At 32.1% G+C, this 53028-nt stretch overlaps 1 protein-coding gene across 2 annotated transcripts; it reads right to left on the bottom strand.

Annotated features, from left to right (window-relative positions):
* Positions 1–7076: 7076 nt before the first annotated feature.
* Positions 7077–43257, bottom strand: LOC127735679 (FHF complex subunit HOOK interacting protein 2A-like). 2 transcript variants are annotated; one of them, XM_052245936.1, is made up of 17 exons: positions 43105–43257; positions 28041–28119; positions 26944–27113; positions 26206–26310; positions 25398–25520; positions 24106–24201; positions 23053–23246; positions 22256–22527; positions 21446–21555; positions 20617–20791; positions 19029–19128; positions 16018–16108; positions 14418–14558; positions 13728–13868; positions 12936–13039; positions 12056–12082; positions 7077–8243 (listed from the first exon to the last, which is right to left on the bottom strand). In XM_052245936.1, exons 1-17 carry the CDS (start codon positions 43159–43161, stop codon positions 8135–8137), a joined length of 2094 nt encoding a protein of 697 aa, XP_052101896.1. In that variant the 5' UTR covers positions 43162–43257; the 3' UTR covers positions 7077–8134. The 2 variants fall into 2 exon arrangements, with proteins under 2 accessions (XP_052101896.1, XP_052101897.1); XM_052245937.1 differs by lacking the exon at positions 12056–12082.
* Positions 43258–53028: the final 9771 nt, after the last annotated feature.

The following is a 53028-nucleotide window of genomic DNA, read 5'->3' as shown; positions in this document are numbered from 1 at the left end:
TGATTAATCTAGTATTGTGTGAGACATATGGAATACATTGTTAATTAATGACAGCTTTACATGCTTCAGCAAAAATTGCATGCGTTTTCAGGTTAAGGTTCATGTGGACCCTTTGGCTAAAATGGCTGCGTTTTCACCTCAAAATTTACTCTGAGCACACTAACCTGTGCATCTGGGAAAGTGTTAAGGCATAACATGCCCTAGATAAATAAAATTCAAAAGCATTTTATGTTTTAGAAAATTTAAAACTTAACTGGATTTTGCTGTGCACTTTTTTCATCCATGCAGAAGATGATAAAATCAACAAACAGTTGAGTTTCACTTGATATGGTCCACTCAGGTACACAGTTTAATTCACTAATTATTGTCATGTATCTATTGTCTTTTTACTGCCCATGTCAATCAATACAGTTCACTTCAATTATTACCTGTGGGGATGTTCTCAAACCTCTTTCACAACTTTGTTTATTTTGGCATCTTCTGGTGGAATGAAAAAAGTGCACTGCTAAGTTTTTAATTTTCTAAAAGAGAAAATGTATTTGAATTTTATTTATCTAGAGCATGCTATGCCTTTAAATTTTTCCAGATTCTCAGGTTTGTCTGTAATCCGAGTAAATTTTGAGATGAAAATGCAGCCATTTTAGCCAAAGGGTCCACATGAACCTTAATAAAGTGATATTTAATGGAAATATTGAATTACTCTTCTTTGTACTAGACGAAAACAAAGCAATAAAACTGCTGTTCCTTTGATTTATTTTGTTTCAAGTGTATGAAGTGATTTTTTGTCACGAGTTGACAAACCATATCTTTTCATTTCCACAAAGAATTTTTAACAGAAAGGCAACCAATATTGAAGTTTTATCATCTCAAGGGGATTTAAAACCATCTGCAGTTAAGGGGAACATGCTACAATGAGTCCAAGACATTCAATATGGTTTTACAATATAGCTAGATTCATAACAATTTGAACACTTTTCAGTCCATCATTTCATACCATGTTGACCTTCAGATATTTAGTTTGCATGATTATGCCGCTGTTGTTTTCGAATCTCTTTATGTATGTATATATGTTAACCATTTTGCACTATCACTGTACAAATCCATTTTTAAATGTTATCTTGTACAAAGCAAAGTGTGACCATGTACTAAATATTTTACAAAGATGTTATATTAGGCTTTTCTGAAGAAAACTCAATCACTATATGCCAAAGTATGTTAATCATACTGTTACCCAGTAAATAAAATGCTCCACTGGGCGCAGCTTGATACGACCACAGAGGTCGAACCCTGAACAGTTGGGGCAAGTATGGACACAACATTCAAGCTTGATAAAGCACTGAATTTGGAATGTGATTAAATATTAGACACAGCATAGGTTTCTGACACAGAATGAATGTGGTCTAAGAACTTAAAATTTTTTAAATAACCTATTCAAACCATATCATTATTATTTGCTTTTATATATAAATCAGAAATAACCAATTTAAAATGGAAAATTTTAAAGACAAAAAAAGGAAAAAAAGGAAAAAAAAATCCCTCCCCCAAATTTTTTGAACCCCCTTATGATTCATCACACCCAAACTCAATCCCAGCCTTCCCTTTGTGGTATGGTACCTTGCAGTACAATTTTAGAGAGATCCATACACTTGAACACAAGTTATTGTCTGGAAACTAGAAAAATGCTTGTTTTTATGCCCCTTTTTGGCCCCAAATTCCTAAACGTTTAGGGCAATTACCCCCAAACTCAAACTCAGCTTTCCCTTTGTGATATGGAACCTTGTAGTACAATTTCATAAAGATCCATACACTTACACACAAGTTATTGTCCTGAAACTAGAAAAATGCTTGTTTTTTGCCCCTTTTTGGCCCCTAATTCCTAAAATTTTGAGGCAATTACCCCCAAAATCAATCCCAGCCTTCCCTTTGTGATATGGAACCTTGTGGTACAATGTCAGAGAGATCCATACACTAACACACAAGTTATGTCTGGAAGTTACAAAAATGCTTATTTTTGGCCCCTAATTCCTTAACTGTTGATACCATGTCCCCCAAAATCAATCCCAACCTTTCTTTTGTGGTATTGAACCTTATGGTAAAATTTCATAGAGATCCATTCTTTTAAACTAAAGTTAGAGTGCGAAAACCAATGTGTCTTCGGACGACAATACGAGGGACGACGCCGGATGCCAACGTCATACCAATATACGACTGCAAGGTCGTATAAAAAGCAAGTGAAATACCATTTTTTATGTGTTTATTATAGAATGATTTACCATCAAATAAAATTTATAACAGTGTACACATGATGATGTTTTGGCACCAGTTTAATTGTAACAAAATAACTTCAAAACTTTCACTCAAATATTTATGAATTGCCATACAAATCGATTACCATTCCAAGCTGGCATTTAGATAATTAATTATACTGAACTTTAGTATAAATTTACCCATTAATCCTTTCATATCCATTTTCAAAAAATAACATACCGGTAACCTCAACAAAATACTGTTAATTCAGAATTTATTGCAAGATTTTCATTAATGCTAATAATGAGACTGGATGAGTAACGCAATAATATGCACTTGCATTCTGATATCAGATACATTTAGGTGTATGTAGATTTTTCTGAAATCTTCTTATGGTATCCAGTTATCCATCAAATTTTTTATGATTACTAACTGCTAATTTATATGACACTAATGTCAATTGCAATAATTAATCCTGCATTTTTGTCTTTTCTTCAAAAATTGCAATACTAAATGCACACGATAATTTCTGAATTTACAGTAGACCAATTTCCATCAGTTACTTCATTGGAATTGATTTGTAAAACTTACAATGCAGGACAAAGGAAGTATTTTAATAAACATTTTTAAAAAATGTTGTTCTCGATAAGGTCAAAGGTGCATAAATATGAGATCTATTGGACTTTTCAAAATTTTGCTTTCAACAAGAGATTGTAGAACATCTAATTTTAGTTTTGTTTACAGAAATAACTTTTGTATTTTTTCCTACTCTATCGTTTGTTAAAATTAAAATAGACAATTGGAGTGTAAAGGGTAATATAATGCTTTAAATGGCTGTAGAGGTTGGATTATTTTAATTAATGCTGCATTATTCCAAAAGTAATCCTACAAGCTTTGTTTTTACTGTATAAATCCTTAGCTACGATTTTGACAAAAATTTCAAATATGATTCTTTTTGTTTCAAGTATAAATAAAAGGGGAATTTTGAAATAACATTTTGTTATAAGCAGTTAGTTTGGCCCAAATTTGTCAAAATAAGTGCAAAAACATCGCTGATGTATTATTGACTTGCAAGTGAATAATCGACCTCATGTGAATCCGTATTCATGTGAACTTCAATTTAACCCCTTAGCTGTAGATGGTTACGCATGTACTAGGTGAGTTTAGCTCTTAAAAGGAAAAGAATGTCAACATTGAAAGTGTAACAAGAGTGAACCATTTCGTTGACTGATTCTATCCACAAAAAATCCTTCTTATACAGGTAAAAACAATGATAAACATATTTTTTTAACCTATAACATAAAATCTAACAGACCTAGAAAATCCTATTGCACATGGTAACTATCTATTTATATTTATGTTTATATTGGGTTATATGACCGTTGGCAGTCTTCAGAGGTCATCTCGATGGTTAATTAGATGGCGTCTATACTAAAATACACACGAAATGCTGAGATATATTATTGAGTCCATGCATTGTTTATTGTTCATTTTAGAATTTTGTAATTTGGATATACATTTTAGTATGTTATAAATCAAATATGAGAATTGGGGTCAAATCGGTGAACATGAATTTGACAGCTAATGCCCCTTTAAAAGGGACAATACGTGTTAGGAGACAAATTTGTACTTTAAGATATCTAATTTTGTATAACCAATTAAAATACAAGAACTCTCTCTTTTAATTTTTTTTTTTTAAAGAGTTCTCACTGATAAAAATTATCTGTTTAATTTTTTTTTTTAAATGAATGGAAATTGGTCTATCTACATGGAAAGAAAACTATTCACCCATAAGCATTCCCTCAACAACCGTATTTTTATCTCTATACTACCAAATATTTATAAAACTAAAAACAAACATTGTAAACAGTGTAATATGCCTACTAAAAACAAACTATACAAAATGAGTATCTTCAAAAAGTGACTAGATATCCACACCAGTATAAAATGGATTTCTATTACAATATAATACTGATAAAAAATAATCTACAAGATCCTGTTTTCTATGTAGACCAATCATTGCATTGGTTGATTTTAACAAGATTTTAAAATGTTATAAGTATACACATGGTTAAGGTAAAATATTGTTTTGCATTGCTTAATCAAAAGATACAAGATACTTAAGATCACTTAATGTTCCAAAAGTTTTTTACTTGCCAAAGATGATTTACAGGCATATCAAATATACAGGAAAACAACTACATTACAGCACTGACACAATGCTGATGTTCCTAAAAAACAAATCAGATGACTTACGTAGTTTTATTCTTTAGACATTTCAAGTGAGAAAGGTTTTTTTTTTCTACTCAAGTAAGCAGAGGGTAAACTGATCTGAAAATAAATATCTGTTAAATATTTAAGTGTAACCCTTCAACTTTAAAGAGCAAAAGTAGGTCAACAACTATTTGCTCATGATTGTGACAAGATATTTTTCAAAGCCAAATTTGTCTTTCTTATCTAAAAATGCTGGAAAATATAAAATAGAAGCATATTTCGAGTAGTATAAGAACCCATTCTTCCAACAAAAATTAAAATATATTAGTATGAATATATTTCATTGGCATTGACAGATATTTAATACATTTTGTATGCAACTGATTTATAATACTGTTTAAATCAGCAGCATACAAAATGTCAATATCCAAGAAATAAATATTACTATACTAATATATCTACCTTTGACTTAATAATATGAAGAGATCTAAAAGCAACAACAAAAATAAATCAACAGTAGAGGATTTAATATTATAGATAGACTGACATTAGGGTCATACCAATAAGTGAACAAACTTGTGACCAATCATGTAAATTAAACATGCTTATTTTCTTATTATCAAAATATAAGACTTCCTACATCTAAGGCTTTAATACCCTTGAAAAATGTTTTGAAAAGAAAAGATTACTAAAAATATTTAAACAATTAACTAACAACTCATGTTCATCAAATGATTTTTTAAACTTATGTTTTTACACTAACATTTTGCTTCCATTACTTTATGATGAATCTAAAGTTGCCAGACTTAGCCTATATCTTGAATAATTTAGCATCGTCAGGCAATATCTATATATTATGTAGAACCAAAATCTTATATCGAAAAATGAAGTGCAAAAAATCAAGGACTAGTATTACAGCTTATACTGTTAAATAAAATAGAAAAATAACAGACAGCAATTAATATATTTGATATATTAATCAAAGTGCTCTCTTCAACAAACAAAAGTGCCCAGTACAAGAAAGAACATAAAAATTGTGCAAAATTTAGGATTACAGGTAAATGAACATGTTTACCTTCTGTGATCTCCTTCACAATGTAAGAAAAATAAAAAATAAAGATAGCAAATTAAAGACAACTTTAAACAAAAACTAAAATATCTAAAAGCACCATTTGACATAGTATATTGCACATAAAAACTATTATTCCTGCCAGAAAAAAGCAATTCATTCTACAAATTATAAACTAAAACTATTGTAAGTAAAGCACAACAATTTTTATGTAATAAGATATGACAGCTCAGATCAACTTCTGTAACCTGTGGGTTTTTTTTTAAATAAAGGAATCATTTACGGTGTCTTCCTCCTATTCCCACTTTTTAAAAATCACTATTCCTTCTATTCCCACATGCAAATAACAATAGATGTTTTGATAAATAATTTGTTTTTATAACAATCAACGTTAATTAAAAATCATCCAAGATTTATCTGTATTTTTTAAAAGAAAACATATTTTTTACTGTTTAAGTATATTATTTAAAAAAAAAAATTAACACACTGTGTATTTGTAAAAGGTTTTTTTCTTCTTCAAAGAATTGCCTTATAATAAAGAATAAGTCAGATAAACAGAAGTAATATACGATTAAAAAATCATTGAATTTATAAACCTAAAATTTTTTCATCTGAACACATAAATTGATGATAGATAATATAAAAACAAACTTTCCCATCTTGCAAGATTTCCATGTACATAAAACGCAAAACGAACCTACCAGTTTTACCCATTCTTGCTAACAGACGACAGCATAGTTTGGTGTGTAATAATCTTCAGAACTCAAAAGAATCTAACTCATTAGCAGTAGCAGATATCATATACTAGTATGGTAAATGTACATTTTACTCCTGTCCAAGGGTATTTTTCAAACTTTACACATTTCACGTAATGGTTGACGGCGCACTGTATCCATTCGTACACAGTTTACTTCCAGCCAAGAGCGAACTAGTATACACAAGATTCATGACTTACTCAAAGATGTATGCCACCAACACCAACTACAACTTCAGCCTACCACTATCTTCTTGGACTATGAAGTCGTCATCCGAAATGCAGCATATCCGTATCTTTAAACTCATAAAACTACTGAAACATGAGGAAGCTACGCCCTGACCATGATCCAGTATATGCAGCCGGTGGGAAGAGAGTAGCCCAAAAACGAAGTATGTCGAAATCAACAAAAGATTAGAAGAGATTACGGACAGATGCCCAGTGAGGAAGTCACAACAGTACAGTATGGTGATGCAGCCTTTCACCTATCTACGTTCAATAGATTAATAAAAATGCAGCCTCATAATTTGTGTTATGAAAAAAATAAAATAATTTACTATATTTGTTTCCATTTCTTTCATATTTATCTAAATTAAAAACACAGAATTCATACACATACAAAATTTACCTATTACCTATCATAAAAAACACTGGTCAATTAAAAGTTGATTAAACAATGTTTATACAGTATAATCCTTTGTTTGTACAAGTTTTCCTCCTATTCCCACATGAAATTTTAACTTTTCTTACCAGATTTATAAAAAGTGGGAATAGGAGGAATGAACCATCATTTACTTTCAAATTAAAAATGCCTGCCTTTGCATGATCATGCCTTTTTATCAAGGGTATGTTATTATTGTTTACAATGCCCAATAAACATTTGACATGCTGTATGTTGTATCAAAAGCATTTTAATTTTGTAGAATATTTGGGAGAGAAGTATGATGAAAACAGTAACCTCCACCATAACATTTTGCAACTGGAATATCATGTATTCATTTATTATTATGTATTTTGAGATGAAATCCAATTCATATACACAATAAAAAAAAATAGTTTTCCTGGTATTACCTCATTACATTTTTATATCATATATCTTTTTATTTGTAAATAAATCTCATGTTTGTGGCATTTAATATTCAATGATTGCTTTCAAATATATAGTTCATATGATAAACATTAATTTAACTTTTCATGAAACATTCTATAATTGGCAGATATAATATAAAAATTGAGACAATACACAATGTTATAACATAGACTAGTAAAAGAAAAAACACACCACAGCTGTAGTGAAATTTCAAAATAATCATTCAATATGTAAATAAAAAGGTTTAGCAATCCTAGAACTATTTCTTAAACAATAAAAAAACAAAAAACAAAATGCATCACAGTTCAATTCAGGATACAAAAAAGAGACATTTTAATATACAATGAAATCATGAAAAACTAAATTTGTTGGGACAACACAAATGCCTCTGCCTATGAAATGACAGAAAATTTGTGAAAAGTTTGTCATCTAGAACATAGCATGTAGTACTCTCTATCTGCAATTCATCAATGACATACAATAAAATCAGCTCCTACAGGCATAACTAAAAAAAGTCAGGACAACTGTTGGTTTATTAAATGACAGAAAGATTGACATAGGTACCAGTCTATGGCTTGTCCACTGAGTGGAGTAGACATACACATTATTAGAGTTTCTCCTAACTCTTCATATAAACAAATAATAATCAACAGTTCACTGGTTTTCAAGCATGATTCATAACAAACAAATTCAAACAATATGTACATTTTGAAACTTCAAAATAAAAATGATTGGTTAGAGATAAATAAGTCTGTTGTACTCAAGATCTGGACATAACAGCATGGTGTTGTACAAATACAATGGCAGCCATTTCTTTACAGAATTCTTCAAATACAATAATAGCCTCTAATCTGCTCTGACCTTCAAGCCTACAAAAGTGTACAATATATATATGTTTAAAATATAAAGTTGTACATCTGTCAAATGCCCATACTAATATCATTTTTTTTAAATTTTTGAATGGAACATAATGCACAAAAGTGGACAAAATTATAAATGCTGCAGGTTTTAATCTCATTTTGTAATAGTAAGTTTCAAAATTTTTACATTTCTAGATATTTTGTATTTTTTCCTTTAAAGTTTACTGATATATAATCTTCTTGCAACACATTTAATTGGCCTCATTTGGATCCATATGCATGTGATCTATGATGTGACCTCAATTGGAGATAGATTGTGCATGTGCTGAGCATGTCCAGTTATTTTGAAAAGGATGTCAGCTGAAAAAGTGAAATTATGGAAGAAAGCAGGAAAACTGATTCGGCTCACAACAAAATTGATTATTATACAGTTAAAATAATAAAATTTACATTATTTTTTAAACCTATGATATGAAATTAGAAAGGACTAGGAAAATTGTGAATCATGTATTGTATATATTATAATGGAAGATGTATATAATACAAATGGGTTTAATATAATTTGCGACATAATTTTTTTTTAAATGAGACAACATGCATTGACAGAAATATTACCAAAACCAAGCAAGCACTAACAGCAGCATGCAATAATACTTGTGCACAGCTCCATTCTGCTTAGCAGGAAATATTACCTTACACTCACCCAGAGTATCATAGAAAAAAATATATAGATGTTGTGATAACAGTGACACAATTATCATATTTTTGAGACATTCTGATGCATGTAAATAAATTCTATTTTGTCTTTTGATGAAAAAATGGATCAATGACTCAAATGACTGGGTTGAGCAGAGTGTTTCTAAATTAATTGAAAACCGTCTATAATTAATATTTAAATATGTAATAAATGGAGAATGTGTCCATGGGACACAGATGATGCCCCCACTTGCATATAACGTTATAAAGGGACATAACTCAAGAACGGTATAAGTGACTATACCTATATTAGTACTTGATCTTAGTTTTGTGATTATAAGCATTATGTATAAGTTGCATAACATTTGGCTGAAGCAAACTTAAGTAAGAGAGTGGGAACCAAAAATTCATCAATTTTTCCATTTGTAAAGGGTCATAACTCTAGAACGTTAAAAGTGACACCAACAAAAATCCAATTTGATCTATGTTTTGTGGTATTAAGCATTGTGTATAAGATTCATAACATTTGGTTGAGGCAAACTTAAGTTAGAGAACGGAAACAACAAATTCAGCAATTTTTCCATTTGTAAAGGGGCATAACTCTACAAAGGTAAAAGTGCACCACCCAAATTCAAACTTAATCTGTGTTTTGTGGTAATAAGCATTGTGTATAAGTTTCATAACATTTTGTTGAGGCAAACTAAAGTTAGAGAACGGAAACCAATTTCGGGACATACAGACGGACGTACAGACGGAAAGGGTAAAACTTAATGCCCCCTCCGCTACGCCGGGGGCATAAAAAAAATGGATAAAACAATTTTGTTAAACAATAATACTATGCGAGGTGCACAACATCAAAAGGTGCAAACATTTCTGTGAAGTTTCAAGGATCTAAGTTGAAAACTGCAGAAGGAGTTGATTTCAAAAAATTGTATTTTTTTTTTAATTTTGTTAAAAAATGGCTCAAACTTTTCTGTTATAGCAGGTGCTCAACCTAAATAAGTGTAAAATCAGTCCATGAAGTTTCTGGGTTGAAAACTATAGTTGATTACACAAAAATGACACTGTTCTTTGAAAATGTTGCTAAACAATGACTGTTGCCAAGTCTGGAAAAATGGGAGTTTCAAAGATCTTGGTTGAAAACTGTAGGTAGAGTTGTTTATAGAAATAGTTTCCCCATTTTCTTTACCACTTAACTATACAATAAAGGATATGTTGGCTAGAGCATCTCAGTAAACTACAGTTTGAAACTTATTTGTGATACTAATTTGCATAAAGTTTCATAAAACTTCAGTTCTAATGCATGCAGGAAAAGTAAATGTTTTGGAAATGTGACAAAACTGAAATACAGATTGATTTTAAGAAACTGTCATTATAACAAAACAAAAATAAAAATTAAAAAAAAAGATTTCTCAAGCTTAACTGGAACAGAGAACAGTATATAATATTATGGGAATGATCTATGGGATGTTATATCAGGGAAAAAAATGGAAAAGCAAACATAAAAAAAATCTTCTGGTTGACAGTATGGCTTTTCATTATATTTTTAATTTGCATAGATAAAAAAATCTCCTTCATATCTTTAGATGAACTCTGTATAATATAATTATCACATTACAATTTAAAAAACTAACATCTTTTTTGACAGACAATACAAAAGACAATTGCTTTACATATACACAAGCTCAATATCAAAGGATAAATTTTGATTCAGATAGTTGCATGATTATTTCATAAAATGATTCACAACAGTGGAAATTTAATGGTTGTCAAATAAACTGTTGAAACCCTTTATTCCTTCATGGTCATGTTTTGACAACCAAGTCGTATAACACTTTTCTTAATCTTAGGACAGCCAATCTAATCAGAGACCATGCAAAACTGAATCAACCAGAATAAAAGTTTATGAAAGGACTCAGTTAAAAATTACTTGGCATAATGGGAACAATGTCACATTTTTTTAACATACACAAGTTAAAGGTCAATTGATTTTTTTTCTTCAAAAGTGCAGCTAGTTGACAATTTCATATATAGTGATTAAGATGATAACACAATGTTGACTGCTGTACCCCTATTTTTGAAATTTTTACCTATTGTGTCTGTTTGTTTTGTTCACGCATCGTTGTCAATATAATGGAATTTGATGCGACTGTCATACAAGTGAGAGGTTTAGCTAGCTATTAAACCAGGTTCAATCCACCATTTTTTTTCATAAGAAAATGCCTGTACCAAGTCAGGAATATGACAGTTGTTATCCATTAGTTTGATGTGTTTGAGCTTTTGATTGTGCCATTTGATTATGACTTATATCTAGAAATTGACTATGAGGGCCGGTTGAAAACAAAACTTTACGACAAAAGAGATGATTTCAGCTTCCCAATTGTGGATTTAAATTTTAAATCCAAGAGTTCCAAATGGTGAAGTTGAAATCATCACTTTGTAAATTTTACGGACCCCATCACGAGTTGGTTGACCGTTATGGAATATCCGTTTCACAGATGATATGGGAAATGTTCCTTATGTCGTAACTACAATCCCGTTCCCTTTTCACGAATGTGACCTACCTAATTAGACTATTTACCCCTATTTGTGACACTTTTACCTATTGTTTTTGTTTGCTTTGTTCACACATCATTGTCAATATAATGGAATTTAATGCGACTGTCATTCAAGTGAGAGGTTTAGCTAGCTTTAAAACCAGGTTCAATCCACCATTTTCTACATAAGAAAATGCCTGTACCAAGTCACGAATATGACAGTTGTTATCCATTTTTTTGATGTGTTTGTTTTTTTGATTTTGCCATTTGATTGGGGACTTTCTTTTTTGAATTTTCCTCGGAGTTCAGTATTTTTGTGATTTTACTTTATACATCTTAGCCATCCAAGCAATAAGCACAACATCAAAATGATGGCTTCAATGCAAATCAAAATTTTCCACCTACAAATCATGCAAGTATCAGATAAGGCCATAGTGCAGAAAGGAGACAACTGTACTGTTTGTGTAGTTGTTAAAGGGAGATAATAAGCCTGCTATCCATTTTTTTTACCCATGCAAGTATCCCATAACTTAAGGCATAGTGAAGAAGGGTGACAACTGTACAGTTTGTGTAGGAGAAAAAACTTACCTGTTGTCATGCACATTCTGTCTCAAACTGTTATACATAAATGCAGTATATTACAATATTACAACTTAGTTTCTAATTTTCATGCTTTATTCACAATCTTGTCAAAATGCAATTAACTCTGACATGCATAGTTTTACTAATCAATCAAAGATAAAGTACATGCCTAAACCTGTAGGTTATCATGCAATAATTCAACTGAACAAATTCTAAAAGACAATTTCATGAACACTATCTAAATTTACAAGTCAAACAAAGTTTTAAATTCTAAAGTCTGTTATAAATGTTCAAAGGAGGAGGTGCATTAAGGGCTATATTTGGCCTAAAAAAATTGAAGTATTACAAAATTATTAGACTTTTTGAGTTAACATGATTGAAAGGTATGTGCCAAGTTTAAACAGTAAATGCTTTCAAATATTTTGAACATTCATCAAAATTTGTCAATAGATTAACATTTTTTTTTTCTTCACAAAATGGCATTAATGCTTATTTTCTTTACACATATTTGTTGGTGGAAAATATTTAGCTCATGCCAGAGCCAAATCAATATTTACATGGGATGTGTTGGTCATATCATCTAGTTGATACATACATTTGTTCAATATTTTCAAATCAAAAACCTTTTCAAAATTAATCGACCATTAATTTTCACAGTGTCATAACTGCAATTAGTTGCAATATAATGGATCTTAAACTATTTGTTTTTAGTTTTGTATTGTCTATTTCAATATACCAGTACACATAAATGTAAATATTACTCTTCAAATTTCAATGAAAAATGAGGTCAAATAATGCCATTATTGTACCATATCCTTCACTTATCTATTATTGTTTAAAATACAGTTAATTAAGAACAACTTTAGTGTAATTGATAATCAAGTACCTGCTAATTGAAGGCATTACCCCTAACAGACTCTTTCTAGCTATCACCAGTTTTTTGCCTAATTCTGGATCTCTGCCTAGCTGAGTTTTTATTTCATTAGCAACCTGTTAAAATATAATTCAACAAGGTCATTACAATAGAGATCTGAACTCTACATGTTTTATGTAGATGTAATTTTCTTAAATTTCAGAACAAATTGTATTTTTGTGGTTTTAATAATTTCTGCAAACAATACTATATAAGATTTGCATTTTGTTGGACACTAAAATTCAGATTTCCATAAAACCCCAATATATTAATAATGAATCCAAAGTATAAGTTATCTTATATAGCTTTATATAGACCCCTTATATTGGTATAAATATAAGTCAAGGCAATCTTATTTATTTTTATCTTCATTATCATAAAAATATTTCAACTGAAAAAATATCATTCCACAGACTTGATAAAAAAATGTTTGCTAGAAGTAATTTGCTATCAAAACTTGGTAAACTGATATATTGGTTTTTTTTTTAAATCCTGGACCATAAAAAAGGAAAGATTGATACAAAATATTTAGTATAAGACTAGAAATATCTCATCTGAAGACCATATCTATTTTTTTATATTGAAGTTTTAATTTGGTTCATTAGATCTGTTCCATAAAAACATACATAGGGAAAGCTCTTTGAAATCTTAATCATGGGTGGGGGTCAAATACAGTGAAAATATACTTCTATAGGTGGTTATCCCATTTGGAAATATGTGTTTGGTTTATTATCTTATGATTGTGGCCTGTTATCTATTTCTTACCTTTTGTAGTACATTAAATAGAGATTTAGCATTGTCTTTAAGACAAAGGTATGGATCCATAAAGAATTCCTGTAGGTTTGGATGTGGTATGGATGCTAATTTGGCTATCACTGATGTCAGTTGTAGATTTATAGTGTAACTCTGAAAATTACAAATGTACAGTAAATTAAAAACTATCAAAAAATTGAAGAAAAAAATATTTCCATTGTGAATGTATTAGATTTTACTGAATTTCATAAAGTGGCCTAGGTTCTGCTCAGAATTTTTAAAGAATTGGTAACAATGTTTGTCATATCTTTGGTGTGAAAAGGTTTCATGACAGGGTGAATGTATGTTGGTTTGAAGTTGCTATGATCATAAAGTTCTTTATCGAGTAACAATTGACAGAATTAACAGGCAAACTTCTTTGACTCCAGGATAGGTTTCCATACTTATTTTCATAGATATTTGTTTCCATATTCATCCAAGTCTTGATGTCTTCAAATCTATATATTTTCACAATTTGTTTTCATAATTATAATAAAGAGAAATACAATTTTTACTAATTCATAAAGATTTATAAATGGCATGATTTTTCTAATCAAGAAAGTCATTCTAATAAATCTCTGCAAAATATAAGTTAGTTTATACATGTAGTACAAAATCAGAACTTCAGGTATAAAACAGTCTAAAGCTGTCAATCCCACTGACCTGGTCTAAGAGTCTGGACAGTTTGTCTAAAATCATCCTAAGGAATGATCCCTCATAGAATGTGCTCATGTGATAAACCTCTGATGTAACTGGTTCTTTAGGCCATGACCAAGGATGGCACATTTCACACATATCACTGTACTGAAATACAGAAATATAGTATTTATTACACCCTGTGCATAAGAACATAGGAATTAACTTCAATTTCACATTTAATTTTTTTACATGTTAATGAGTTTTTGAAATTTTGTTTTCATTTAAAATTGAAGAGAAAAAGGAGAATTCATATCATAAATAGAACCTATTAGCCATTTCAGCATCTAATGCATGCTAGGTAATAGTTTCAAAAGCGTATACCGGATACCACAACTTTGTGATTGGATAACAATATCCTAAACGATGTAAATGCTATCAATAATGGGATAGTATTTCATTTTGGATTACAAACAATGAAATTCCACATGTTCCTTTAGATTCTGAAAGGCGAATTGAAGTTTTTTTATTGAAGGTTTTGAATATTCCCTCAAGTCAGTCCTAGATTTTTTTTTAATTTTCGATATAGTAACATTATCCTTACAAAAATATTCTGACCTATAGTGAAGGTTAATCAAAGGAGCATTAGCTAGGAATTCAACAAAATAATCATATATGAATATTTTTTGTTTCAAACATTTATAAAAGCAGAATATAGAAAAACATTTCCCTATATTAGCAGTCAGTTTGGTTCAATTTCAACAAAATAAGCTAAAAAATGTTACTGGTGTATTATTGACTTGCAAGTCAATAATTCAACTCATTTGAATCTGTATTCATGCAACTTTTTAATATGATCTTTAGAGGAGAAAGTTGCATGTGTGATAATCATGTTGCTCATTCATGAAAAAGAAAAGAATGTCAACATTGAAAAGTGAAACAAGGGAGCAACCAGGAATAACCATTTCGTTGACTGATCCGGCCCACAAAAAATCATTCTTAATACAGGTAAACCGATGATTTACATATATTTTTGTGCATGTGCTCACTATCTATTAATAAATATATTTATGTTTATATCTGGTTTCACAACCTATGGCAGTCTTCGGAGGTCATCTTAGATGGCCACTGCTCTAAAATATGTACGCAAGGCTGTAACACTATAGCAAGCCCATGCATTGTTAATTGTTTCTTTTGGACTTTTTGTAAATTGGATATTCATTTTAGTATGTTATAAATAAAATATAAGAATTTGGGTCAAATCGATGAACATGAATTTGGCAGCTAATGCCCCTTAAAATTGGATTTCTTGTATATTAATAAGACAAGCATAAAATATCTCTATTGTGCAACACATTTCACAAATTTAAAACCTATGTACTCAAAGTGGAACAAAACAGTTAATTATTATTTAAGACATTGCAAGCAGCATTAAGAACACAATATTATTAAAATCTTGAATTAAACACTGCTGAATTTAACGGTAATTTAAGAAATATAAGTTTTAAAGGTTTCAGTTTGACAGTGACACCAAGAATATGGTTCCCTTAAACAGAATATGATAAATCCAAACTTTGTTAACTAGAAAAAATGCAGAATATTGACAAAATAGTTATTAAAAGAGTACCTGTTTGTGGGCATCTTTGAGGTACATATCATACCCACTATCAGCTGTTTGGTAACTGGACTTCAGATCTTCTGGTAGCAATGAGAAATAACTGAAAGTAAATGTATATGTTTTGTTATCTATTCTGGTCAAAATCATTTTTTTTCTGTAGTATATAACAAAATGCTCCGCAGGGCGCAGCTTGATACGACCGCAGAGGTCGAACCCTGAACAGTTGGGGGAAGTATGGACACAACATTCAAGCTTGATACAGCTTTGGATTTGGATTGTGATTAAATATTTGACACAGCATAGGTTTCTAACACAGATTGAATGTGGTCTAAGAACTTAAAAATTTTAAATTGGACATTCACCTATTATGGTCCAATATCCAAAATCTAAATACATGGTTAGATTCAGCATATCAAAGAACCCCAAGAATTCAATTTTTGATGAAATCAAACAAAGTTTAATTTTGGACCCTTTTGACCTCAATGTGGACAAAGTTGATAACGGGGCCCAAAAATCAAAAATCTAAATACATGGTTAGATTCAGCATATCAAAGAACCCCATATATTCAATTTTTGTTGAAATCAAACAAAGTTTAATTTTGGACCCCGATTTGGACCAACTTGAAAACTGGGCCCATAATCAAAAATCTAAATACATGTTTAGATTCAGCATATCAAAGAACCCTAAGAATTCAATTTTTGTTAAAATCAAACTAAGTTTAATTTTGGACCCTTTGGACCTTAATGTAGACCAATTTGAAAACGGAACCAAAATTTAAGAATCTAAATACACAGTTAGATTCGGCATATCAAAGAACCCCAATAATTCAATTTTTGATGAAATCAAACAAAGTTTAATTTTGGACCCTTTGGACCTCAATGTGGACCAATTTAAAAACGGGCCCCAAAATCCAAAAACTAAATACACGGTTAGATTCAGCATATTAAAGAACCCCATGAAATCAAGAATAAAACCCCATTGAAATTGGTCAAGAAATAAGCAATTTATAGGAAGTATCTTCTTTTGCACAATCCTGTGCTATTAAATATTTCTTGCTATTGCGCAATACTGTACAATTGACAATTTCTTGCTATTGCGCAATATTGTGCTATTGGATATTTCTTGCTATTGCGCAATACTGTGCAATTGAAGATTTCTTGCTATTGCGCAATACTGTGCAATTGAAGATTTCTTGCTATTGTGCAATACTGTGCAATTGAAAATTTCTTGCTATTGCACAATACTTATTATATAATAATTTACACATCCTGTTTGGTGTGTATCTCCTACCATATCATTATTATTTGATTTTAAATATAAATCAGAAATAACCAACTTAAAATGGAAAATTTTAAAAGAAACAAAAAAGGAAAAAAAGAAAAAAAAGGAAAAAAAAATAAATCCCCCCCCAAAATTTTTTGAACCCCCATTATGATTCATCACCCCCAAACTCAATCCCAGCCTTCCCTTTGTGGTATGGTACCTTGCAGTACAATTTCAGAGAGATCCATACACTTGAACACAAGTTATTGTCTGGAAACTAGAAAAAAATGTGTTTTTTGGCCCCTTTTTGGCCCCAAATTCCTAAACGTTTAGGGCAATTACCCCCAAACTCAAACCCAGCTTTCCCTTTGTGATATGGAACCTTGTAGTACAATTTCAGAAAGATCCATACACTTACACACAAGTTATTGTCATGAAACTAGAAAAATGCTTGTTTTTTGCCCCTTTTTTGGCCCCTAATTCCTAAAATTTGGAGGCAATTACCCCCAAAATCAATCCCAGCATTCCTTTAGTGATATGGAACCTTGTGGTACAATGTCAGAGAGATCCATACACTTACACACAAGTTATGTCTGGAAGTTACAAAAATGCTTATTTTTGGCCCCTTTTTGGCCCCTAATTCCTTTACTGTTATTACCATAACCCCCAAAATCAATCCCAACCTTCCTTTTGTGGTATTGAACCTTGTGGTAAAATTTCATAAAGATCCATTCACTTAAACTAAAGTTAGAGTGCGAAAACCAATGTGTCTTCGGACGACGCAGGACGACGCCAACGTCATACCAATATACGACCACAAAAATTTTTTTGCGGTCGTATAAAAACTGACCACAGCATTATATCAAAGTCCTCATTTTCTTAACAAGTAAAACGAAATATTTCTTTTAAATGTTTAAATGCTACAAAGTAACAAATGATGAAAATATTGATTGCCATTCAATATTTCAATGAAAATAGCATCTATTCATTCTCTTTTTCCTAAAATTTGCTGGTAGCAAGAGGCATTTAATTTAACTTTTCTTTTTGACAGCATTTTCATTCAGACCATATTAGCCATTTTCTTTGAGAAAATAATAAAAGAACCCCAACCCCTTCATTTTAAAACTAAATTCCACAACTGAACAACAGAATTTGCAAAGTTCTGGGAAAAGGACAAAAGCTCCCCATTTATAATCACAGTATTTTAGATATTTCATGATGTAGATATTTCATGTTCTAATATTTGTATTTCTTTGTCTAGTTATTTTTTAATTTCCAAATAAAAATGAAGACACATACTTTGATGTGTTGATACAAAACTAAACTACTTGTAATGTGCCTTAATACACAATGCTTTATTAATAAATTTGTTAAATTCATATCTAGTCTATATATTGCATAAGTGAAAGGATGATATGTAATTATAACTACAGGAGCTTTTGTCCTAGGGAGAGGGGGACTTTTATTTAGGAAGCTTTTGTCTGGGGAAATATTTGGTCTGTAAATATTCCATTAGTTGTTTACACGATCTTGTCTCCTCATCAGCATTAATCACAACCGAAAATGGTATTCAGCATACTTCATTATTCCATTAGTTGGTTACACGATCTTGTCTCCTCATCAGCATTAATCACAACTGAAAACGGTATTCACCATACTTCATTATTCCATTAGTTTATTACACGATCTTGTCTCCTCATCAGCATTAATCACAACTGAAAACAGTATTCAAAAACATAATATAAATCAAACTTACCTATTAACAATTTTATGCACCTCTATCCTGTTCCTACTAGTGGAAGGCACAGGACTGGAAGATGTTGATGAAAGTGGAGTGGACTTTTCTGATGTTGAATCTAAAAATGTAAAAAGATAAATATTGTAAAAAAGAAATCTTAAGACAAAAACTAATTACTAATGTTGTCAAATAGGACATTTTTACTTCAGGATGTATTCTTCTTTCATTTCAGTCTCATTGAAATCTCGTTCTGGAATTATTTCCAAAACATGTGATACAAGTGGAAAATATCAATGAATTTAAAAAATGTTATAATCAAACTTAATTCTGTGAAAAAATTGTGTATTTACAATGAATAGTTTTTGAGTAATCAATTTTTCAAATTTTATTACCAATCAAGTCAGTCTTTTTAGCCAAAATTGTGAGAAAATGGGTGAGGGGTACAAGAAATGATTTACCAGAAACATGTACATCCCGTATCACTTTTTTCTTTTCAAATTTCTTAGATATGTATTTTTTCAATCATTTATAACAAAGAAGTTGAAATAATATGCATTTTGTTCCTTAAACAGAGAAAAATCACAAATTTACAAAATTGACAGCATGGTAAATTTAAAAAAAAAAAAGCATCAAAATATGATAAAACTTTCTTATATTAACACCTACCTATAGTTTTTTTAAGTTAAATTTATTCCGATTGGTCCACTTCATCTTTATTGAAAGTATGAAAAAAAGTTTAATTGTGGAACTGTGATTTGTTTCACGAAAATGGCCCAAAAACAGGTAAAAATTGATGAAAAATGGGAAAATCGTCAAAATTGGGTACTTTCAAAGGGCCGTAACAAAAAAAGAAGTGCACCACCATATGATTTTTTCTTCACCAATTATTTTTTTACAGTCATAGAAACCCCAAAATCAGGTTAAGAAAAAAAGTTTAATTCTAGAAATTTTTGGCTCCTCAGAGGTGTACATCCTTAACTGCCTAATCAGATAATCTTTCAATGGATTAACCAGTTAACCAGTATTAATGATGACGTTCTACAATACTTTACAAATGCGTATCATTAATTTTGATAAGATTGCAATTGTTCAAAGTGTATTTATTTTACACATAGTTTAAATTATGTTTACTTCATATTTTGCCTAATCTGATTAGTACAGATCCTATGTCCAAGCTTTGCTTACAAGGATCTAAAAATACCCTGTTCTATTTTCTGTTTTAAAGACCTTTTGGAATCCTTTGGTTTTGTTTGATTAATACACAACTTCAAAAAATTTGAAGGCTGAATAATTACCAGAACAGAAAGTAAAACAGAGTGTTATCAGGAAGATATGATACCTCAATGGGTCACTAAGAGCTGATCAGCCTTTGATTTCAGGAAGATATGATACCTCAATAGGTCACTAAGAACTGATCAGCCTTTGATTATGACTAAATGTTTAACTAAATTTTTGTTAAAAAGTAGCAAATAACTGTTTTTTATTTGACATTGTCAGGGACTAATACCTTGTTTCTCAACTCCATGCAAACACACTACAAGGAGGCCACCAATGAGAATAAATATGTAAATTGTCTTGAAGAATTCCCTCCCTTTATTAAACATACCTGAAGACTGAGATTCTATTTCTTCTTTAGTTCTGGAATCCTCAACCTTGACCATGACAGTGTCTTCTGTGTAATAATCTCGACCAATCAGATTCCTCAGCACCAGGTTATAAATAATAAATTCATTGTCTTTTTGTAACAGCATATCAAATAACTTCAGACTGGCTAAACTTAACTGAAATATACAACAAATTATTAAATTGACTTTCTTCAATGATTTTTTTCTTATAAAAAATCGTTCTGGCAATCATTACATAATATAAATGGTTCCTTGATAATATTTAAAAAAAAATGTAAATTACACCTGAATATGATTTTACATTAAAACAAAACTTTGTTATTTTTTTTCAGAAATAATATTCAGAACTATAATAATTTGACTTTTATCACAATGTAGCCTGTGTTGAAAATTAAAACAATTTGCTAGTGTAGTTTGGTTCTCTTGCATCTATGATAATCATAAACACTACCTCAAATCTGCTGGCACATTCCTCATAGAAAATTTAATGAAAAAAATACTACAGATCAGAACTGGACAAAATATGAAAAAATAAAATAATAACTTCGTTTTAAAAATTTTGTTATTCAAGTCTTTGTTATGTGCAAAGTGATATTGTTTTGAAACATTAATAAGTCAACTAAATTAGTAATGCTATTGTGAAAGGAAAATCTGATTAAGATAGACACCCGTAACATAAGATATGACTACAAATCATATAAAAAGCATTTAAATTTAATTTGGTTTTATAACTTGCTTTCAAAACAGAGTATGTGTTAAGACACTTTGAAGCTTTTTAAATACAAAAAAAAAATATTCTTAAAAGCTAACCTCTTCTGAAAGATGATCACATCTGTCTATCAAACGCCTTCTTACTCTCCATTTATCAGTTCCTTCTACTTCTGGAAGCATGTCATCTCCCAAAATAAATTTACAAAACTCTACAAATAAAATTAGCTATCAATATCAATGCATCAAAGACCCATGTGTTGAAGACCCACTGGTGCCCTCGGGCTGTTTTCTGCTCTTTGGTCAGGGGTTGTTGTCTCTTTGACGCATTCCCTGTTTCCATTCTTTCTCAATTTTATCTTAATTTAAATACTTGACAGCACACAGGTGAAACATTGCTTTTGAACATTTTCAAATGTAAAAGTATATATTTTTTTTTTATCAAAATAAATTTCCAGGGAGTTTTCTTGTTTTATGATACATAATAGATTATAAATGATAAAAGCATAATTCTTACTAAAAAGAAATGATTTGGAATGTTCTTGTCAATTTTCCATAACAAACTCATAACATTTATATCTACACAACTTTTGTAACAAATTAAAAAAGGGTGTAGTTGAACCAAATTCTATACAGACTTGTATGCAGAATTTAACAAAACCACAAAATAAAGTATCACACAAATTCATTTTTCATTGATCAACAAAAATTGGTACCCACTTCAATAAATGTATCCAGAGTATACACTTCAACACACATAAATTTTAGGAGAGCTTTGTGAAACAGTCCAACGTCAATGATGACAAGTGAAAGACACATTCAAAATAACAATCTTCCCGTAAACAACTTTTCTACAACATTCACCCCCAATAAAAACATGCAAAGTATAAGAAGGCAGTTTTAAATGCATACCTGCCAATAAGGGGTGTGAACATACTGTCCGCAGACATCTTGTAAGGTAGGCAGTTGCTAGAACAGCTCCAGTTTCTGAGGTCTGTAGCAGTGATGGTTCCATAATAACATCTAGGAATGTCTCTCGTATTGATTTTGACAAAGCTTTGGCTACGTAGGGATTAGCTACACCAATCAGTTGATCACAATAATCTAGCCATGAGAGGAAGGATATCAGATGGCGTTTCCCTAAAAATGATTGTTGGTCTTCACTTTCTGTAATAATGTCTAACCTGTAAAACAAAGGTTTTCATCAACTTCAAATGAATTGATAAGTATTTTCATCTAAACTAGAATATGTGTCAAAAAGACACCATACCCTGCTTGCACTATCCTATGTCCACGTTCAGTGAAGCATGGAATCAGGGTCAAAATTGTTAATTGTCATATAATTTAAAAAATTTAACTATAACAATGAACATGTGTTTAAAGTTTCAAGTTAATGTTACCAGAACTTCATGAAAACCACCTCAACTAAAAACTAAAACCTGTTACCGGACAGTATAATGGACACACACAGGAACAGACCAGAAAACATAATGCCCCTCTACTATCATAGGCAGGACAAAACAAAATATTATTTTAATGTTTATTTCGACCTATCGCTTTCTTGAAATCATGCAATTAACCCATACAATTCATGGATTTACTATCCATGTTGGCCTATACCAGAATTTAGTGCCAGCATAGAAAAAGTGAAATACTAGAATTGTGTTCCTGTAACTATTTATTTACATAAATGCATTAAAATTACATACCCCCATTTTGCTTCCACCATGTCTAATTCACTTGGATGGACATTTGATGGAAGTTTGAGGTAAGATTCTATCAAACGCTGACTGAGTTGTGTACAAAATTCTGTGTCATTCACCATGGTAACAGCAGCATTTTGTTCTGGAAGACTGGCACATAACATCAAACCTTCACACGATTTCACAGCTACTCGACTATCCTATAATTAAATAGCAAGCATTCTTAATTATCTTAGTGGAAATTTTTTTAATTATATTTCTGTATTTCCAAAAGCAAACTTTATAGTTTAAATTATACTGTTGCTGTTTAACCACAATTTCTAATATTTTTGGGATGTTTTATGATGCCTTTGAATCTCTGACAATTTTTAGATGATTGATCAAGCAGATAATTGCATTTGATGAATACATTTTACCAAAGACAAATAATGGTTTTACAGAACTAACTAGATATCATTGAGATGGGAGCCATCTCTGTGGTCCCGCTGTGAATAATGTGTGTTAAAAAATTTGTATCTTTATCATTGGACATGGGGTTGTCCACTGAAACCAAAGTTTTTGACCTTGACCTTTGACCTAGGAAGTTGTACAAAAATTATGACACACCCTCTGGTGTTAGTTAATATACATGTCAAGTATAAACTTTGAAATCATAACGGTTCTCTAGATATAGAGCGGACACAATTTGTTAAGGACGGACGGACGGACAGCAGACGGACGGACAGACTGATCACTAAAGGGCGTCCGCCATTCGGCGGGGCCCTAATAAAACACCATTATAATAAGTAAATATAAGTACACATGTAATTAAAAACAAAATAAACTGAATTGATACCCTTTTAGGGTCTAAGGACAAAATTGAATACTTACATCTGTGACAAAGTGTTTCCTTAAGTATATAATAGACAGAATTAGATATGAATATGAAAAAAGCTTTGAACATTTAACAGTTACTCAAGATCTCTCATGACAAGAACCTTGACTAAGTTGACCACATATATTGGGTCTCTTCTAATTATTGAGGTTTGCCTGTATTATCTAATATTATTTTTAACTCACAGCACTGTTAGATAAGGCAAGTAATGATTGAACTAAACTAAAATCACTTTTTGGCACTGGATCACTAGAATCTGTACTTGGTTTGTCTTTTGGCACCTACAATAAACAATCAATCAAATTATAAAAAGAAACTATAGAGTAATCATGATACACTTCAACAAACGCCTGCTTTTCAGGTTTTAGTCTTAATTTAGCAGAGTATTCACTTCAACAAAAACCTGCTTTTCAGGTTTTAGTCTTAATTTAGCAGAGTATTCACTTCAACAAAAGCCTGCTTTTCAGGTTTTAGTCTTAATTTAGCAAAGTATTCACTTCAACAAAAGCCTGCTTTTCAGGTTTTAGTCTTAATCTAGCAGAGTATTGTTAATTCTAAATCTGTAAGTTTTATGCATATAACAAGTCACGATAAAAGTTGACTGGTTGAATGCTCATGACTCAGGGTCGAAAATTTTTAAATCTAACTATACTGTTTTCACCGATTGTTGAAAGCGGTATGGTGACTTACAGGTACTTACATCTTCTTCATTTGGTCTATGACGGATAGTTGTTTCAATGGCAATCATACCACATCTTCTTATTTTCATTTGGTAGTGTGTATTCTTTTTCATATTTATATCAACATGACACTTTAGTTGTCTGCTGTTTGTTTTATCAGTGATGACATATTACTAGTTTTAGCCAAATTAACAAATTCTATGCATTTGTATGGTCTATCTCCTTCTGAAAATCAATGTTCGACCAAAATCAAATTGTTTAAAAAGATGTATATGGGTCAGATACACATCCTTACAAAAAATGATGGGGATTCTTGTATGTGGCCAATGTTGTTTGAAGCATAAACTTATAAAATTTAGGCAGAATTTTTGTCAAATTAAGATTTTCTTTATTAGAGTGCACAATTATAATTGTACTAATGCATCAGAGCTTGCTGAATTTGTATTTGTCATACATTTTTACATATTGTCATCAAAGTTTTATTTTTATTACTTAAATTAAATTTCACTGAATTCTAGGGCCAATATGGACCATTTGTGAACTTTTTGCTCCTAAACATAATATGACATAATCAATCTTATCTGTATATAAAAATGTTTTGGGATAAAATAGAAAATATACAACAACAAAAAACATGCAAAAGATTTATTTCTAGAGAAACTATCAGTGATATCTCCAAATATAGGTTGCTTATAAAATATTCATAATTTATGAGGGATTTTGTAAGAATTATAGGAATTAATTGCAGTCATTACTGCATTTATGACAAGCACACAGACATCTTCCCTAATATTTACCTCTATAAAAAAATTGACTAGATATGGATCTGTTTTAACGATTGCACACACAGTACATAAAAACTGGATTTCTTCCGTCTCAGATGGACCAGCTTTTACTTCACCACAGGACTTAATCAATCTCTGTAAAAAAAATAATCATGAATAAATCAGGCTAAAAAAGTATTCTCATTAGAATAACGAGATAATGAATATATCAGGTTAAAAAAGAAATATTGCTACTGGAATAACTGGATGCGTTAAAATCTATGTAATAAAAATAAGGTATAAGGGGCACATATATATACCAAAGGTACTCTCATAATCTCATTGCTAATTTGAACTGAATACATGTATACTCTCATATTTACAAATAAAAGTGACTAATCAATATATGTTATGTAAGAATCTTATTGTAACAAAATAAAATTGCATTGTAAAAGATATTATCTCACATGAATGATATCTAATCTTAAGCAACATTCATGTAAAATAAATCTTCAAAGACTCAAATATTATTATGTTGCAAGACATATTCCATACCTCAATGATAATATGTTGTATTAGGGTACCTGCAGACAAGGCCCCAAACAATAACATTTTGATATGTTTTTCATTTGGAAATCCAACATAAACCCCAATGCTACTTTAATAAAGAGGAAATCATAGATCAGATTACCTTGGGAGTTTTAATCGTTTTCCTTGTGTGATGTTTGTGGACTTCTGTTTTTGTCTTTTTTCTTTTGTTCACTTTGGTGTTGTGTCTCTTTTTATTATAGAATTTTAACTTCCCCATCCTTTTTTTAGTATCATAATCATTATTACTTACATGAACAGCTCTGTGAACACTAATGTTTGGTAGCAATGGTTGCTTCAGTCTGGATAATAATTTAGTGAAGAAAGACAGTACAAGCTGTTTCATTCCTGGAGGATGCTACAAAAAATTCAAATGCTACATTGGTATAAACTCTTCAAAGTTCAATTACTTTAATAAGCAACACACACATATGTGTGATTTCATATAAAACCCAAAACCTAATTTGTTGTTTTTCAATTTTTTAAACCCTACACTGGTAGTGATTCATTTGGGCGCCTACAACACCTGTATGTTGTACAGTTCGATGTCCTAGGTAGCCCAAATAGAGGGCATAGATCCCCTCTGTCCTATGCATTTTTTGTTTGGGAGGGAACTAAATAATTTTCAATGCAAAAAAATCTATTCAACTTTTGTAAAAGCTTTTTACAACAAAAAATTACATTAATTTCAATGTTCAATTGTTTTGATTCTTTATCTATAAACATGACCAAGTTGTAACTTTTTCAAACAAGAAAAGGGTCAACCTGACATCCATCTTAAACTTTACTCATGAAAATAATAACTAGAACATGCAGTCAATGCATTAATGTTAAACAAATTAAGCTCAAATAAAAAAGTGTCAACTTCTACATTACAGTCAACTTAAATATGTAATCCATCACACAAAAAAAAAAAGAATATGCATATATATTACATGCAGCTTCCTAAGATTAGATAATTATTCAAGAATTGTTTAACACCATAACTTACATCAGTTCTTCCAAGAGAATATAATGTTTCTAACAACTTATGCTGTAAAAGGTACTCCATACAAGGTCCTGTGCCCCCTCTTTCTACACTAGACTCTTCCTCTTGTAATAAAACAATCATCTGGTCCAAGTGAGAAGAAAGACTAGTCTGTTCTACATTTATTCTGTCACCTTAGAAACAAATAGTTCAAATTGAGTGGTAAATATTTTATGAATATTAAAAACACAAGAGAAAAATTGTATTTTAAAAACATATATTGCTAATTAATATATATGAACACAATATTTTATGTTCATCAACAAAAAGTTGTGTACATTGCTAAAGGGAAAGTATACATATTATTTAAAATGTTCATGGGGTACAAGTTCTCATGAATAAAATTATAATGTTAAAATCCTCAAAAATTGAAAATATAACACTGATTTATGATAAGTATTTTTAGTATTAGCATGATTAGATTGCAAAACCTACAAGCACACACATTTTTCACAATAAAATAAGTATGAGCTCATAAATAAAAGTAGCTTTTTGTTAATTGAATATTACTGGAACAATGCTGCAAGTTTACATATGTTCTTTTATCAGTTAAATACAAAACAATTGAAGAACTTTTTTTTAAATATTTTGCTGTGAATACTCTTTTGGTCATAAAAAAGTCTTCTGTCCAAATTTCGTTAAATTCCATTTAGATTTGACAAAATTTTGATGTCTAAAAAAAATATAACCACAGACTGATCCTAAATGTTGAAGCCGATGATAAAAATGAAGCAACATGGTTCCATAAGGTTCTAGGGAGAACCACTGTGCAGGTTTTTTTCTATTGAGTATTTACTTTCATGACTTTAACAACAAGCCTAGATAGACAAAGGGAAAGCTTTGTGCACATCTACATGTAAAACTTGTCAAATTAAACCACAACATATTGTTTACTTGTACAAAGTCAGGCTATCTGAACCCTTTAAAGTTTGTTGTCATTTGTAATTTTTTCAGGATCCAGATTTTGGTTGTTGATGTGGTCTGGTGTACTGTATTTTGGTGATTTCTTGTTTCCTCAAATATAAAACCTTTTGCACATTTACTCCTTTTTATAAAATCACCTTTGCTATCCATAAAGAATTCTGTTACAGATTTCCAATGATACATAAATTCTTCCTGCAAAGTCAGTTGAGGCGTTAACTGAAATAGATAATATACAGATTACGAGAACACATTTGGACAAAGACACTTAATTATACTTCAAGGTTTTCGATGATCATGATGATTAAATAATCCTAAATAGAGCAAGTTTAAGAAAGCCCTAATCCTGTCCTTGATTTAAAATCTAAATAGTCATATTTGAAACTATCCATACATGAATATGCATACTCTATAGCTTCATGCAAATATTTTTCTTTAATTGTTATACCTTTGGCTAATAAACTGCATTATTCTCAATTCTAAATGGTAAGTAGATTTAGCAATGTTTAGTATTATGATTGTAAATTTTTCAAATCAGCACGTTTACTTTAATTATAAAAGTTATCAATTATTTTACAACTAAATGTCACTAAATATTGCTTAAAATTCATGGGCGTATTATATATTAGCTAGAAATTGTACTTAAATACTTTTGATTCCCGTCATCTTAAACCAGGGTCTGCAAAGTTTTAAATGAGCGGGTACATGTGCTTTTTAATTAATGGTAAACACATTAGTATTCTGAAATTGTGAAAACAATTTCAAACAACAAAGAAATATTGTTAATAAATAGTAATTTTCCTTAATATATTATGTTACATATAATTAATTGTTTAATACTCTTAAAGGGACTACAATTTAGACAAAAATATAAAATATGATTCGTTTTGATACAAGTATTAATAAAAGTGGAATTTTGAAATAATATTTCTTTACAGTCAGTTTGGCCCAAATTTGTCAAGATAAGCTCAAAAACATTGCTTATGTACATGTTTGTATTACTCACTTGCACGTCAATAATTTAACCTCTTTGAAGCCGTATTTATATGACCTTGTTATCTTTGAAAATCATGTTGCGCATTAAAACCCCCATGGGAATTTTCAAAAGTTGGCAGGTACATGTATGCAATTGAATAAGTATTTTAGAAAGATTGTTAAGTATAAACTTATTTAACTTATGCTTTTGGGGAAACTTTTCCCATTTGTCTACATCCATATATTTCTTAGACCAATACTTTTTCAGACTTGTACACTTTACATGTATATTAATAAGAGTCTCAAATAAATGAACTGAAATGTCATACATATCTTCCAAGTATTGCATTTTTTATATATCACTGAACGCTATTAAAAATTCAGGTCAGTATTTCATATAACCAGGTAAAACCAATTTAAACCTGGGTTTCCCAGCATTTCCCACTGGCTGGACAATTTCATTAAAACCTAGGTTTTTTGCCAACCCTGATCTTAACCAATGTGTATTTAATTGTTTGTTTTAATAATGTCAGTTAAAATATTCTGATAACAATTCAAATCATGGCAGGATGTTGTCAAACTCCCTAACCATGCTAACCTGATGATAAAATTTTAAGGTAAAGTGATGGATAAATATTATTTCTCCAGTAGAAGTTATTTACTGAATGGGCAAATCAGAAAAGCGCTCCAGACACAGAATCACAAAAAGGATAAGCATATATGTATGTAATTACGTGGTTGATTTGATAGACAACAACTTTAGAAAAGAGTGCACACACTGAAATGTCTCGCCTGTCTTACTTATCATTGAATTTATGTTGAAAGTCTGTAACATGAAGGTTTTATTACAAGTATCACATAAACTTAACATTATTAATGTTCTATGATAATGAGGTCATGGTCAGATGAACCAGGCCAGACAGACATGTACACCTTACAATCATTCCATACACCAAATATAATTGACCTGTTGCTTATACATGTAGTATCTATCTGATAAACTGACAAAATTACGAAAACTTATCATTGACCAATGAACCATGAAAATGAGGTCAAGGACAGATAATACCTGTCAGACAGACATGTACACCTTATAATTGTCCCATACACCAAACATAGTTGACCTATTGCTATTAGTAAAAATGTATTTGGAAAACCAACCAAAACACAAAAACCTAAAATTGACCAACTAACCAGGAAAATGAGGTCAAGGTCAGATGAAACCTGCCAGACTGACATATACCCCTTATGGTCCTACTAAAAAGCGCCCGGGAAAAGAAAAAGCGCCTGGGGAAGAAAAAAGAGCGCCTGGGGAAGAAAAAAGAGCGCCTGGGGAAGAAAAAAAAGCGCCTGGGAGAATAAAATAATAATATTCTATAACAATAAATGTTTTCCTGAATAAAAAAAAAAAAATCATTGCTTGTTTTGTCCTTAATACAGTGGTCTCGTTAGCAATAGAAGGGCGCAGCGCCCTGGGTGCCCTCAGCCGCGCCCTGGGTGCCTCCCTCCGCGCCCTTCTGCCCTGACGCCTTTTCCCCAAAAAAACCCTTGTGCCGTTTTGGTAAAATTGCCTTTTGTTTCATCGATTTCTTATCACAAAGTTAAATTACATATATGACACCAGGTGATTGCCCCCAGGTTAATCATGTCATTACAATCATTTACAGTGGATAAGACTTCAAAGGTGTTAATAACTAGGTAATTTAATTAAGACAATGTACCTTTTTGTCATAAATTTGATGAATGTGTCAGCGGGTGTTTTTAGCTTGGGTCGGCATTTTCGATCTCCAAGAAGAGTGTATAAATGAAGACTTTCAAGACTTTAGAATAGAATTTAAGTCATCAAAATACAACTATGCCTTCACAGAAACCCCGTCCATCCCAACTTGTGAGCGACAAGCAAACAGTAAACCAGGGGAATATACATGTTGAAAATTAATTTTGGAGTTACTTCCCCTGTTTTAGCTTATTACAAATTTGTGCTCCTAAAATATTATCTAGTAATAAAAATAGGAATAAATAACCAATTGAATACAAAATTATATAAGAATGTTACGTTAAGGATATTAACTGTCTTTGAACATACCAAAAAAAATATATTGCAATTTATTTTTGATAATCATACTTTTAGCAATCCATGTTCTATACATTGTCAATTAAGAAATTTGTAATTACAATTGATATAATGATGTTAAGCTGCAATCTTACATCAATGGGTAGTTTGAAGTCAAACTATCATAACATCAACTTGATGAAGCTTTCCTAAATCATTCCTTAACACAAACATTGAAAAAAAGTTTAGAGGGCCAAACTCTAGCTGAAAATTTTGAAATAAGACAACTCTGTCACATGTATGCTAAACTATGAGATGTTTAGTTTATGTTGTTTTTTTTTTGGAAAAGGGGAGGGGGGGGGGGGGGGGGAGAATAGTAAGTTAATTTGCCTCTATTGGTTTATAGTGATGTGATGTATGAATGTGTATTGACATGTTTTATGAACATGTCGTATGAATTACATTTTCTAATGCAAATTCTATAGAATAAATAATCAAAACAACAACTTATGCATCTTTATTAACAACAAATACAGTAAAAAAAAAGAATGTGAACTCGTGATACACACAGAAACGTAGACAAAAGAAATGAACAGTGCCTTTTCCTTTCATAAAAAAGTGCCCTGCCCTCCACTGGCACTCTGCCCCTTTTGATTTCTAGCTGGAGCACTGTTAATATAAATGGGGATATGTACGATGCTACATCTAAAGTGTGTAGATAGTGTTGTTGCACTTTTACATTTTAGATTTCAAAATTGTATATAAGTAAGTAAGTAAATTTAAACAAGAGTATAAAGAAGAATCATGAACAATATTGTCCTCGATCAAAACGTATATGTCGTTATTTAAAAAAAAACCATAACTTAATAAGAAAGGTTTCAAACACTCCAGTGCCAATCATGCTTGGGCCATGCTACCTCCACTGGGACGGTAGCTTCCACACTTACCACCGATTTTTTAGCCACCTCCAGTGCTTTTTGGACGATATTCCTGGAATACAGATTAGTGGCAAAAGCCTTTTTTTTTGGCTCGGACGAGGAAAAGGCTTTGATGAAAGCAATACACAAGTGCTTTCCAGATTCCCAGCAAATTCTTTGCACACGTCACATTGAGGAAAATTTTAAGAGACATTTGCGGGAAGTCATTGGAGAAAAAGACCCAAATAACAACACTGTGCTCAACAATATTTTTAGGGTAGATGGTCTCCTCTCTTCTCAAGATGATGTTGAGTTTGACCTAAAGGTAATGGAGTTGGAAGCGAAGTATGAGCACAGTGTTCCCGCGTTTCAACGTTATTTTTGCAGTAATACATCATCTCTAAAGAGCTATGTCTGGGAACCAACACAAAAAGATTTTGCCCCAATTAACTGGAAGAACAATTCATTCGAATCCATGAATATTATTTTAAAACTATCAACGAATTTTATCTTTCTTAAATAATGTGTAACTCTTTTAATTTTATAAAATTAATATTTATCTGTGAAATTTAAGTTGTTTTTGAATTTTTCATTTTGATATTGTTTTTGAAAAACATGTCTTTTGATGTCTAACATTTTATAAATCTTCAGCATAAACTGTGATCCATTATTGTCTGTCTTTCGAAATAGTATTCATATATAATTGTTAAAATTGAAACATTCATACTTGTTTTTGTGCTTTATTACAAATGCCTATTATCTGAATTTGCAAAATACTTGTCTAAAATTAAAAAAAATAAAATGCTCCCCAATGGGCGCAGCTTGATACGACCGCAGAGGTCGAACCCTGAACAGTTGGGGCAAGTATGGACACAACATTCAAGCTTGATACAGCACTGAATTTGGATTGTGGTTAAATATTTGACACAGCATAGGTTTCTGACACAGAATGAATGTGGTCTAAGAACTTAAAATTTTTTAATTTACCTATTCAAACCATATCATTATTATTTGCTTTTATATATAAATCAGAAATGACCAATTTAAAATGGAAAATTTTAAAGAAAAAAAAAAGGAAAAAAAGGAAAAAAAAAATCCCTCCCCCAAATTTTTTGAACCCCCTTATGATTCATCAACCCCAAACTCAATCCCAGCCTTCCATTTGTGGTATGGTACCTTGCAGTACAATTTCAGAGAGATCTAACACTTGAACACAAGTTATTGTCTGGAAACTAGAAAAATGCTTGTTTTTTGCCCCTTTTTGGCCCCAAATTCCTAAACGTTAAGGGCAATTACCCCCAAACTCAAACCCAGCTTTCCCTTTGTGATATGGAACCTTGTAGTACAATTTCATAAAGATCCATACACTTACACACAAGTTATTGTCCTGAAACTAGAAAAATGCTTGTTTTTTGTCCCTTTTTGGCCCCTAATTCCTAAAATTTTGAGGCAATTACCCCCAAAATCAATCCCAGCCTTCCATTTGTGGTATGGTACCTTGCAGTACAATTTCAGAGAGATCCATACAATTGAACACAAGTTATTGTCTGGAAACTAGAAAAATGCTTATTTTTGGCCCCTTATACCTAAACGTTTTTGGCAACTACCCCAAAACTCAATTCAAGCTCTCCCTTTGTGATATATATGGAACCCTGTAGTACAATTTCATAAAGATCCATACACTTACACACAAGTTATTGTCATGAAACTAGAAAAATGCTTGTTTTTTGCCCCTTTTTTGGCCCCTAATTCCTAAAATTTTGAGATAATTACCCCCAAAATCAATCCCAGCATTCCCTTTGTGATATGGAACCTTGTGGTACAATGTCAGAGAGATCCATACACTAACACACAAGTTATGTCTGGAAGTTACAAAAATACTTATTTTTGGCCCCTAATTCCTTAACTGTTGGTACCATAACCCCCAAAATCAATCCTAACCTTCCTTTTGTGGTATTGAACCTTATGGTAAAATTTCATAGAGATCCATTCACTTAAACTCAAGTTAGAGTGCGAAAACCAATGTGTCTTCGGACGACGACGATGACGATGCCAACGTCATACCAATATACGACCACAAAATTTGTTTGCGGTCGTATAAAAATCAATGTGCATAACTTATTTCATCGACACAAAGTTGTCTCATGGCAATATAATATCTATATATTTTCCCCATGAGTCTTTTCTTTTCCCCAGGCGCTTTTTTTCTTCCCTGGGCGCTTTCTTTTCCCTGGGCGCTTTTTTTCTTCCCCGAGCGCTTTTTCTTTTCCCCGGGCGCTTTTTAGTAGGACCCACCCCTTACAATCATTCCATACACCACATATTCATGTAGTTGACTTACTGCTTATAGTATCTGAGAAATGACCTAATCATGTAACTTTAAGAATGATCACTGATCCATGAAATGAGGTCGAGGTCAGGTGAACCCTGTCTGACAGACATGTAGGCGTTGCAAGGAACCCATATACCAGGGACAGTCTATACTAACGGGACTGGTCACTTATAACAATGTCTATACAATTTTGCAGACAGAACTGTGCCGTTGCTGATGTCACTTGACTTCATAGCAAATCATTTTACATTTACGAAGTGTTCTTGTTAACTAAATGTTCAAGTTTAATGAACATGATGAAGTAACATTTTTATGAAATTTTATACATTTTGTCATTGCAAAATGCTGTTTTTGAAAAGATTTCACGGATAGTTTTTTAAATTTAGATCTTTGAACCTTGAGGTATTTGGTTAGTAAATGGCCCAAGACCACAATTAATGATCCTGCTTTTCGTTGTCCAAGAATATAGTTCCTTTTAATTAGAGTGTATTTTTTCTTAATTTTTTTTCTTTCCCTTCCTCACTCATTTCTTAGTTTTTTTTTGGGTGGAAATAAAAGTAGAGAGGGGAAATAAACTTTTGGATAATGTATTTTAACTGATTTTGATATGGAAGGAGTGATTAGGCCAGGTGCAAACAGGTGATATTTACAGTTTTCGGAACATCTCTTGACTTGTCCATAGGGGTATGGATGTGTATTGGCTAAATTTGTAAGAGTGATTGGTTCAATCTTTCTGAATTTTGGATATATTTTTGGACTAGTACTAAACATTACACACACAAAAGATTTGACAAAAATGCATGGTGCAATTTTTTTAATGAAACAAAACGTTATAAAGAACTAATAGGGGAATTTAATTGTGGTCTGTGGCCTAAGAGGTGAATTCAGGAAATATTGAATTTGTACTTTGACACCTTCCCTGAATGATCTATTGGTATTAATTTGTCAAACTACTTGAGAATAAATGATTTCCACTTTTATTTGATAGAAATTTTGTAAAAAAGTGACATATCGGCCTACATGCCCAAAATTGAACTTTTTCAGTTGTTTCAATATTTTTACAAAAGTAGCATGCTTATTTTCTCTCTGACAGATTTTTCTGGTTTTCTATTTGTGTTTGTGGTATCTAATGTAGATGTTTAACTCATTTTTGAACACTGAACACAAAAAAAAGTAGATAAAATCAGAATAAGAGTGCAAAATGTGCTGCTTTAATGGTCTTAGTCTAACGGTCAGTATGAAGCAAGTAAATAAACAAGAGGCTCTCAAGAGCCTGTGTCGCTCACCTGACTCTACTTTGGTTTTAGAAATCATGTAAAGATAGATAAAAATCATAACAGATACCCAAATAATAATGATTGAGGCCAAATTTGGATTAATATTGGTCCCGTTATTTAATAAAATATCCTGGTGGCCATCTTGAACAGTAAATCAGCAACAAAGTAGCAACACATGGTCAGCACCTCATAAGGAACATTCATGCCATGTTTGGTTTCATTCCATTCAGTGGTACTCTAAAAGAAGACATTTGTATGTATTTCCCATAGGGTCCTATGTTCAACTAAGCCCCCCCCCCTCTAGCGGCCATCTTGGATGATGGATCAGCTGCAAAGTAACAACACTTGGTCAGCACCTCATAAGGAACATTCATGCCATGTTTGGTTCCATTCCATTCAGTGGTTTTCTAAAAGAAGACATTTGTATGTATTTCCCATAGGGTCCTAGGTTAAACTAAGTCCCCTGCTGTCAGCCATCTTGGATGATGGACATACTGCAAAGTAACAACACTTGGTCAGCACCTCATAAGGAACATTCATGCCATGTTTAGTTTCATTCCATTCAGTGGTTCTCTAAAAGAAGACATTTGTATGTATTTCACATAGGGTCCTATGTTAAACTAAGTCCCCCGCTGGCGGCCATCTTGGATGATGGATCGGCTACAAAGAAACAACACTTGGTCAACACCTCATAAGGAACATTCATGCCATGTTTGGTTCCATTCCATTCAGTGGTTCTCTAAAAGAAGACATTTTTATGTATTTCCCATAGGGTCCTATGTTAAACTTAAGTCACCCACTGGCGGCCATCTTGGATGATGGATCGGCTGCAAAGTAACAACACTTGGTCAGCACCTTATAAGGAACATTCATGCCATGTTTTGTTTCATTCCATTCAGTGGTTTTCTAATAGAAGACATTTGTATGTATTTCCCATAGGGTCCTATGTTAAACTAAGTCCCCTGCTGTCAGCCATCTTGGATGATGGACCGACTGCAAAGTAACAACATTTGGTCAGCACCTCATAAGGAACATTCATGCCATGTTTGGTTTCATTCCATTCAGTGGTTCTCTAAAAGAAGACATTTGTACAATGTATGTATTTCCCATAGGGTCCTATGTTAAACTAAGTCCCCCGCTGGGGGCCATCTTGGATGATGGACCGACTGCAAAGTAACAACATTTGGTCAGCATCTCATAAGGAACATTCATGCCATGTTTGGTTCCATTCCATTTATTGGTTCTCTAAAAGAAGACATTTTTATGTATTTCCCATAGGGTCCTATGTTAAACTAAGTCCCCCACTAGCGGCTATCTTGGATGATGGATCGGCTACAAAGTAACAACACTTGGTCAGCACCTCATAAGGAACATTCATGCCATGTTTGGTTTCATTCCATTCAGTGGTTCTCTAAAAGAAGACATTTGTATGTATTTCCCATAGGGTCCTATGTTAAACTAAGTTCCCCGCTGGCGGCCATCTTGGATGATGGATCGGCTACAAAGTAACAACACATGGTCAGCACCTCATAAGGAACATTCATGCCATGTTTGGTTTCATTCCATTCAGTGGTTCTCTAAAAGAAGTCATTTGTATGCATTTCCCATAGGGTCCTATGTTAAACTAAGTTCCCCGCTGGCGGCCATCTTGGATGATGGATCGGCTACAAAGTAACAACACTTGGTCAGCACCTCATAAGAAACATTCATGCCATGTTTGGTTTCATTCCATTCAGTGGTTCTCTAGAAGAAGTTCAAAATGTAAAAAGTTTACGCCGACGACGGACGACGATGGACGACGCCGGACGACGGACGCCAAGTGATGAGAAAAGCTCACTTGGCCCTTCGGGCCAGGTGAGCTAAAAAATGAGGTTCTATGCACATACAAGTTGAATTCCTTTTAGTAGATTTCACTGAATCTGTATCAAAAGCACTTATTACTGGTTGTTTGGCCTTGTCTGTTTCACAGACTACCTTTATTTTCTTTTGTCTGATAGCTAGTGGTTAAAATATTGGCCTTTAGAAGCTGAAATTTCATGCTGGTTTTGAAAAGTACAGTAAATAACTTTGCATCAGACAATACGGTCTACACTTATAGTTGGAAGTGACAGTCTTGTTACATCCAGGTTCCATGTTTTATCATATCTAAGCAAAGATTTGAGCAAAAAGAAGCATATCTCCATCTCCCATATTATTAGATGCTTTTTAATATGCAAATGTGGGGAACGGCCTAAATTGACAACCTGTTTTTTTAAGCTTGACATTACAGAAGACCATTTTATCCACATGTGTTATGATATTTGAAACTTATATTTCCATTAAAAGTACATTTATAACATGTAAAAGGTTTTCTTATAACTTAACAACTTCAGAAAATTGTGGTAAGTGAAAAATATTACATTTCATATACATGTAAGGCCTCACTTCATTTGAAAACCTCTATTTTTTTGGCACATGCTCATATAAAATCAACTTCTGGCCCTTTTTTATAAGTCTGATACATGAAGTATGCTATCTGTTGCTTTTAATTGGTGATAACTTATACATAGTGACATTAAAAAGTGCAAGTTTTGGTATTTTTTGGTTTTTAGAAAGCCCAAATTTGATAGTTGAAATTGTTCTAATTCAACACCACAATTCAGCTCCCAAAGTTCTGATATAAAAAATGCCACATTTTTTATAATTGGTATCATATGTCTTTGAAACTTTGTAAACTGTTTCAAAATACACTAAGCTTAAATCATGCCAAGTTTTATTAGAATTGGTCAAGTTTTAGACCCCTAATTGGCCCAAGACCACAATTAATGATCCCGCTTTTCGTTGTCCACGAATATAGTTCCTTTTAATTAGAGTGTATTTTTTCTTAATTTTTTTTCTTTCCCTTCCTCACTCTGAGTCACTCATTTCTTAGTTTTTTTTGGGTGGAAATAAAAGTAGAGAGGTGAAATAAACTTTTGGATGTTGTACATGTATTTTAACTGATTTTGATATGGAAAGAGTGATTAGGCCAGGTGCAAAAAGGTGATATTTACAGTTTTCGGAACATCTCTTGACTTGTCCATAGGCAGTCAGGGGACTTACTTAAATAAGTGATTTTCTAAATCACTGATTCAAGTAACATTATGTCCACAAAGGTTGGAAGTAAGAGTTGTCTTTCTTTAATAATCACCTATTTAAGTAGTACAAATTAATCACTAGACTAAGTGATTTAATTTTATTGTAGCTTTAAATATAGAGTACTAATGATCCAGGGAGTAATTATGTTACTAAAATTATCAGAACCAACATCTGTGTTGATAGGATGACCGGGTCATGTCAGGTGATGACCTTGTACTAAATCTAGGATAATGACATAATAAAATGCTTCGCTGGGGCGCAGCTTGATACGACCGCAGAGGTCGAACCCTGAACAGTTGGGGCAAGTATGGACACAACATTCAAGCTTGATACAGCTCTGAATTTGGATTGTTATTAAATATTTGACACAGCATAGGTTTCTGACACAGAAAGAATGTGGTCTAAGAACTTGAATTTTTTTAATTTACCTATTATGGTCCAATGTCCAAAATCAAAATACATGGTTAGATTCAGCATATCAAAGAACCCCATATATTCAATTTTTGTTAAAATCAAACAAAGTTTAATTTTGAACCCCAACTTGGACAAACTTGAAAACTGGGCCCATAATCAAAAATCTAAACACATGTTTAGATTCAGCATATCAAAGAACCCCAAGAATTCAATTTTTGCTAAAATCAAACTAAGTTTAATTTTGGACCCTTTGGACCTTAATGTAGACCAATTTAGAAAACGGGACTTAAAATTAAAAATCTAAATACACGGTTAGATTTCGAATATCAAAGAACCCCAATAATTCAATTTTTGATGAAATCAAACAAAGTTTAATTTTGGACCCTTTTGACCTCAATATGAAGCAATTTGATAGCGGGGCCCACAAATAAAAAATCTAAATTCATGGTTAGATTCAGCATATCAAAGAACCCCATATATTCAATTTTTGTTGAAATCAAAAAAAGTTTAATTTTGGACCCCAACTTGGACCAACTTGAAAACTGGGCCCATAATCAAAAATCTAAACACATGTTTAGATTCAGCATATCAAAGAACCCCAAGAATTCAATTTTTGTTAAAATCAAACTAAGTTTAATTTTGGACCCTTTGGACCTCAATGAAGACCAATTTAAAAAACGGGACCCAAATTAAAAATACGGTTAGATTTGGCATATCAAAGAACCCCAATAATTCAATTTTCGATGAAATCAAACAAAGTTTAATTTTGGACCCTTTTGACCTCAATATGAACCAATTTGATAGCGGGGCCTACAAATAAAAAATCAAAATACATGGTTAGATTCAGCATATCAAAGAACCTCATATATTCAATTTTTGTTGAAATCAAACAAAGTTTAATTTTGGACCCCAATTTGGACCAACTTGAAAACTGGGCCCATAATCAAAAATCTAAATACATGTTTAGATTCAGCATATCAAAGAACCCCATATATTCAATTTTTGTTGAAATCAAACAAAGTTTAAATACTGGACCCTATCTTGGACCAACTTGAAAACTGGGCCCATAATCAAAAATCTAAACACATGTTTAGATTCAGCAAATCAAAGAACCCCAAGAATTCAATTTTTGTCAAAATCAAACTAAGTTTAATTTTGGACCCTTTGGACCTCAATGTAGACCAATTTAAAAAACAGGACCCAAAATTAAAAACCTAAATACACGGTTAGATTTGGAACATCAAAGAACCCCAATAATTCAATTTTAGATGAAATCAAACAAAGTTTAATTTTGGACCCTTTTGACCTCAATATGAACCAATTAGATAACGGGGTCCACAAATAAAAAATCTAAATACATGGTTAGATTCAGCATATCAAAGAACCCCATATATTCAATTTTTGTTGAAATCAAACAAAGTTTAATTTTGGACCCCAATTTGGACCAACTTGAAAACTGGGCCAAAAATCAAAAATCTAAATACATGTTTAGATTCAGCATATCAAAGAACCTCATATATTCAATTTTTGCTAAAATCAAACAAAGTTTAATTTTGGACCCTTTGGACATTAATGTAGACCAATTTGAAAACTGGACCCAAAATTAAAAATCTAAATACACTGTTAGATTCGGCATAACAAATAAATAAATGTGATCAAAGATTTTACAAATCTAATGCGCCATACTGTGCAATTAAAGATTACTTCTTGAAATTTTTCAATATTTGAAATTTGAAAAAAAAATAATATTTGAAGAATAATTCTTTTTAATTTCTGAAATCTGAAATGAGAAAAAATTGGCCCCCCACAATTTCTTTTTATCCCCCCCCCCCCCCCCCTTTTTCCCCCAAAAAAATTCTTTCCCTCAAGATATGGTCATAATCTCAATTCAAATTTCCAATGGAGTTGGCAACCATAATTACCCATTTAAATTTACCATAGTGCTAACTTAATCTATTTTATAATAGAATTAATAAAAATATAGTGTCAAATCTTTCATATGGATTTTTTTGTAAAAAAAAAAGATGAAAACATTTGCAGATATTTTTACTGGTCTTCCTTTATAAATATGCATTTCTTTAAACATAATTTAAAAGCAGTGTAAGGGAAGTAACCAAAACGTTGTATTTGGATTACCTCCCTTACACTGTTTTAGATTATCTTTATTGTTCATTAACCATTACTTTATACATAATTTAAAAGCAGTGTAAGGGAGATAATTTCAATGATGTATTTGATTTATCTCCCTTACACTGCTTTAAATTATGTTTTGTACTAAAGTATTTGTCCATTAACCAGGACAACCTTGTTTTTCCCCCTTATTTGCCCCTAATTCCTAAACGGTTTGAGCCATAACCCCCCAAAGCAAATCCTAACCATCCCTTTGTGGTATGGAAACTTGTAGTATAATTTCAGAGAGATCCATACACCGTTCCACAGTTATTGTCTGGAAACTAGAAAATGCTCATTTTTGGCCCCTTTTTGGCCCCTAATTCCTTAACTGTTGGTACCATAACCCAAAATCAATCCCAACCTTCCTTTTGTGGTATTTAACCTTATGGTCAAATTTCAAAAAGATCCATTCACTTAAACTAAAGTTAGAGTGCGAAAACCAATATGTATTCGGACGACGACGCCGGACGACGACGACGCCAGACGACGACGACGCCAACGTCATACCAATATACGACCACAAAATTTTTTTGCGGTCGTATAAAAATCACTTGTTTATGTATCATACCTCAATTTCCTTGCAAAAAAATCACTGCTTTAAGTATCATTATTTTAATAATCCCCACTAATTTCAACACCCCCCGAACAGTGAAATTTTGATCGCGAACAGTATATTTTTATTACATAATCTATAAGATGAAACCTCGAATTTTACAGGAAAAATACTCCCACTGCTGGGAAAAATCTGTTAAGAAAGTATCAGTTCATTATGTAAAGCCATTTTTATAGCATTTTTTCAACTAAAATAGAATTTTCAGCTAAATGATTGCATCAAAGGCATAAACCTTTAGCTTGCTGCTTAAAAGAAGCAAAAAGTTCATTTTTTTTCAATTTTACTAATGAAAAGATATTATCTAAACCTATGTTTTTAAAATTTTGGTAAAACTACAAAATCACAATTTGTGACAAAACTTCGAATTTGCTACTTAAATAAGTGATTTAAAAATCACTTATTTCAATAAGTCCCCTGACTGATAGGGGTATGGATGTGTATTGGCTAAATTTGTAAGAGTGATTGGTTCAATCTTTCTGAATTTTGGATATATTTTTGGACTAGTTCTATACATTACACACACATAAGATTTGACAAAAATGCATGGTGCAATTTTTTTAATGAAACAAAATGTTATAAAGAACTAATAGGGGAATTTAATTGTGGCCTGTGGCCAAATTTCGAGTGGCTGCCATCTTGTTCGATATGTAACACCCTTTGTACGACTGCAGTGTTCTTCAAAAGGATATGTCTCAGTTTAATAATTTAACATTCTTTATGATCTTTGATTTTATACATTTGTATTAACAATTATTAAATTACAATGTACTTTGAAATACTCAAATAACTACTAGCTTCGTATATCAGAGATACGAAACTAAGTTTATTGTTGGGTGATAGCTTTACACGGGAGGCTTAGTTATTTATTAAAATCAATAGAGACGAGTCCCGTTAGTATAGACTGTCCCTGCATATACCTGTAACCGGAGAGCATGATTCTACTTGCAAAATCGCATGTCTCCACCGGGACTCGAACCCGGGACCTCTGTGTTAAAAGGCAGCGTGCTAACCGACTGAGCTAAAGAAGTACTTCCTTAGCTCAACCGCTTACGGCTGGCTAAGTATCTACTAAATTTCCAAGGGAAGCAATCCCGTCACATACCAAACATAGTTACGCCGCTGCTGCCGGATAGGTAATACCTATGTTGCAGGCGAGACAAAAACCAGTTCTAATCCAAACCCCTAAATTAAAAATTTTGGGTCTCAATGCTGATACACAATGTTCATCATCTAAACGTTGGCCATCCGCAGAACTGAATTTTTCAGCAACGTAACCTGATCAGTTTACGGTAGGGTTAATTTGGTCAATGTTTACAACGACTCATTAAACTCACAGCCTCAACTGCTTGATGCAGGATATTGGAAAACTTGCTAAACATCCTTTTCTTCATCTGTGATTCATAGAAGCGTTCATAATTGTCTAGACATCAATAAGAAGTGTTATAAATATCAACATAATGCGTAGTGAAAACAGGAAGTGAAATGATAACCGGAAATTCCGGATCAAAAGCGGGCCTCTCATGAACTTATTTGCGGAAATAAGACCAGCAAAGCAAATTCAACAATTATTGGCAGCCGCATTATGGAATAACAGCCCCATTGAGGCAAATAGGCAAGTGCCTCACCAGATTTTGACTAAGAAGAATAATAAAAGAGAAGGATATAGAAAGATTGAATCACAGGAACTGACTCCGAACTTGTTTCTATCAATTTTTCAAATCATTCAGTTTGCAAAATTTTCTAATCATAGTTTTTTTTTCTTGAAACTAGAAAAATCTGGAAATCCAGAATCTCCCACAGTGTTTGAGAACAAAGATTTGTCTGGAAATTCCAGTGTCTTCCATAGGGGATGGCAGACTATATCTGGACGAACCCGTTGATTTATTGATTGAGTTAGTGTTTGCTTTACGACGCATCAGCGCAAAACGGTTACATCGCAATGAGAGCTAATGGGAGGTCGATTATCAATGTATATTATATATAGTCGACCTTCCCATTGATAGGAACAAGTGCCTGTGGATTTAATATACAACGTGTATTCGACAATAGAGCCTCCAGATAACTTTTGTCGGACTTCCGGCTCTACCCTTTCAACATGCCGTGTTTCCTCAGTATTAAATCAGTAAGGCTGAGTAAAAGAGAAGTTTGGTGAACAAGTTTTTCCAAGAGTCATTGGTTGCAAGGTTCAAGTGCAAAAGTTAGTTGGCGTGAATTTTGATACGATATTCTAGAGCTTGGGTTTCCTATGAGTAAAATGATCCAAATGGATGGGCTGGGTATAGAAATGTGGTCGTAAAGGGAGACTTACAAATTTTTTGAACGTTTAAAAAATCATTTCAAGAATTCTTAGAGGATATTGGCAATATTTCTTTCCAAATCCAACATTCGTCATTTTTTTTAAAGGCAGTCTAAATATTTCACCTAAATTTCGTTAGAACCATTTAGCCGGTAAACCTACTTACTGGTGAACTTATACCTTGTAGGTTGACTGGGATATAGAAATAAGACTGCAAGGTAATTAAATGTTTTAAACGAATTTGCAAAGATTTAAACAGACTCGCCAACATGACTATTAATATATATTAAGAACTCGCTGAAGTAATCATCCTTTATTTACTGCAAACTGCCAAGTCAAAGGGCAATAACTGAAATTTGACACAATAAATAAATGTAAGTTTCAGTTATTGCCCTTTGACTTGGCAGTTTGCAGAAAATAAAGGTTGATTACCTCATCAAGTTCTTATGTAGTTTTGTTGGATAAGCAAAAACGTGTCCTCCAGTCTGATTAAAATTCAGATCTATAGCAACAACTATAACAAATCGCGTGCTCGTACATATATAAGCTCATATGAGGAAAACGAAATCAGAGGTCTATATTTTTAGTAGATTGACTTGTCCTCTATTTACAAAGATTTGTTGGTTTACAATTTCAGTTTTGCAAAAGCTGCAGAAGTACCATTACCAAGAACTACTATAATATAGAAAATCTTGCAAGTTTGAGGCAGCAAGAGTGTGAAAATCCCTTTCAAACGAGATTAGATTCATTACCTCGTTTAGTTAGTTAATAGTTATATAAATAGAATTGTAATCATGTGAAATACTTGCAAATTTCAACCAGTGCTGCCTCATAGCCAATTTGTTTCTTGCTTCCTACTAATTTTATTCTATTTGAAATTTATTTCAATCTGTTCTGCTCTGATTTTGGCTGAGTTTTAATTTTGCTTGCTGAAATATTAGCTATAATTGACATTTTTCTATTTACAGTGCTGCTTTTGGTGGCTTGATATATATTCTATTTGTGCTTTTGTCTTTGCTATTCATATGTGTTCTTTTGTTCATGTATTTTCCCAATTATACTGCTTTTGTGGTTTTGTTTGTATGCTGTTAATTTGCGTGTATATATGCTGATGTTTTATAAAGTCGACTATAAGATCTCATCAGACCCCAATTTGCTTTTTGTGTTATGCATAAGTATGTGCCTACTTCAAACAATATTTACTTTCTTACTAAAAACGGATACAAGTTTTCTACTGGAAAGTTTACAAAACAATCCTTAAATTACTAGCTTCAACCTGCTGAAGAGAAACTACTAACTAAGGACCTAAGCACTAATTGTTAGCTTTGATTTGCACTATAGATGAGGATCTGGATCTGGGGGTTTTCATATCTGTATTCTTTTAACTCTCTGGCCATTTTTCTCTATTCTTTGTTTTTCTCCATTATTCTAAATTCATTATATTTTAGCACCCCATTTTTTCTATTCTTTACAATTTTGATCCATTTTACTCTATTCTTCATTATATTGGTCCATTCTACTCTATTCGGTTTTTTTTTCCGTTAATTTTTGCAGAGACATATATATACATCTATATAGATAGATACGTCTAGACAAGTGACAACTCTACGACAGATCCATCCATTGGATCACTAGTGCAGGTGATACACGGCTGAAAACACATATTATAATCATAATTACTCTAAATATCAGCACAACAATGTTAAATCTTCAAATTTGCGAAAGCAAATTTTTTTTCTTCCCTCGCCGGGATTCGAACTTATGCTCTATATAGATAGATATATATCTGGTTTCTTAAATGCCTATCCTGAACCTCGTTACATTTAATCACTGATTTGCACTGCTGTCAAACTTTCAATTTTAGACGTGAAAATACCACATTCTGTATCTCAAAGTATCAAGCCGAGTCAATCCTGCTTTTCAGTGGAGTGTTTGTAACTTAACTTTAAGGTATATGAAGTGCAATATATGCACTTTTTTGTCCTCATTTGACATACACTTCTTGTTGTTTTGTTCCCTTATTATCTCCCAACTGCATCTTAAAGTGTAATTAAAATGAAATCCTGCTAAATCCACCGGAACTTGTCTTCAGGTCAGATATATAGCCCGTTATCATGGACTCTATGTGCATTTCTAAAAAAAAATATATTCCTCTACTTTTGGATACCCCCACTTTTGAATAGTACAAACAATCATAAAGGGTTTCGCGGAACCCTGTGTCTACTCCTGCGATTGTTGCTGTCAGTGTAAAGGTGTAATATTTACGGTAAAAATTTAATCCATTTATTTTTAAAAAATGGGTTTGAACCGACCTCCAAACGATCCATGATTCTGTAATGAGGAGTACCCAAATTGCATCCATGCTCAGTAAATTCACATCCGTAAAAATCGAATAACTAATGTTTTGTTTTATTTCTCCAAATATTTAGAACAATTTGACAATAGTCCATGCGTACTATTCATTTTTTAAGAAATGGGTGTCTAACATATTTTCACATTATTTTAATTGCTCATTTTTAAAAGTTGACTTTTTGTGGACGTCGCATGGCGACGTTTCCTTAGATATTACTTTTTCCAGTGAATACTTCATATGTTAATATGTTAAACTGTCAACGTTTTGTGTGTATTTAAATATGTTGAAAGACGTGCTTAATGTCAAAACATAAAAATATAAGTTGTTTAGTGTCTGAGAAAACTTGTCAGATTTCCGCTGCTATATTTTGCAAAATGGGTGCAATTCGGGTACTCAGTGCAAATTGGGTACTGTAATGTTAATTGCAAAAAAAAATCCAAACAAACAAACAAACAAAGTCCATCTATCAGTAGTAAACTATACTGAAAAATGAAAGAATTTGAATTTTTGCTTCAGACATTTTCTCTAAATCATACAAATTCTTCTACCAAATTTCATCAAGTTCCAAAAAAATTGACAAATTATTGATGTCTAAATAAACTTTAACCACAGACTGAACCTAAATGTTGACGCCGACGCCGACGACGACGACGTAATGTAGGATCGATATGTCTCGCTTCCGTGACATAAATGTCGCAGGCTCGACAAAAATGCAAAAATGAAACCGTTTAGAAACAGCGAAAGATTGCATTCATTATTTTTATCCTCAAGTATAATTATATATATTGCAAAAAATTAAAATGGCCTAGGTCACTGAACCCCGTCCAACAATTGACAGTAGACTAATACAGTGTGACAATACATGTCTTAGAATATTTGTAATTACGCACATTTCACGAAGAAATTTATTGATAATTGAACATACATTTTTTTTCAAAGATTAAAATGAAATATTCATCCGTGACGGAATATAATACCGTATTCAAGAAAAGCTATAATTATAACAGGAAGAAGGCAAGTATTCACTGTGGCTTTCCATACTACAGTCATTTTACATCTACCAAACGAATTGTCAAATTACCTCCTACAGCAAGTGTGTATTTATTCACTGTGGCTCTCCATAGTAGTGTACATTCTACTAAAACAAACTGACGAATATAACCTCTTCCAACAACTAGGTATTCGCTGTGGTTTTTCATACTAATCGTACATTCTACCAAAACAAATTGACGATTATAACCTCATCCAATAACTGGGTATTTGCTGTGGTTTTTCATACTAAACATACATTCTACCAAAACAAATTGACGAACATAACCTCCTCCAAAAACTGGGTATTCACTGTGGCTCTCCTTACAAATGTACATTCTACCAAAACAAATTGACGAATATAACCTCATCCAACAACTGGGTATTCACTGTGGCTCTCCATACTAGTGTACATTCTACCAAAACAATTTGACGAATATAACCTCCTCCAACAACTGGGTATTCACTGTGGCTCTATTACGAATGCACATTCTACCAAAACGAATTGTCGAAAATGTAACCTCCTCCAAAAAAAAATAATTAAAAATTGAAACATACCTTTTGTCATGTCAAGGAATATATGATGTATTTTTCATTTTAAAAGAGAAATGTGCGCAAAAGAGCAACAAATGAAATGCAAGTAATGATAAACACCAGTGCATGTCGGTAAGATTGTGAGTTTCTTTTTTTCTCCATATAAATTATGAAATAAGAGCATTCAAGTATGAAAAGGAAGTTTTCCAAATAAAAGTATATGCAACAGCCACAGCCTCCCGTACGATGTACGACGTTGTAAGTAAAACAAAAGGCACCATTTATTAACAAATAAGTATAAACAAAAAACAAAAATATCGAGCTTCAAGGTAAATTAAAAAAGGAGGAAATTTCAACTCGACAATATTGGTAAAATCGCCAAAATCTTTTCTTCTCTAGGAGCGTGGAGCTTAGGATATTATGGGAAATAATTCCTTTACAGACAGGGTTTGTATTAAATTCTGTAAAATATTGCTGAATATAAAAAAAATCAATAAATTAATTTCAAGTAAAATAAAGAACTTTGTAGATATTCATTACATATCAATATTGCCTGACTTCCAGGTTTTAAATTATTGCACTTCTTACATGTCTGAGTAGAAAGAACAATGTCATGTTATTTTGTGTAATTATGCATATAAAAAGTACAGAGTTAATATTCTATAGTTAAATGGTGTCAAGTATATTCTGACTAGACATAGTTATGGAATGCTCACTTAGATCTACAGGGTTTTACCATGTATCAAAGATAGCCTTGTAGACAAATAAGTGTCAATAGTTCTTTTTGTATTAAATATAAACCACTTAGATATAAGAGAAGATATTTTTGAAACCTTAAATTCTACATAATAAAGATTTTACTTATTTTAAAGGAGTTTATCAATGGTTATACTCAGCCTTTCACTCACAAACATCGCATAAAAGAAGGACTTTCTGTTGAATTTTTGAGTCAGAAAGACCGAGTTTACATATCAATAAACTCCGAAAAATAATCTTTATTACTTATATTTTGCAACGAAATGGACTGCAAATTATGCCTTGTCAGATCGAATATTTAGAAGTGTTTCGACTGTGTAGGAAATAACACTCGTTACGTCATAAAATGGGTTTACACATTTGTAAACCAGAGGCGGATTTAGGAGGGCAGGGTGCCCCCCCCCCCCCCCATTTTGTGGGAAAAATTTGGTTGATTATTTAGGGACCACTGAAGCATGACTGGAGCGGGCGCCCCCGTTATGAAAGTTCTACATCCGCCACTGTAGACCTTTTAATTGCAATGACAATCACCAATGTAAAAAAGACTAAACATGTTCCATTGGAATTATTACCCACACATTTGAATTTCATGATCTAACGAATAGAAGAAATAGAACTACAGCGAACAATTTGTGTAAATTTAGCCGATTGATTGACATAAGGCTTGACTCCTCGGGGTAACATAGATATAACCTTTTACTTATACATACGCTATGTCTGTTTTAACCATTGTAGATCATACATACGTATTAATTTTGATACAGTCTGTTATATATTTGTTGATTATAATGTCTTTCGGTTTATGACAATAAATATATTATACAATTACTGTCTTATGATGAGGTAAATATGTGGTTTTATTGACTTTTGAAAAACTGATATTCACTGAGGCCAACGGCCGAGGTGAATATCATTTTTTCAAAAGTCAATTAAACCGCATATTTACCGAAACGAAAGAGATTAATTGTTTTCTTCCATATTCCCAGAGAAAAAAATGTATTTAATGACAATGATTTACCTAAACCAACAGTAAATCAAACATTTCACCATAACGTTGCATATAAAAGCCCGTGACGTTTAGCGCGGTGAATATACTTTTCCACAGGTGAATATGCTTTTTTATTTGAAATCCAAATTATATAGAAAACCCTATTTAAATAATACCAATATGGAATAAATATATATATGTGTGACTTTCATAACGTTTTACAAACTCTGAAAGTACCGAATGCTGTTGTCATGATTTCGATACCTTCCCGTTGACAACTTCATCAGTATATCATAACTCTACACAATACATAAATTGTGAGCTTTATTGCCTCTACCTTGTCCGTCTGTCCGTTCTTCCAAAAAATATTTTTGTCACAATTTTATCGAATACTAGTGAAAAAATGACTTTATATATGGCTACCCGCTTGACAGAGATGAGTTGTAACGTGTGAGCACTTTTCGGATCTGTCGAACACCAACTTCCCGTTTCCCAATTGAATTTTCCATGATGTTGAATTCACTAAAATATTTATTACATATTTCACAAGAACTACTGAATAGACTTATGTTGAATACGGTCTATGCTTAGCAAGACAATACGTGTATTCTTGTTTATTTTTGTCATCGTTTAATTTTCACGTATGTCATTATTATATAGGAGGCAACTGTTGTCAATTATTTCTCTACTAACGTTTGGCTGTTTAAAGGCAAAAAAAAAACTCGAACATATTCGTGACCTTAGCTGTATTTGGCAAAAGCCTTTCGGAATTTTAAACGTTGTACTATATTTGGCCATTTTAACTTTTTTTAATTCGTGCGTCCCTGATGAGTCTTTTGAAGACGAAACGAGCGTCTGGCATACACAGTTCTAATCCTTGAATCTATGCTGAGTTTACATATAACACAAAACCTACACAAAAGACAACGGGCGTATGAAAAGTCGTTTTCAATATTTCCCCCCGCCAAATCCTAGTCCAAACGTTACAAATAAATGCAAGTTCAATCAACTTAACAAATATACAATTAGGTATTCACGTTTAACCGCAAGTCCGTTGGCACAGGTCAGCGAAAATGTACTAGAGCCAGTAACACGTTTCTTAAAAGAGGACTCTCAAGTCTAATATATATCTAAGCATTTTTTTTTTATGAAAAACCAATTTCGTGTCAGTAATCCAAACATTTTTGCGTGAAGACTGACAATTACGAAGATACCACGGACAAAGACGAATGTTTCTCTTCAGTACTTCAAACACGTTAAACCTTTCGATATATATATCAGCAAATTTCAATGATATGCGAACAATAAATAAAGGTTATTAGTACCTGTATAGACAAGAATTTATTATATGATTTATATATAGTTAATAACACGAGTGTTAATTGCTCGGTGTCTCCTTTAATTATAAGATAAAGTTGCGCTTAATTGTATAATAAAATGTATGTTTAGTCACATCAAACACCTCATAGTTAGTATCATGCCAAAAGTTTCTCCCTGTGTACTTACATACAGAAAACCTAAGTCTTCGAGACTAACATTCAACGAATAAACTTTTAATTCATGAAATATAAGTCAAAGGTTACTAACTAAAAAAACATTAGTTGAACTACCTTACAAAGAGTGGCTAGTATTTGCCCTTATGAAATTGCAAATTAATTCAAGAAATTTGTTATATTGACCATTCTTCATCATACAGGTGCTAACTAGGTAAGTAATACATACCATTCAACTTTTTAAACGAATACGCAAAGATGTATCTTTGGTATATCAAATAGGTGCTAATGTAATGTATGGGTTTGAATCTGTCGTAAAAAGTTTAAATTAACTACGTCACACAAAAAGTGTTGGTAGGCATTACATTGTCGTTGAATGATTTGAATTGCATGGTTTGACTGTCATTTAAATTAACACAATATCTTGTACAAATTTGTAGGAAATTTATTCAATCTTTATCTACAGTTATTATTAGTTACATAGTGTGCTAGTGACCTAATAAAATATATATGGGGTCAGTAAATTTCATATGGGGTGAGAGCGAAGCTCGAATCCCCATATGAAATTTACTGACCCCATATATATCGTATTAGGTCACTAGCACACTATGTAACGAATTTATCTTACCGACTATCTTAACATATGGTATTTAGACTAGTGGCCTATCAAAGTGACCAAGTCTTCAATACCGTTTGAATTAAGAACATATACTTCCATTGGTCTATACAAAAACAAATGCCAACACTAACAACTTGTTAGCTTTAAATGTGTTTTATGAATTTATTTCAATAGTTCATCATCAATTTCTTCGTCTGTTGAAACTTTTAAGATTTTTCTCAACACCGTGTTGTTTTTATAAAGGGACGTAACACCACTACTAACCGTGTATTGAAATAAGCACCGCCTACTAACCCAATATGGAATATACACGGTCTCCACGCGGTTGCTTTTAACCAATCATATTCCTAGAAATGTATAGGAGGTAAGATAATATTACATATGTTCCATACCAAATTGGTGCTTGAAACATATATAAACGAGTGTATGAAAGTTTAGAGAATCAGACATGAAAATATTATAACAGTGCAACTAATATAAATACCGGTGTTGAAACATGAAAACAATGATCTATCGTTGGGTTGCTGTCCCAATGACCTGATCCGGAAAGAAAATTGAATTGATGTTGTAATGAAATGCACTTCAAATTATGAAGATATCTCCCTTTTTCAGGCTTTTCATAGTACATTTCATATAATTCATTTATTTCTCAAATGACAATGGCAAAAAAAAAAATATGAATAATTTTCTAATCACTTTCAAATATCAAAGACTAATGCATAGGATTGCAACCCTTAAATTACCTTTTGCAAGATTCTTAGGTGGAGTGGAAATGTTTCATGTTTATCGCTCTTAAGGCTTGTTTTAAACTGTTGAACGTAATTCCAGAAACACGCATATTGCAGAGACATATATACTACACTTATACTATACATGTATCTGCGTATCGCGCTCGAAAATCGGTACCATATATGCTTAGATTTCATCGTTTATCATAAAATTCGAACAACCGTATATCAAATGATAAAAAAACACAGAAAAAAAGCTCCGAATACAATTTTACTCGATAAACACACCAAGAGAACCTGTGTTCACCATCATATACATTAATCAGCCCATCAGTTAATAGTTCCCATACCGGTCGTTTGTGTTTTATATGAAAATAAGGAAACGTGGTATGATTGTCACTCGATTTGTTATATCTTATTTGGTCCAGACTGTACGCGCTGCTCCACATTTTCCCTTGATCT

This window comes from Mytilus californianus, unplaced genomic scaffold (genome assembly GCF_021869535.1).
Source record: "Mytilus californianus isolate M0D057914Y unplaced genomic scaffold, xbMytCali1.0.p SCAF_3, whole genome shotgun sequence".
NCBI lineage: Eukaryota > Metazoa > Mollusca > Bivalvia > Mytilida > Mytilidae > Mytilus > Mytilus californianus.
This window is presented reverse-complemented; position numbering and strand designations above follow the sequence as displayed.

Coding starts and splice junctions, on each gene's coding strand:
- LOC127735679 (XM_052245936.1), bottom strand. CDS start 43,161: ATGAAGAAAAGGATGTTTAGCAAGTTTTCCAATATCCTGCATCAAGCA. Junction 28,120..43,104: donor TGCATCAAGCAGTTGAGGCT/GTGAGTTTAATG, acceptor TATCTATTTCAG/TTAACGCCTCAACTGACTTT. Junction 26,311..26,943: donor ATTCTCTTGGAAGAACTGAT/GTAAGTTATGGT, acceptor AATTTTTTGTAG/CATCCTCCAGGAATGAAACA.